The sequence below is a fragment of the Oncorhynchus nerka genome, unplaced genomic scaffold, assembly GCF_034236695.1.
Source record: "Oncorhynchus nerka isolate Pitt River unplaced genomic scaffold, Oner_Uvic_2.0 unplaced_scaffold_1743, whole genome shotgun sequence".
NCBI classification, from domain to species: domain Eukaryota; kingdom Metazoa; phylum Chordata; class Actinopteri; order Salmoniformes; family Salmonidae; genus Oncorhynchus; species Oncorhynchus nerka.
This window is the reverse complement of record NW_027039580.1, coordinates 5,238-76,246: the sequence shown is the minus strand read 5'-3', so window position 1 is coordinate 76,246 and position 71,009 is coordinate 5,238. Positions and strand designations below refer to the sequence as shown.

Below are 71,009 nucleotides of genomic sequence, written 5' to 3'. Positions count from 1 at the left end.
TATGGCATGGTTATGACATATTATGGCATGGTTATGACCGTATGTTAAAGTGTTGTGACATATTATGGCATGGTTAAGGACATATTATGACATATTATGACTGTGTTAAAGTGTTATGACATATTATGACATGGTTATGACCGTGTTAAAGTGTTGTGACATATTATGGCATGGTTATGACCGTGTATAAAGTGTTATGATGCTTGGTGTCAAGTAAAGTGTTACCACAACAACAAACAATAAATAACAACGAAAGGGAACAAAGGAGATGACAGAGGAACATAAAAAGGATTAGCTAATTGACATTTTACAGACAGTGTGTGTGTGTTCCTGTGTGCATCTGTGCATGCGTGTCTATGTGTGTGTGTATATTTATATCTGTGTGTGTGTGTCTCTGGGGTGCAAAGTGGTGTTCTTCTGAAGTTCAGAAACAGTGGCTGTTTCATGATTAGACATTAGGGTTTATCATACCCCCAAACCACGAGAGAGAGACAGAGGCTGAGAGACAGAGAGAGACAGAGAGAGAGAGACACAGAGAGAGACAGAGAGAGACAGAGAGAGAGACAGAGAGAGACACAGAGAGAGACAGAGAGAGACAGAGAGAGAGAGACAGAAAGAGAGACAGAGAGAGACAAGAGACTCAAGAGAGACAGAGAGAGAGACAGAGAGAGACGGAGAGAGAGACAGAGAGAGACAGAGAGAGACAGAGAGAGAGAGACAGAGAGAGAGACAGAGAGAGAGACAGAGAGAGACAGAGAGAGAGACAGAGAGAGACAGAGAGAGAGAGACAGAAAGAGAGACAGAGAAAGACAAGAGACTCAAGAGAGACAGAGAGAGAGACAGAGAGAGACGGAGAGAGAGACAGAGAGAGACAGAGAGAGACAGAGAGAGAGAGACAGAGAGAGAGACAGAGAGAGACAGAGAGAGAGACAGAGAGAGACAGAGAGAGAGACAGAGAGAGACAGAGAGAGAGACAGAGAGAGACAGAGAGAGAGACAGAGAGACAAGAGACTCAAGAGAGACAGAGAGAGAGACAGAGAGAGACAGAGAGAGACAGAGAGAGAGACAGAGAGACAGAGAGAGAGACAGAGAGAGAGACAGAGAGAGACAAGAGACTCAAGAGAGACAAACAGAGAGAGACAGAGAGACCCGGAATGCCTGAGGTGGAGAGAGACATATCTGCACTCTGGACAGTGGTGAGACAACTTCAACAGGAGAAAGAGCAGGATCAGGAGAAGAACAGAGCACTAGAGGAGAGGATCAGACTGCTGGTGGAGGAGAGGTTGAGGGGGGTGGAGGAGAGGGGGAGGGGGACGAAGGAGAGGTTGAGGGGGACGGCGTGTGACAGAGAACAACCCACTAGAGAGGTGGCCACCCCCACAGAGAAGCCAGCAGAACAGCCCACCTCAGCACCCGACAAAAGTCTCGACACCACAGCAGAACAGTCCACACCAGACCCTGACCATAGAGTCGACATCACAGCAGAACAGACAAATGAAGAACCCCAAGCCCAGCGGCTCTCACCCCCTCTGAGCACCCCCCCTGTCAGCCACCCTGATAGCTCTTCTGACAACCACCCCACACCCACTGAGGACAAACACAAGACACAGATTGTACTACTTATGGACTCAAATGGGAAATATATAGAAGAAAAAAAACTTTTTCCCAAACACAGCGAGTCTAAACTCTGGTGTCCAAACACCCAGCGCGCCCTCGACCTTCTGTCTGAGGACCAACTAGGCTCACCCAGCCACATAATAATACACACAGGCACAAACGACCTGAGAGCACAGCAGGAAAGGGTGGCCACAGCACTGAAGGGAGTGATTGAAAAGGCTTCTTCTACTTTCCCCAACGCACAAGTGGTTATCTCCACCCTGCCACAATACAGCGGGTAAACGCAAGTATTTCCCGTGACTGTGCCTCAAAACCAAATGTTTTCCCGGCCCACCACTCCACCCTGGACTTGAACAGCCTCTATGACCAGGTCCACCTCTACAAGGCAGCAGTTCCCACCTTTGCCCGAACTCTAAAGGACATCGCTCTCAAATGTATCCCCAACACTTCACAGAGGAGCAACAGATCAGTAGACACCCCACCCAGACCAGCGAGACACCCTCCCAGACCTGCAGGACCCGAGGACCCACGCCAAGAGGAATTACATCCAGACCACAGCACACCCAGACACATCCACACCCCCACCCCAACCAATCAACACCCCCCCTCGTCAACCATGCCCACACCCCATTTAGGCCCCCTCAGATCAGACCTATGCCACTCCTGCCCACCCCATGCACCCCACCCCCGCAAAGAGGGCCTCAACATGGAAGCCACACATACGCCCAGGTAGTGAGCGGAAAACAGTCCCAGCCCCCACTCACACTCGCCCAAGCCAATGGCATGTACCAGATGCTCAGCAGGCTCTGCTCACACTTACTGGCCTGAGGCCAAACCACGACCAACAACATTGGACACTCTGGAACAAAAAGCCTTCACTATATCATCCTGGAATATCCAAGGCCTGAGGTCATCTGCCTTTGGCCTAAAGAGCAGAAACCCAGACTTCACCAAAGAAATCGGTAATACAGACATTGTCATCCTGCAAGAAACCTGGTATAGAGGAGACGGACCCACTGGTTGCCCTCTAGGTTACAGAGAGCTGGTAGTCCCATCCACCAGAGAGCTGGTAGTCCCATCCACCACAAACTACCAGGTGTGAAACAGGGAAGGGACTGAGGGGTATGCTAATTTGGTATAGAGCAGACCTAACTCACTCCATTAAATTAATCAAAACAGGAACATTCTACATTTGGCTAGAAATTCAAAAGGAAATTATCCTAACAGAGAAAATGTCCTTCTGTGTGCTACCTATATCCCCCCACTAGAATCCCCATATTTTAATGAAGACAGCTTCTCCATCCTGGAGGGGGAAATCAATCATTTCCAGGCCCAGGGACATGTACTAGTCTGTGGCCTGACACCCTCAGCACACAGGGGGACAAACACCTGCCTGCAGGTGACAGCATTCCCTCCCACATATGCCCCCCTAGGCACAACTACGACAACATAACCAACAAAAACGGGTCACAACTCCTGCAGCTCTTTCGCACGCTGGGTATGTACATAGTCAATGGTAGGCTTCGAGGGGACTCCTATGGTAGGTACACATATAGCTCATCTCTTGGCAGTAGTACTGTAGACTACTTTATCACTGACCTCAACCCAGAGTCTCTCAGAGCGGTCACAGTCAGCCCACTGACACCCCTATCAGACCACAGCAAAATCACAGTCTACTTAAACAGAGCAATACTCAATCATGAGGCATCAATGCCAAAGGAACTGAGTAACGTTAAGAAATGTTATAGATGGAAGGAATGCAGTTTGGAAAACTACCAAAAAACAATTAGGCAACAACAAATTCAATCCCTTTTAGACAATTTCCTGGGTAAAACGTTCCACTGTAATAGTGAAGGTGTAAACTTGGCAGTAGAAAATCTTAACAGTATATTTGACCTCCCAGCTTCCCTATCAAATCTAAAAATCTCAAATAGAAAACCGAAGAAAATTAACAACAATGACAAATGGTTTGATGAAGAATGCAAAAATCGAAGAAAGAAATGGAGAAATCTGTCCAACCAAAAACATAGAGACCCGGAAAACCTGAGTCTACACCTTCACTATGGTGAATCACTAAAACAATACAGAAATACACTACGGAAAAAGAAGGAACAGCATGTCAGAAATCAGCTCAATGTAATTGAAGAATCCATAGACTCTAACCACTTCTGGGAAAATTGGAAAACACTAAACAAACAACAACACGAAGAATTATCTATCCAAAATGGAGATGTATGGGTAAACCACTTCTCCAATCTTTTTGGCTCTATAACAAAGAATAAAGAGCAAAAACATATACATGATCAAATACAAATCTTAGAATCAACTATTAAAGACTACCAGAACCCACTGGATTCTCCAATTACATTGAATGAGTTACAGGACAAAATAAAAACCCTCCAACCCAAAAAGGCCTGTGGTGTTGATGGTATCCTCAATGAAATGATCAAATATACAGACAACAAATTCTAATTGGCTATACTAAAACTCTTTAACATCATCCTTAGCTCTGGCATCTTCCCCAATATTTGGAACGAAGGACTGATCACCCCAATCCACAAAAGTGGAGACAAATTTGACCCCAATAACTACCGTGGAATATGCGTCAACAGTAACCTTGGGAAAATCCTCTGCATTATCATTAACAGCAGACTTGTACATTTCCTCAATGAAAACAATGTACTGAGCAAATGTCAAATTGGCTTTTTACCAAATTACCGTACAACAGACCATGTATTCACCCTGCACACCCTAATTGACAACCAAACAAACCAAAACAAAGGCAAAGTCTTCTCATGCTTTGTTGATTTCAAAAAAGCCTTCGACTCAATCTGGCATGAGGGTCTGCTAAACAAACTGATGGAAAGTGGTGTTGGGGGTAAAACATACGACATTATAAAATCCATGTACACAAACAACAAGTGTGCGGTTAAAATTGGCAAAAAACACACACATTTCTTCCCACAGGGTCGTGGGGTTAGACAGAGATGCAGCTTAAGCCCCACCCTCTTCAACATATATATCAACGAATTGGCGCGGGCACTAGAAAAGTCTGCAGCACCCGGCCTCACCCTACTAGAATCCGAAGTCAAATGTCTGCTGTTTGCTGATGATCTGGTGCTTCTGTCACCAACCAAGGAGGGCCTACAGTAGCACCTAGATCTTATGCACAGATTCTGTCAGACCTGGGCCCTGACAGTAAATCTCAGTAAGACCAAAATAATGGTGTTCCAAAAAAGGTCCAGTCACCATTGCCCTAGAGCACACAAAAAACTATACATACCTTGGCCTAAACATCAGCGCCACAGGTAACTTCCACAAAGCTGTGAACGATCTGAGAGACAAGGCAAGAAGGGCATTCTATGCCATCAAAAGAAACATAAATTTCAACATACCAATTAGGATTTGGCAAAAAATACTTGAATCAGTCATAGAGCCCATTGCCCTTTATGGTTGTGAGGTCTGGGGTCCGCTCACCAACCAAGACTTCACAAAATGGGAAAAACACCAAATTGAGACTCTGCACGCAGAATTCTGCAAAAATATCCTCCGTATACAACGTAGAACACCAAATAATGCATGCAGAGCAGAATTAGGCCGATACCCACTAATTATCAAAATCCAGAAAAGAGACGTTAAATTCTATAACCACCTAAAAGGAAGCGATTCCCATACCTTCCACAACAAAGCCATCACCTACAGAGAGATGAACCTGGAGAAGAGTCCCCTAAACAAGCTGGTCCTGGTGCTCTGTTCACAAACACACCCTACAGAGCCCCAGGACAGCAGCACAATTAGACCCAACCAAATCATGAGAAAACAAAAAGATAATTACTTGACACATTGGAAAGAATTAACAAAAAAACCAGAGCAAACTAGAATGCTAATTGGCCCTACACATAGAGTACACAGCGGCAGAATACCTGACCACTGTGACTGACCCAAAATTAAGGAAAGCTTTGACTATGTACAGACTCAGTGAGCATAGCCTTGCTATTGAGAAAGGCCGCTGTAGGCAGACATGGCTCTCAAGAGAAGACAGGCTATGTGCTCACTGCCCACAAAATGAGGTGGAAACTGAGCTGCACTTCCTAACCTCCTGCCCAATGTATGACCATATTAGAGAGACATATTTCCCTCAGATTACACAGATCCACAAAGAATTTGAAAACAAATCCAATTTTGATAAACTCCCATATCTACTGAGTGAAATTCCAAAGTGTGCCATCACAGCAGCAAGATTTGTGACCTGTTGCCACGAGAAAAGGGCAACCAGTGAAGAACACACACCATTGTAAATACAACCCATATTTATGCTTATTTATTTTATCTTGTGTCCTTTACCATTTGTACATTGTTAAAACACTGTATATCTAATACTTCCGGCGCCGACAGAGATGGCCGCCTCGCTTCCGTTCCTATGAAACTATGCAGTTTTTTGTTTTTTTTACGTGTTATTTCTTACATTAGTGCCCCAGGTCATCTTAGGTTTCATTATATACAGTCGAGAAGAACTACTGAATATAAGATCAGCGTCAACTCACCATCAGTACGACCAAGAATATGTTTTTCGTGACGCGGATCCTGTGTTCTGCCTTTCAAACAGGACAACGGAATCAAAATCAAATCAAATCAAATCAAATCAAATGTATTTATATAGCCCTTCGTACATCAGCTGATATCTCAAAGTGCTGTACAGAAACCCAGCCTAAAACCCCAAACAGCAAACAATGCAGGTGTAAAAGCACGGATCCCATGCAGCGACCCAAAAAAACGACTCCGAAAAAGAGGGAAACGAGGCGGTCTTCTGGTCAGACTCCGGACAAGGGCACATCGTGCACCACTCCCTAGCATTCTTCTCGCCAATGTCCAGTCTCTTGACAACAAGGTTGATGAAATCCGAGCAAGGGTAGCATTCCAGAGGGACATCAGAGACTGTAACGTTCTTTGCTTCTGGGAAACATGGCTCACTGGAGAGACGCTATCGGAGGCGGTGCAGCCAGCGGGTTTCTCCACGCATCGCGCCGACAGAAACAAACATCTTTCTGGTAAGAAGAGGGGTGTGGGCGTATGCCTTATGGCTAACGAGACATGGTGTGATGAAAGAAACATACAGGAACTCAAATCCTTCTGTTCACCTGATTTAGAATTCCTCACAATCAAATGTAGACCGCATTATCTACGAAGAGAATTCTCTTCGATTATAATCACAGCCCTATATATCCCCCAAGCAGACACATCGATGGCAATGAACAAACTTTATTTGACTCTTTGCAAACTGGAATCCATTTATCCGGAGGCTGCATTCATTGTAGCTGGGGATTTTAACAAGGCTAATCTGAAAACAAGACTCCCCAAATTTTATCAGCATATCGATTGCGCAACCAGGGGTGGAAAAACCTTGGATCATTGTTACTCTAACTTCCGCGACGCATATAAGGCCCTGCCCCGCCCCCCTTTCGGAAAAGCTGACCACGACTCAATTTTGTTGATCCCTGCCTACAGACAGAAACTAAAACAAGAGGCTCCCACGCTGAGGTCTGTCCAACGCTGGTCCGACCAAGCTGACTCCACACTCCAAGACTGCTTCCATCACGTGGACTGGGATATGTTTCGTATTGCGTCAGATAACAATATTGACGAATACGCTGATTCGGTGTGCGAGTTCATTAGAACGTGCGTTGAAGATGTCGTTCCCATAGCAACGATTAAAACATTCCCTAACCAGAAACCGTGGATTGATGGCAGCATTGCGTGAAACTGAAAGCGAACCACTGCTTTTAATCAGGGCAAGGTGACTGGTAACATGACCGAATACAAACAGTGCAGCTATTCCCTCCGCAAGGCTATCAAACAAGCTAAGCGTCAGTACAGAGACAAAGAAGAATCTCAATTCAACGGCTCAGACACAAGAGACATGTGGCAGGGTCTACAGTCAATCACGGACTACAAGAAGAAATCCAGCCCAGTCACGGACCAGGATGTCTTGCTCCCAGGCAGACTAAATAACTTTTTGCCCGCTTTGAGGACAATACAGTGCCACTGACACGGCCTGCAAAAAACATGCGGACTCTCCTTCACTGCAGCCGAGGTGAGTAAGACATTTAAACGTGTTAACCCTCGCAAGGCTGCAGGCCCAGACGGCATCCCCAGCCGCGCCTCAGAGCATGCAGACCAGCTGGCCAGTGTGTTTACGGACATATTCAATCAATCCCTATACCAGTCTGCTGTTCCCACATGCTTCAAGAGGTCCACCATTGTTCCTGTTCCCAAGAAAGCTAAGGTAACTGAGCTAAATGACTACCGCCCCGTAGCACTCACTTCCGTCATCATGAAGTGCTTTGAGAGACTAGTCAAGGACCATATCACCTCCACCCTACCTGACACCCTAGACCCACTCCAATTTGCTTACCGCCCAAATAGGTCCACAGACGATGCAATCTCAACCACACTGCACACTGCCCTAACCCATCTGGACAAGAGGAATACCTATGTGAGAATGCTGTTCATCGACTACAGCTCGGCATTCAACACCATAGTACCCTCCAAGCTCGTCATCGAGCTCGAGACCCTGGGTCTCGACCCCGACCTGTGCAACTGGGTACTGGACTTCCTGATGGGCCGCCCCCAGGTTGTGAGGGTAGGCAACAACATCTCCTCCCCGCTGATACTCAACACTGGGGCCCCACAAGGGTGCGTTCTGAGCCCTCTCCTGTACTCCCTGTTCACCCACGACTGCGTGGCCACGCACGCCTCCAACTCAATCATCAAGTTTGCGGACGACACAACAGTGGTAGGCTTGATTACCAACAACGACGAGACGGCCTACAGGGAGGAGGTGAGGGCACTCAGAGTGTGGTGTCAGGAAAATAACCTCACACTCAACGTCAACAAAACTAAGGAGATGATTGTGGACTTCAGGAAACAGCAGAGGGAACACCCCCCTATCCACATCGATGGAACAGTAGTGGAGAGGGTAGAAAGTTTTAAGTTCCTCGGCATACACATCACAGACAAACTGAATTGGTCCACTCACACAGACAGCATCGTGAAGAAGGCGCAGCAGCGCCTCTTCAACCTCAGGAGGCTGAAGAAATTCGGCTTGTCACCAAAAGCACTCACAAACTTCTACAGATGCACAATCGAGAGCATCCTGGCGGGCTGTATCACCGCCTGGTACGGCAACTGCTCCGCCCTCAACCGTAAGGCTCTCCAGAGGGTAGTGAGGTCTGCACAACGCATCACCGGGGGCAAACTACCTGCCCTCCAGGACACCTACACCACCCGATGTTAAAGGAAGGCCATAAAGATCATCAAGGACATCAACCACCCGAGCCACTGCCTGTTCACCCCGCTATCATCCAGAAGGCAAGGTCAGTACAGGTGCATCAATGCTGGGACCGAGAGACTGAAAAACAGCTTCTATCTCAAGGCCATCATACTGTTAAACAGCCACCACTAACATTGAGTGGCTGCTGCCAACACACTGACACTGACATTGACTCAACTCCCGCCACTTTAATAATGGGAATTGATGGGAAATGATGTAAATATATCACTAGCCACTTTAAACAATGCTACCTTATATAATGTTACTTACCCTACATTATTCATCTCATATGCATACGCATATACTGTACTCTATATCATCGACTGCATCCTTATGTAATACATGTATCACTGGCCACTTTAACTATGCCACTTTGTTTACATACTCATCTCATATGTATATACTGTACTCGATACCATCTACTGTATCTTGCCTATGCTGCTCTGTACCATCACTCATTCATATATCCTTATGTACATATTCTTTATCCCCTTACACTGTGTATAAGACAGTAGTTTTGGAATTGTTAGTTAGATTACTTGTTGGTTATTACTGCATTGTCGGAACTAGAAGCACAAGCATTTCGCTACACTCGCATTAACATCTGCTAACCATGTGTATGTGACAAATAACATTTGATTTGATTTGATTTGATATATAATGTCTTTATTGTTTTGAAACTTCTGTATGTGTAATGTTTACAGTTAATTTTTATTGTTTATTTCACTTTATATACTCACTTTATATATTTTCTACCTCACTTGCTTTGGCAATGTTAACACGTTTCCCATGCCAATAAAGACCTTGAATTGAATTGAATTGAACTGAATTGAGAGAGAGAGAGACACAGAGAGAGAGAGACACAGAGAGAGAGAGAGAGACAAAGACAGAGAGAGAGAGACAAAGACAGAGAGAGAGAGAGACAGAGAGAGAGACAGACAGACACAGAGAGAGAGAGAGACAAAGACAGAGAGAGAGACAGAGAGAGAGAGACAGACAGACAGACAGACAGACAGACAGACAGACAGACAGACAGACAGACAGACAGACAGACAGACAGACAGAGAGACAGAGAGAGACAGAAAGAAAGAGAGAGACAGAAAGAGAGAGCGAGAGAGACAGAAAGACAGAGAGAGAGAGAGACACAGAGAGAGAGAGAGAGAGAGAGGACATTTGGAAAAGAGGGAGAGAGAGAGGAAGGGAGAGATGAGAGAGGGATAGATGGATGCCGCATGACTTCTCACAGTCAACAGAGAACAAACTCCAACTGAACTCGTGTTATTTTTGATGATGCTCATTTTACACTCTCGTCGCCCATCCTGTCCCTGAGATGACACACTGGGCCTGACAGTAAAACTGACTCTGTGTGTGTATGTCAGCTGTAACAAAAGCTCTCTGTATGTAGGGCAGCTTAGTCAATATATCTAGCTGGTTATCCACTGTTTATCTTCCTCCTCTCCCTCTCTCCTCACCTTCATCCTCTTTCTATCTCTCTCTCTCCTCACCCCTCTCCTTTTCACTTTACTCACCTGTTTCTACTCATAAAACACCTCATCTTACACCTGTACTTCCTGTTTCCTGCAGTGCGTTTCCTGGGCTCTCTGGAGGCGTTGTTGTCGTGCAGCACCAGCCCCAGAGAGTAGCATGGTGATTGGCTGGAGGGAGAAAGAGGGCGAGCCCCTCAGAGTCACCGCCTTCCACACGGAGAAAGGAACCAATGACCTGGACCATCACTCTGGGATGAATTTGATAGGCACTCACAAGTCCTACCAAGTTATAACATCTATCCTTACTTCTCATTGGTTGTATCCAATGCAGGTACTAAACATCCTTCTCTCTGATTGGTTGCAGCCACCGCAGGTATAGACAACAAGGTGCTGCTGTGGAACCCCTATGTGATCTCTAAACCAGTGGGTGTACTCCGAGGTCACATGAGCAGTGTTACAGCCGTACGCTTCATAGTGGGCAAGAAACAGCTGATCAGCTTCTCCAAGGACAAGGTGAGAGAGGAGGAGAAGAGAATTGGAGACTGTGTGTAGGATTGGGACGTTGTTATGTGTCAAAGACGTGCATTAGATGAAATGTGACTTCATCTAAATGATGAAGATGAGACTTATTTCTACATGCGTGTTGAAGACGTTAAGACAACCGTCTCTCTCTTCTCTCAGGTGCTGAGGTTGTGGGATGTGGCTAGTCAGCTGTGTATTCAGCGTATCGCCGGCATCTTCCCCAAGACACAGGAGGAGTGTCACACTCTTCTGTTCCTCAGTGAGGAGCGCTCACGCCTCCTCCTCTCCTTCAACAGTCTGCTCCTCCTCATGGAAGCCAAGAGAGAGGAGGGGAGGAGAGTCACCAGCCATGAGAACTCTGTCACCTGTGTCCTCTATAACAGGCTGTTCAGACAGGTACACACACCTACATCTAGACAGGGACCACGATAATGCTTTTTCTCTCCTCACCCCCCCTCTCTCTCCCCCGGCCCCCCTCTCTCTCCACCCCTCTCTCTCCCTGTCTCCCCCTCTCTCTCTCTCTCCCTCGCCCCCCCTCTCTCCCCCCCCGCCCCCCTCTCTCTGTCTCTCAGGTGATCAGCAGTGACTCTGGCTCCTCAGTGATCTGTTGGCTGGTGGACACAGGTCAGAAGGTCAAGCAGTTCCACCGTTGTCATGGTGATGCTGAGATCTCCACCATGGCGCTGGATGGGACACAGACACGCTTGTTCACCGCCGGCACAGACGGAGTAGTCAAGGTCACTCGTTACATTAATTGACGTAGGCAGTCGCCATAAGCATGAAATAGATAAACACTAAGATGTGAATACTGTTCCATTCCAATCTGCAGGGGTCATTGTGTAGAATATGTATGTGTAACTAATAACCATAGTTACATCCACAGATACATACTGTACATACACACTACCGTTCAAAAGTTTGAGGTCACTTAGACATTTCCTTGTTTTTGAAAGAAAAGCACATTTTTTTGGTCCATTAAAATAACATCAAATTGATCAAAATGCTGTGTAGACATTGTTAATGTTGTAAATGACTATTGTAGATGGAAACGGCAGATTTTTAATGGAATATCTACATAGGCGTACAGAGGCCCATTATCAGCAACCATCACTCCTGTGTTCCAATGGCACGTTGTGTTAGCTAATCCAAGTTTATCATTTTAAAGGTTAATTGATCATTAGAAAACCCTTTTGCAATTATGTTAGCACAGATGACAACTGATGCCTCACAAGTCCTCAACTGGCGGCTTCAATACATAGTACTGTACCCGCAAAACACAAGTCTCAACGTCAACAGTGAAGAGGCGACTCCGGGATGCTGGCCTTCTAGTCAGAGTTCCTCTGTCCAGTGTCTGTGTTCTTTTGCCCATCTTAATCTTTTCTTGGCCAGTCTGAGATATGGCTTTTTCTTTGCAACTCTGCCTAGAAGCCCATCATCCAGGAGTCACCTCTTCACTGTTGATGTTGAGACTGGTGTTCTGCCTAGAAGCCCATCATCCAGGAGTCACCTCTTCACTGTTGACGTTGAGACTAGTGTTTTGCCTAGAAGCCCATCATCCAGGAGTCACCTCTTCACTGTTGACGTTGAGACTGGTGTTCTGCCTAGAAGCCCATCATCCAGGAGTCACCTCTTCACTGTTGACGTTGAGACTGGTGTTCTGCCTAGAAGCCCATCATCCAGGAGTCACCTCTTCACTGTTGACGTTGAGACTGGTGTTCTGCCTAGAAGCCCATCATCCAGGAGTCACCTCTTCACTGTTGACGTTGAGACTGGTGTTCTGCCTAGAAGTCCATCATCCAGGAGTCACCTCTTCACTGTTGACGTTGAGACTGGTGTTCTGCCTAGAAGCCCATCATCCAGGAGTCACCTCTTCACTGTTGACGTTGAGACTGGTGTTCTGCCTAGAAGCCCATCATCCAGGAGTCACCTCTTCACTGTTGACGTTGAGACTGGTGTTCTGCCTAGAAGCCCATCATCCAGGAGTCACCTCTTCACTGTTGACGTTGAGACTGGTGTTCTGCCTAGAAGCCCATCATCCAGGAGTCACCTCTTCACTGTTGACGTTGAGACTGGTGTTCTGCCTAGAAGCCCATCATCCAGGAGTCACCTCTTCACTGTTGACGTTGAGACTGGTGTTCTGCCTAGAAGCCCATCATCCAGGAGTCACCTCTTCACTGTTGACGTTGAGACTGGTGTTTTGCCAAGAAGCCCATCATCCAGGAGTCACCTCTTCACTGTTGACGTTGAGACTGGTGTTCTGCCTAGAAGCCCATCATCCAGGAGTCACCTCTTCACTGTTGACGTTGAGACTGGTGTTCTGCCTAGAAGCCCATCATCCAGGAGTCACCTCTTCACTGTTGACGTTGAGACTGGTGTTCTGCCTAGAAGCCCATCATCCAGGAGTCACCTCTTCACTGTTGACGTTGAGACTGGTGTTCTGCCTAGAAGCCCATCATCCAGGAGTCACCTCTTCACTGTTGACGTTGAGACTGGTGTTCTGCCTAGAAGCCCATCATCCAGGAGTCACCTCTTCACTGTTGACATTGAGACTGGTGTTCTGCCTAGAAGCCCATCATCCAGGAGTCACCTCTTCACTGTTGACGTTGAGACTGGTGTTCTGCCTAGAAGCCCATCATCCAGGAGTCACCTCTTCACTGTTGACGTTGAGACTGGTGTTCTGCCTAGAAGCCCATCATCCAGGAGTCACCTCTTCACTGTTGACGTTGAGACTGGTGTTCTGCCTAGAAGCCCATCATCCAGGAGTCACCTCTTCACTGTTGACGTTGAAACTGGTGTTCTGCCTAGAAGCCCATCATCCAGGAGTCACCTCTTCACTGTTGACGTTGAGACTGGTGTTCTGCCTAGAAGCCCATCATCCAGGAGTCACCTCTTCACTGTTGACGTTGAGACTGGTGTTCTGCCTAGAAGCCCATCATCCAGGAGTCACCTCTTCACTGTTGACGTTGAGACTGGTGTTCTGCCTAGAAGCCCATCATCCAGGAGTCACCTCTTCACTGTTGACGTTGAGACTGGTGTTCTGCCTAGAAGCCCATCATCCAGGAGTCACCTCTTCACTGTTGACGTTGAGACTGGTGTTCTGCCTAGAAGCCCATCATCCAGGAGTCACCTCTTCACTGTTGACGTTGAGACTGGTGTTCTGCCTAGAAGCCCATCATCCAGGAGTCACCTCTTCACTGTTGACGTTGAGACTAGTGTTTTGTGGGGTACTATTTAATAAAGCAAGCACAGCATGTTAACTAACACAATGTGCCATTGGAACACAGCATGTTAACTAACACAATGTGCCATTGGAACACAGCATGTTAACTAACACAATGTGCCATTGGAACACAGCATGTTAACTAACACAATGTGCCATTGGAACACAGCATGTTAACTAACACAATGTGCCATTGGAACACAGGAGTGATGGTTGCTGATAATGAGCCTCTGTACGCCTATGTAGATATTACATAAAAAATCTGCCGTTTCCATCTACAATAGTCATTTACAACATTAACAATGTCTACACTGTATTTCTGATCAATTTGATGTTATTTTAATGGACCAAAAAATGCGCTTTTCTTTAAAAAAAAACGAGGACATTTCTAAGTGACCCCAAAATGTTGAACGGTAGTGTAGATATTACACATGTTCAATAACATTTACATTTACATTTAAGTCATTTAGCAGACGCTCTTATCCAGAGCGACTTACAAATTGGTGCGTTCACCTTATGACATCCAATAATAATACCATCTTCAATAGAAGGAACCTTAAATATATTGTTGTTTTGAAATCGAAGAATTGGGTGAAATAGAATAGATTACAGTAGAATTGTGTTATGAGACTGTTTGTTGATTGAGTCCAGTCAGTGTGACCCCTGACGTGTGGAAGTTTTAGGCGGAGGCTATCTGAAGCAGTGTTGGGCGGAGGCTATCTGAAGTAGTGTTGGGCGGAGGCTATCTGAAGTAGTGTTGGGCGGAGGCTATCTGAAGTAGTGTTGGGCGGAGGCTATCTGAAGTAGTGTTGGGCGGAGGCTATCTGAAGTAGTGTTGGGCGGAGGCTATCTGAAGTAGTGTTGGGCGGAGGCTATCTGAAGTAGTGTTGGGCGGAGGCTATCTGAAGTAGTGTTGGGCGGAGGCTATCTGAAGTAGTGTTGGGCGGAGGCTATCTGAAGCAGTGTTGGGCGGAGGCTATCTGAAGCAGTGTTGGGCGGAGGCTATCTGAAGCAGTGTTGGGCGGAGGCTATCTGAAGTAGTGTTGGGCGGAGGCTATCTGAAGCAGTGTTGGGCGGAGGCTATCTGAAGTTTTGTTGGGCGGAGGCTATCTGAAGTAGTGTTGGGCGGAGGCTATCTGAAGTAGTGTTGGACGGAGGCTATCTGAAGTAGTGTTGGACGGAGGCTATCTGAAGTAGTGTTGGGCGGAGGCTATCTGAAGTAGTGTTGGGCGGAGGCTATCTGAAGCAGTGTTGGGCGGAGGCTATCTGAAGCAGTGTTAGGCGGAGGCAGCTAAAGCAGTGTTGGGCGGAGGCTATCTGAAGCAGTGTTAGGCGGAGGCAGCTAAAGCAGTGTTGGGCGGAGGCAGCTGAAGCAGTGTTGGGCGGTGGCAGTTGAAGCAGTGTTGGGCGGTGGCAGTTGAAGCAGTGTTGGGCGGTGGCAGCTGAAGCAGTGTTGGGCGGTGGCAGTTGAAGCAGTGTTGGGCTGAGGCTATCTGAAGCAGTGTTGGGCGGAGGCTATCTGAAGCAGTGTTGGGCGGAGGCTATCTGAAGCAGTGTTGAGCGGAGGCTATCTGAAGCAGTGTTGAGCGGAGGCTATCTGACACTTGACTCTCTGTGAAACGTGTTTCATCTTCTCTGCTAGTATTTCTGTTGTGTCAGGAGTTTTCTGGTCTGCTGACTACCGACTGTGTTTACTTGTGTTTGTGTCCGAACCCCCCGGGGGAGTGTGTGTTTATCTGTCTGTCCGTCCGTCCGTAGGTCTGTCTGTCTACATTTGAGTTGGTGTCTGTCCTTCTGTTAGTCTAGAGTTGGTGTCTGTCCTTCTGTTTGTCTAGACTTGGTGTCTGTCCTTCTGTTAGTCTAGAGTTGGTGTCTGTCCTTCTGTTAGTCTAGACTTGGTGTCTGTTCTTCTGTTAGTCTAGTTGGTGTCTGTCCTTCTGTTAGTCTAGAGTTGGTGTCTGTCCTTCTGTTAGTCTAGACTTGGTGTCTGTCCTTCTGTTAGTCTAGAGTTGGTGTCTGTCCTTCTGTTAGTCTAGACTTGGTGTCTGTTCTTCTGTTAGTCTAGAGTTGGTGTCTGTCTTTCTGTTAGTCTAGAGTTGGTGTCTGTTCTTCTGTTAGTCTAGAGTTGGTGTCTGTCCTTCTGTTAGTCTAGAGTTGGTGTCTGTTCTTCTGTTAGTCTAGAGTTGGTGTCTGTCCTTCTGTTAGTCTAGAGTTGGTGTCTGTCCTTCTGTTAGTCTAGAGTTGGTGTCTGTCCTTCTGTTAGTCTAGAGTTGGTGTCTGTCCTTCTGTTAGTCTGGAGTTGGTGTCTGTCCTTCTGTTAGTCTAGAGTTGGTCTCTGTCCTTCTGTTAGTCTAGAGTTGGTGTCTGTCCTTCTGTTAGTCTAGAGTTGGTGTCTGTCCTTCTGTTAGTCTAGAGTTGGTGTCTGTCCTTCTGTTAGTCTAGAGTTGGTGTCTGTCCTTCTGTTAGTCTAGAGTTGGTGTCTGTCCTTCTGTTAGTCTAGAGTTGGTGTCTGTCTCTTTATGTTTGTCAGGGTGTCTGTCTCAGTGGTAAATGTCTCTGTCTCTTTATGTTTGTCAGGGTGTCTGTCTCAGTGGTAAATGTCTCTGTCCCCTTGACTCCTGGTGTTGGATGTTAACCTGGTGGTGTCAATTTGATGGGGTGTCTGTTCTAGGTTCTAGATCTGTATTTCTTGGTTCTAACTGTGTGGTTCTAACTGTGTGGTTCTAGATCTGGGACTTTAATGGTCACTGTCACCACAGGCTGAATGCGGGCCGGGACCAGGCTGTGGACATCTCCCAGGTTCTAGTGCTGAAGAGAACCGTGCTGGTCATGGGCTGGGAGAGGTGTGTCCCTCTAAGACCTAATTTCTGACATTCAACAGTCATGTCTGTCAGTCAGTCTGTCACGGTTGCCGTAAGAACGGGACCAAGGCACAGCGGATGTTGAGTTCCATATATTTAATTCAAAGTGAAACTTAAAGCAAAAACAATAAATCAATAAACAAACAATGAAACGTGACTACGTGGTGCACAGGCACAAACACAAAACAATATCCAACAAACACAGGTGTGAAAAATAGCTTTAACTTAAATATGATCCCCAATTAGAGAGAACGATTACCAGCTGCCTCTAATTGGGAATCATACAAAACACCAACATAGAAAATATAAACTAGAACACAGCATAGAAATTATAAACTAGAATACCCCTAGTCACGCCCTGACCTACTACACCATAGAGAAACAAGGTCTCTCTATGGTCAGGGCGTGACAGTACCCCCCCGAAGGTGCGGAAACAACCTGAAACAAAATGGGAGGGGGTTAGGTGGGGGCTCCGGTGCGGGTCGTAGCCCCCCTCCCCCCAGACCCCATGGTGCCGGGCTGTGCCTGGACTGGCCACCGGCGCAGAGGAAGGCTCCTGCTCAGGACTGGCCGCCTTTCCTGGAAGCTCTGGACCGTGGACCGTCGCAGGAGGTTCTGGACCGTGGACCGTCGCAGGAGGTTCCGGACCGTGGACCGTCGCAGGAGGTTCCGGAACGTGGACCATCGCAGGAGGTTCCGGACCATCGCCGGAAGCTCTGGACTGGGAACTGTTGCCGGAAGCTCTGGACTGGGAACCGTTGCCAGAAGCTCTAGACTGGGAACTGTTGCCAGAAGCTCTGGACTGGGAACTGTTGCCGGAAGCTCTGTACCGTGAATGCGCACTGGAGGCCTAGTGCGTAGATCCGGTACAGGTGGCACCGGACTGGTGACACGCACTTCCGGGCGAGTGCTGGGAGAATACACAGGACGTACCGGACTGGGGAGGCGCACTGGAGTCCAGATGTGTGGAGCCGGTACATGTTTCACCAGACTACTAGCCGGATCGAATGTTGAGCAGAACACACTTGCACAACATTCCGGGAACCTCCTGCGACGGTCCACGGTCCGGAACCTCCTGCGACGGTCCACGGTCCAGAGCTTCTCCGCTCTCTCTCCAGGAACAGTAGTTATAACAGAGTGTTAACGACAGACCCAGGAACAGTAGTTATAACAGAGTGTTAACGACAGACCCAGGAACAGTAGTTATAACAGACTGTTAACGACAGACCCAGGAACAGTAGTTATAACAGAGTGTTAACGACAGACCCAGGAACAGTAGTTATAACAGAGTGTTAACGACAGAACAAGGAACAGTAGTTATAACAGAGTGTTAACGACAGACCCAGGAACAGTAGTTATAACAGTGTGATATGTAAGGTATAAACACTAACGTTCTGTGAGTAATGGATGATGCGGAGCAGGGTCCCTTTGTGTAGTTCTTTCCAAGGTAATGTACAGAACGTCTGCGGTTATCCCAGTTATACATCAGTCTCTCTCTGTCTCTCTCTCTCTCTCTCTCTCTCTCTCTCTCTCTGTCTCTCTCTCTCTCTCTCTCTCTCTCTCTCTCTCTCTCTCTCTCTCCGTTACCCTCCCCCCTCTCTCTCTCTGTCTCTCTCTCTCTCTCCGTTACCCACCCCCTCTCTCTCTCTATTTCTCTCTCTATCTCTCTCCGTTACCCTCCCCCTCTCTCTCTCTGTCTCTCTCTCTCCGTTACCCTCCACCCTCTCTCTCTCTGTCTCTCTCTCTCTCTCTCTCTCCGTTACCCTCCCCCTCTCTCTCTCTATCTCTCTCTCTATCTCTCTCCGTTACCCTCCGCCCTCTCTCTCTCTGTCTCTCTATCTCTCTCCGTTTACCCTCCCCCCTCTCTCTCTGTCTCTCTCTCTCTCTCCGTTACCCTCCCCCTCTCTCTCTCTATCTCTCTCTCTATCTCTCTCCGTTACCCTCCCCCTCTCTCTCTCTATCTCTCTCTCTATCTCTCTCGTTACCCTCCCCCTCTCTCTCTCTGTCTCTCTATCTCTCTCCGTTACCCTCCCCCTCTCTCTCTGTCTCTCTCTCTCTCCGTTACCCTCCCCTCTCTCTCTATCTCTCTCTCTATCTCTCTCCGTTACCCTCCCCCCTCTCTCTCTCTATCTTTCTCTCTATCTCTCTCCGTTACCCTCCCCCTCTCTCTCTCTCTCTCTCTCTCTCTCTCTGTCTCTCTCTCTCTCTCTCGTTACCCTCCCCCTCTCTCTCTCTATCTCTCTCTCTATCTCTCTCCATCACCCCCTCTCTCTCTCCATCACAACCCCCTCTCTCTCTCCATCACCCCCTCTCTCTCTCTCCATCACAACCCCCTCTCGCTCTCACTCTCTATCTCTCGCTCTCACTCTCTCCATCACCCCCTCTCTCTCTCTCTCCATCACCCCCTCTCCTCTCTCTCTCTCTCTCTCTCTCCGTTACCCTCCCCCTCTCTCTCTCTATCTCTCGCTCTCACTCTCTCCATCACACCCCTCTCTCTCTCTCCATCACAACCCCCTCTCTCTCTCCATCACCCCCATCTCTCTCTCCATCACCCCCTCTCCTCTCTCTCTCTCTCTCAGTTACCCTCCCCCTCTCTCTCTCCATCACTCCCCTCTCTCCCCTCTCTCTCTCTCTCTCTCTCTCTCTCTCTCTCTCTCTCTCTCTCTCTCTCTCTCTCTCTCTCTTTCTCCTATCTCCCTCCATCACCCCTCTCTCTCCCTCTCTCTCCATCACCCCCTCTCTCTTTCTTTTCTCTCTCTCTCTCTGTCACTCCCCCTCTCTCTCCATCACCCCCTCTCTCTCTCTTTCTCTCTCTCTCACTCTGTCCCCTCTCTCTCTCCATCACCCCCTCTCTCTCTCTCTCGTCACCCCCCCTCTCTCTCCATCACCCCCTCTCTCTCTCTCGTCACCCCCTCTCTCTCCATCACCTCCCCTCTCTCTCTCCATCACTCCCCCTCTCTCCCTCTCTCTCTCTCTCTCTCTCTCTCTCTCTTTCTCTATCTCCCTCCTCACCCTCTCTCTCCCTCTCTCTCCATCACCCCCTCTCTCTCTCTTTCTCTTTCTCTTTCTCTCTCTCACTCTGTCACTCCCCGCTCTCTCTCCATCACCCCCTCTCTCTCTCTTTCTCTCTCTCTCACTCTGTCACCCCCTCTCTCTCTCTCCATCACCCCCACCTCTCTCTCTCTCTCTCCATCACTTCCCCCTCTCTCTCTCCATCACCCCCCTCTCTCTCCGTCACCCCCCCCTCTCTCTCTCTCTCTCTGTCACCCCCTCTCTTTCCATCACCCCCTCTCTCTCAATCACTTCCCCCCTCTCTCTCTCCATCACCCCCTCTCTCTCTCGCTCTGTCACCCCCCTCTCGCTCCATCACCCTCTCTCTCTCTCATCACCCCCTCTCTCTCTCCATCACCCCCTCTCTCTCTCTCCGCCTCCCCTCTCTCTCCATCAGCCCCCTCTCTCTCTCATCACCCCCTCTCTCTCTCTCTCTCTCCATCACCCCCTCTCTCTCTCTCTCTCTCTCTCAGTCACCCCCCTCTCTCTCCATCACCCCCTCTCTCCATCACCCCCTCTCTCTCTCTCCATCACCCCCCTCTCTCTCTCCATCACCCCCTCTCCTCTCTCTCTCTCTCTCTCTCCGTTACCCTCCCCCTCTCTCTCCATCACTCCCCCTCTATCCCTCTCTCTCTCTCTCTCTCTCTCTCTCTCTCTCTTTCTCTATCTCCCTCCATCACCCCTCTCTCTCCCTCTCTCTCCATCAACCCCCTCTCTCTCTTCTCTCTCTCTCCACTCTGTCACCCCCTCTCTCTCTCTCCATCACCCCCTCTCTCTCTCTCTCCGTCACCCCCCTCTCTCCATCACCCCCTCTCTCTCTCTCTCCGTCACCCCCTCTCTCTCCATCACCCTCCCCTCTCTCTCTCCATCACTCCCCCTCTCTCCTCTCTCTCTCTCTCTCTCTTTCTCTATCTCCTCCATCACCCCTCTCTCTCCTCTCTCTCCATCACCCCCCTCTCTCTCTTTCTCTTTCTCTTTCTCTCTCTCACTCTGTCACTCCCCTCTCTCTCTCTCCATCACCCCCTCTCTCTCTCTTTCTCTCTCTCTCACTCTGTCACCCCTCTCTCTCTCTCATCACCCCCTCTCTCTCTCTCTCTCCATCACTTCCCCCTCTCTCTCTCCATCACCCCCTCTCTCTCCGTCACCCCCTCTCTCTCTCTCTGTCACCCCCTCTCTCTCTCTCTCTCTCTCTCTGTCACCCCCCTCTCGCTCCATCACCCCTCTCTCTCCTCCATCACCCCTCTCTCTCTCTCCATCATCCCCCTCTCTCTCTGTCACCCCCCTCTCTCTCTCTCCATCACCCCCTCTCTCTCTCTCTCCATCACCCCCTCTCTCTGTCACCCCCTCTCTCTCTCTGTCACCCCCTTCTCGCTCCATCACCCCTCTCTCTCGCTCCATGACCCCTCTCTCTCTCTCAAGTCACCCCCTTTCTCTCTACATCAACCCCCTCTCTCTCTCCATCACCCCCCTCTCTCTCTGTCACCTCCCCCTCTCTCTCTCTATCTCTCGCTCTCCTCTCTCCATCACCCCCTCTCTCTCTCTCCATCACAACCCCCCTCTCTCTCCATCACCCCCCTCTCTCCATCACTCCCCTCTCTCCCCCTCTCTCTCTCTCTCTCTCTCTCTCTCTTTCTCTATCTCCCTCCATCACCCCTCTCTCTCCCTCTCTCTCCATCACCCCCCCTCTCTCTTTCCCTTTCTCTCTCTCACTCTGTCACTCCCCTTTCTCTCCATCACCCCCCTCTCTCTCTCTTTTCTCTCTCTCACTCTGTCACCCCCTCTCTCTCTCCATCACCCCCTCTCTCTCTCTCTCCTCCCCCCTCTCTCTCCATCACCCCCCTCTCTCTCTCTCTCCAAGTCACCCCCTCTCTCTCCATCACCTCCCCTCTCTCTCTCCATCACTCCCCCTCTCTCCCTCTCTCTCTCTCTCTCTCTCTCTCTCTCTTTCTCTATCTCCCTCCATCACCCCTCTCTCCCCTCTCTCTCCATCACCCCCTCTCTCTTTCTCTTTCTCTTTCTCTCTCTCACTCTGTCCTCCCCCTCTCTCTCTCTCCATCACCCCCTCTCTCTCTCTTTCTCTCTCTCACTCTGTCACCCCCTCTCTCTCTCTCCATCACCCCCTCTCTCTCTCTCTCTCCATCACTTCCCCCTCTCTCTCTCCATCACCCCCTCTCTCTCTCTCCGTCACCCCCTCTCTCTCTCTCTCTCTCTCTCTGTCACCCCCTCTCGCTCCATCACCCTCTCTCTCTCCATCACCCCTCTCTCTCTCTCTCTGTCACTCTCTCTCTCTCTCTCTCTCTCTCTCTCTGTCACCCCCTCTCGCTCCATCACCCCTCTCTCTCGCTCCATCACCCCTCTCTCTCTCTCCCATCACCCCCCCTCTCTCTCTGTCACCCCCTCTCTCTCTCTCTCCCTCACCCCCTCTCTCTCTCTCTCTCCATCACCCCCCCTCTCTGTCACCCCCCTCTCTCTCTGTCACCCCCCTCTCTCTGTCACCCCCTCTCTCTGTCACCCCCTTCTCCTCCATCACCCCTCTCTCTCGCTCCATGACCCCTCTCTCTCTCTCTCATCACCCCCTTTCTCTCTACATCAACCCCCTCTCTCTCTCTCCATCACCCCCTCTCTCTCTCTGTCACCCCCCTCTCTCTCTCTCTCTCTCTCTCTCTCTCTCTCTCCATCACCCCCCTCTCTCTCTCTCTCCATCACCCCCTCTCTCTCTCCGCCTCCCCCTCTCTCTCAACACCCCCCTCTCCTCTCTCCATCACCCCTCTCTCTCTTTCCATCACCCCCTCTCTCTCTCCGTCACCCCTCTCTCTCATCACCCCCCCCTCTCTCTCCATCACCCCCTCTCTCTCCATCACCCCCTCTCTCTCCCATCAACCCCCTCTCTCTCCGTCACCCCCTCTCTCTCCATCACCCCCCTCTCTCTTTCCATCACCCCCTCTCTCTCTCCATCACCCCCCTCTCCCTCTCTCCATCACCCCCCCTCTCTCTCTCTCCATCACCCCCTCTCTCTCTCTTTCCATCACCCCCTCTCTCTCCGTCACCCTCTCTCTCTCCATCACCCCACCCCTCTCTCTCTCCATCACCCCCTCTCTCTCTCCATCACCCCCCTCTCTCTCTCCATCAACCCCCCTCTCTCTCACCCCCCCTCTCTCTCTCCATCACCCCCCCTCTCTCTCCATCACCCACCCCCTCTCTCTCTCTCTCATCACCCCCCCTCTCTCTCTCCATCACCTCCCCTCTCTCTCTCCGTCACCCCCTCTCTCTCTCTCCGTTTCCCCCCTCTCTCTCCATCACCTCCCCCCTGCTCTCTGCAGGATGTTAACAGTGTTCAGACTGCCCTCGTTCTCCCAGTTCTTTGTTCAGCCCTCTAAGTGGAAGGGAGGAGTTCAGCATAACGACGACGTCCTGTGTGCCGCATTCCTGCCCCCTCAAACCCTTGTCACAGGTATGTGTGTGTGTGTGTATATTTGTGTGTACACTATGTGTCTCTGTGTGTTAGAATGAAAGATTGTCCACTCAAGCAACAGGAGGAGAGAAATAGAGAAGAAATCCACTGAAGTAAAATAATATCTGTTAATTTAAGTGGATGGTGGAGTTATCAAAGGCACGGAGCTCTCTCTGCTGTGTGTGTGTGTGTGTGTGTGTGTGTGTGTGTGTGTGTTATCAGGCACGGAGCTCCCACGCTCTCTCTGCTGTGTGTGTGTGTGTGTGTGTATGTGTGTGTGTGTGTGTGTGTTATCAGGCAGGGAGCTCCCACGCTCTCTCTGCTGTGTGTGTGTGTGTGTGTGTGTGTGTGTGTGTGTGTGTGTGTGTTATCAGGCAGGGAGCTCCCACGCTCTCTCTGCTGCGTGTGTGTGTTATCTTCCTGTCAGGCCCACAGGCACACCCAGCGGAGGCCTGAACTCAGGCTCAACTCTGACTGCGCAACATGACTACCATTAAGCACTAATGCGTTCAGGATTTACCGGGAGCTTTGAGATGCTGGTTCTTATCTGGAGGATTCTGTTCTAAACCCTACTAAGACCTATAGAATGGGTTCTGCTCTAAACCCCTACTTAGAGCTATAGAATGGGTTCTGCTCTAAACCCTACTTAGACCTATAGAATGAGTTCTGCTCTAAACCCCTACTTAGACCTATATAATGGGTTCTGCTCTAAACCCTACTTAGACCTATAGAATGGGTTCTGCTCTAAACCCTACTTAGACCTATATAATGGGTTCTGCTCTAAACCCTACTTAGACCTATAGCATGGGTTCTGCTCTAAACCCTACTTAGAGCTATATAATGGGTTCTGCTCTAAACCCTACTTAGACCTATAGAATGGGTTCTGCTCTAAACCCCTACTTAGACCTTTAGAATGGGTTTTGCTCTAAACCCTACTTAGACCTATAGAATGGGTTCTGCTCTAAACCCCTACTTAGCACTATAGAATGGGTTCTGCTCTAAACCCTACTTAGACCTATAGAATGGGTTCTGCTCTAAACCCTACTTAGCACTATATAATGGGTTCTGCTCTAAACCCTACTTAGACCTATAGAATGGGTTCTGCTCTAAACCTAGAGCTATAGAATGGGTTCTGCTCTAAACCCTACTTAGACCTATAGAATGGGTTCTGTTCTAAACCCCTACTTAGACCTATAGAATGGGTTCTGCTCTAAACCCTACTTAGACCTATATAATGGGTTCTGCTCTAAACCCTACTTAGACATATAGAATGGGTTCTGCTCTAAACCCCAACTTAGACCTATAGAATGGGTTCTGCTCTAAACCCTACTTAGACCTATAGAATGGGTTCTGCTCTAAACCCCTACTTAGACCTATGGAATGGGTTCTGCTCTAAACCCTACTTAGACCTATAGAATGGGTTCTGCTCTAAATCCCTACTTAGACCTATGGAATGGGTTCTGCTCTAAACCCTACTTAGACATATAGAATGGGTTCTGCTCTAAAACCCCTACTTAGACCTGTAGAATGGGTTCTGCTCTAAACCCCTACTTAGACCTATAGAATGGGTTCTGCTCTAAACCCTACTTAGACCTATAGAATGGGTTCTGCTCTAAACCCTACTTAGACCTATATAATGGGTTCTGCTCTAAACCCTACTTACACCTATAGAATGGGTTCTGCTCTAAACCTAGAGCTATAGAATGGGTTCTGCTCTAAACCCTACTTAGACCTATAGAATGGGTTCTGCTCTAAACCCTACTTAGACCTATAGAATGGGTTCTGCTCTAAACCCTACTTAGACCTATAGAATGGGTTCTGCTCTAAACCCTACTTAGACCTATAGAACGGGTTCTGCTCTAAACCCTACTTAGACCTATAGAATGGGTTCTGCTCTAAACCCTACTTAGACCTATAAAATGGGTTCTGCTCTAAACCCCTACTTAGACCTATAGAATGGGTTCTGCTCTAAACCCTACTTAGACCTATAGAATGGGTTCTGCTCTAAACCTAGAGCTATAGAATGGGTTCTGCTCTAAACCCTACTTAGACCTATAGAATGGGTTCTGTGCTAAACCCCTACTTAGAGCTATATAATGGGTTCTGCTCTAAACCCTACTTAGACATATATAATGGGTTCTGCTCTAAACCCCAACTTAGACCTATAGAATGGGTTCTGCTCTAAACCCTACTTAGACCTATATAATGGGTTCTGCTCTAAACCCTACTTAGACATATAGAATGGGTTCTGCTCTAAACCCCAACTTAGACCTATAGAATGGGTTCTGCTCTAAACCTAGAGCTATAGAATGGGTTCTGCTCTAATCCCTACTTAGACCTATAGAATGGGTTCTGCTCTAAACCCTACTTAGACCTATAGAATGGGTTCTGCTCTAAACCCTACTTAGACCTATAGAATGGGTTCTGCTCTAAACCCTACTTAGACCTATAGAATGGGTTCTGCTCTAAACCCTACTTAGACCTATAGAATGGGTTCTGCTCTAAACCCTACTTAGACCTATAGAATGGGTTCTGCTCTAAACCCCTACTTAGACCTATAGAATGGGTTCTGCTCTAAACCCTACTTAGACCTATAGAATGGGTTCTGCTCTAAACCTAGAGCTATAGAATGGGTTCTGCTCTAAACCCTACTTAGACCTATAGAATGGGTTCTGTTCTAAACCCCTACTTAGAGCTATATAATGGGTTCTGCTCTAAACCCTACTTAGACATATATAATGGGTTCTGCTCTAAACCCTACTTAGACATATAGAATGGGTTCTGCTCTAAACCCCAACTTAGACCTATAGAATGGGTTCTGCTCTAAACCCTACTTAGACCTATATAATGGGTTCTGCTCTAAACCCTACTTTGACATATAGAATGGGTTCTGCTCTAAACCCCAACTTAGACCTATAGAATGGGTTCTGCTCTAAACCCTACTTAGACCTATAGAATGGGTTCTGCTCTAAACCCCTACTTAGACCTATGGAATGGGTTCTGCTCTAAACCCCAACTTAGACCTATAGAATGGGTTCTGCTCTAAACCCTACTTAGACTTATAGAATGGGTTCTGCTCTAAACCCCTACTTAGACCTATAGAATGGGTTTTGCTCTAAACCCTACTTAGACCTATAGAATGGGTTCTGCTCTAAACCCTACTTAGACCTATAGAATGGGTTTTGCTCTAAACCCTACTTAGACCTATAGAATGGGTTCTGCTCTAAACCCTACTTAGACCTATAGAATGGGTTCTGCCCTAAAACCCCTACTTTTTTACTCTTATGAATACACACATCTCTATAGAGAGGCCTCTCCTGTGTGGAGGGCTGAAGAGTTGGTCTGTTATGAAACAGAATTGGATCTCTCCTGTGTACCGTATAGATAGACGTGTCTTCACATTTACATTTAAGTCATTTAGCAGACGCTCTTATCCAAAGCTAAACTAGTGCAGTTGTAAGAGCTATAGTTCTGAGATATTGTGGCATTGTTCCCGTTGAGAGGTACAGCACAGACTACACTAATCTTTGCACAATGGCTACTCTGTGTGAAAGATTCACTGCAGTGATGAGTACAAGGCGAAGGAAAACAAGAGAGAGGGAGAGAAGAGGGAACATTTAGAGGAAAATAATAGGACATAAGAGAACACTTTGGGCAGATAAAAAGAAATGGGAGAAAAACAGACTAGTGAGAATAGAAGTCACAAGATACTTTCAAAAACTATTTAGCTCCTTCTCACTTTATCTCTCCTTCTGTCGCGCTCTCCTTTCCACTTTCTCACTATCTGTCGCTCTCTCCTTCCCACTTTCTCTCTCTGTCGCTCTCTCCTTTCCACTTTCTCTCTCTCTCCTTCCCACTTGTTCTCTCTCTGTCGCTCTCTCCTTTCCACTTTCTCACTCTCTCCTTCCCACTTTCTTTCTCTGTGTCGTTCTCTCCTTCCTACTTTCTCTCTCTGTCGCTCTCTCCTTCCCACTTTCTCTCTCTCTCTGTCGCTCTCTCCTTCTCACTTTCTCTCTCTCTGTCACTCTCTCCTTCCCACTTTCTCTCTCTCTGTCGCTCTCTCCTTCTCACTTTCTCTCTCTTTCTGTCGCTCTCTCCTTCCCACTTTCTCTCTCTCTGTCGCTCTCTTTCCCACTTTCTCTCTCTCTCTCTGTCACTCTCTCCTTCCCACTTTCACTCTGTTTCTATTGCTCTCCCCCCACTTTCTCTCTGTCGCTCTCTCCTTCCCACTTTCTCTCTCTTTCTGTCACTCTCTCCTCCCCACTTTCTCTCTCTCTCTATCGCTCTCTCCTTCCCACTTTCTCTCTCTCTCTGTCTCTCTCTCCTTCCCACTTTCTCTCTCTTTCTATTGCTCTCCCCCCACTTTCTCTCTGTCAATCTCTCCTTCCCACTTTCTCTCTCTCTGTGTCTCTCTCTCCTTCCCACTTTCTCTCTCTTTCTATTGCTCTCTCCTTCCCACTTTCTCTCTCTTTCTGTCACTCTCTCCTTCCCACTTTCTCTCTCTCTCTGTCGCTCTCTCCTTCTCACTTTCTCTCTCTTTCTGTCGCTCTCTCCTTCCCACTCTCTCTCTCTGTTCTCTTTCCTTTCTCTCTCTCTCTGTCACTCTCTCCTTCCCACTCTTCTCTCTCTCTCTGTCTCTCTCTCCTTCCCACTTTCTCTCTCTTTCTCCTCCCTTTCTCTCTCCTTCCCTCTTTCTCTCTCTCTCTGTCGCTCTCTCCTTCCCACTTTCTCTCTCTCTCTGTCGCTCTCTCCTTCCCACTTTCTCTCTCTTTCTATTGCTCTCTCCCCACTTTCTCTCTCTCTCTGTCGCTCTCTCCTTCCCACTTTCTCTCTCTCTCTCTGTCGCTCTCTCCTTCCCACTTTCTCTCTCTTTCTATTGCTCTCTCCCCAATTTCTCTCTCTCTCTGTCGCTCTCTCCTTCCCACTTTCTCTCTCTCTCTGTCTCTCTCTCCTTCCCACTTTCTCTCTCTTTCTATTGCTCTCTCCTTCCCACTTTCTCTCTCTTTCTGTCGCTCTCTCCTTCCCACTTTCTCTCTCTCTCTGTCGCTCTCTCCTTCCCACTTTCTCTCTCTTTCTATTGCTCTCTCCCCACTTTCTCTCTCTTTCTGTCTCTCTCTCCTTCCCACTTTCTCTCTCTCTCTGTCGCTCTCTCCTTCCCACTTTATCTATCTTTCTGTTGCTCTCTCCTTCCCACTTTCTCTCTCTCTCTGTCGCTCTCTCCTTCCCACTTTCTCTCTCTCTGTAGCTCTCTCCTTCCCACTTTCTCTCTCTCTCTGTCGCTCTCTCCTTCCCACTTTCTCTCTCTTTCTATTGCTCTCTCCCCACTTTCTCTCTCTCTCTGTCGCTCTCTCCTTCCCACTTTCTCTCTCTCTCTGTCGCTCTCTCCTTCCCACTTTCTATTGCTCTCGCCCCATTTTCTCTCTCTCTCTGTCACTCTCTCCTTCCCTCTTTCTCTCTCTCTCTGTCGCTCTCTCCTTCCCACTTTCTCTCTCTTTCTATTGCTCTCCCCCCACTTTCTCTCTGTCACTCTCTCCTTCCCACTTTCTCTCTCTTTCTATCGCTCTCTCCTTCCCACTTTATCTCTCTTTCTGTTGCTCTCTCCTTCCCACTTTCTCTCTCTCTCTTTCGCTCTCTCCTTCCCACTTTCTCTCTTTCTCTGTCGCTCTCTCCTTCCCACTTTCTCTCTCTTTCTATTGCTCTCTCCACATTTTCTCTCTCTCTCTGTCTCTCTCCTTCCCACTTTCTCTCTCTCTGTCTCTCTCTCCTTCCCACTTTCTCTCTCTCTCTATTGCTCTCTCCTTCCCACTTTCTCTCTCTGTCTCTCTCTCCTTCCCACTTTCTTTCTCTCTGTCGCTCTCTCCTTCCCACTTTCTCTCTCTCTGTCGCTCTCTCCTTCCCACTTTCTCTCTCTCTCTGTCGCTCTCTCCTTCCCACTTTCTCTCTCTCTGTCGCTCTCTCCTTCCCACTTTCTCTCTCTCTGTCGCTCTCTCCTTCCCACTTTCTCTCTCTTTCTGTCACTCTCTCCTTCCCACTTTCTCTCTCTCTCTGTCGCTCTCTCCTTCCCACTTTCTCTCTCTCTGTAGCTCTCTCCTTCCCACTTTCTCTCTCTCTCTGTCGCTCTCTCCTTCCCACTTTCTCTCTCTCTCTGTCGCTCTCTCCTTCCCACTTTCTATTGCTCTACTTCATTTTCTCTCTCTCTCTGTCACTCTCTCCTTCCCTCTTTCTCTCTCTCTCTGTCACTCTCTCCTTCCCACTTTCTCTCTCTTTCTATTGCTCTCCCCCCACTTTCTCTCTGTCACTCTCTCCTTCCCACTTTCTCTCTCTTTCTATCGCTCTCTCCTTCCCACTTTCTCTCTCTCTCTTTCGTTCTCTCCTTCCCACTTTCTCTCTCTCTCTGTCGCTCTCTCCTTCCCACTTTCTCTCTCTTTCTATTGCTCTCTCCCCATTTTCTCTCTCTCTCTGTCTCTCTCTCCTTCCCACTTTCTCTCTCTCCATCTCTCTCTCCTTCCCACTTTCTCTCTCTCTCTATTGCTCTCTCCTTCCCACTTTCTCTCTCTCTCTGTCTCTCTCTCCTTCCCACTTTCTCTCTCTTTCTATTGCTCTCTCCTTCCCACTTTCTCTCTCTTTCTGTCGCTCTCTCCTTCCCACTTTCTCTCTCTCTCTGTCGCTCTCTCCTTCCCACTTTCTCTCTCTTTCTATTGCTCTCTCCCCACTTTCTCTCTCTCTCTGTCGCTCTCTCCTTCCCACTTTCTCTCTCTCTCTGTCGCTCTCTCCTTCCCACTTTCTCTCTCTTTCTATTGCTCTCTCCCCAATTTCTCTCTCTCTCTGTCGCTCTCTCCTTCCCACTTTCTCTCTCTCTCTGTCTCTCTCTCCTTCCCACTTTCTCTCTCTTTCTATTGCTCTCTCCTTCCCACTTTCTCTCTCTTTCTGTCGCTCTCTCCTTCCCACTTTCTCTCTCTCTCTGTCGCTCTCTCCTTCCCACTTTCTCTCTCTTTCTATTGCTCTCTCCCCACTTTCTCTCTCTTTCTGTCTCTCTCTCCTTCCCTTTCTCTCTCTCTCTGTCGCTCTCTCCTTCCCCTTTATCTATCTTTCTGTTGCTCTCTCCTTCCCACTTTTCTCTCTCTCTCTCTGTCGCTCTCTCCTTCCCACTTTCTCTCTCTCTGTGGCTCTCTCCTTCCCACTTTCTCTCTCTCTCTGTCGCTCTCTCTTCCCTTTTCTCTCTTTCTATTGCTCTCTCCCCACTTTCTCTCTCTCTCTCTCTGTCGCTCTCTCCTTCCCACTTTCTCTCTCTCTCTGTCGCTCTCTCCTTCCCACTTTCTATTGCTCTCTTCATTTTCTCTCTCTCTCTGTCACTCTCTCCTTCCCTCTTTCTCTCTCTCTCTGTCGCTCTCTCCTTCCCACTTTCTCTCTTTCTATTGCTCTCCCCCACTTTCTCTCTGTCACTCTCTCCTTCCCACTTTCTCTCTCTTTCTATCGCTCTCTCCTTCCCACTTTATCTCTCTTTTCTGTTGCTCTCTCCTTCCCTTTCTCTGTCTCTCTCTCTTTCGCTCTCTCCTTCCCACTTTCTCTCTTTCTCTGTCGCTCTCTCCTTCCCACTTTCTCTCTCTTTCTATTGCTCTCTCCACATTTTCTCTCTCTCTCTGTCTCTCTCCTTCCCACTTTCTCTCTCTCTGTCTCTCTCTCCTTCCCACTTTCTCTCTCTCTCTATTGCTCTCTCCTTCCTTTTCTCTCTCTGTCTCTCTCTCCTTCCCACTTTCTTTCTCTCTGGCTCTCTCCTTCCCACTTTCCTACTCTCTCTGTGGCTCTCTCTCCTTCCCACTTTCTCTCTCTCTATGGCTCTCTCCTTCCCTTTTCTCTCTCTGTGCTCTCTCCTTCCCACTTTCTCTCTCTCTGTCGCTCTCTCCTTCCTCACTTTCTCTCTCTTTCTGTCACTCTCTCCTTCCCACTTTCTCTCTCTCTCTCTGTCTTCTCCTTCCTTCTTTCTCTCTCTGTAGCTCTCCTTCCCATCTCTTTCTCTCTCTCTCTGTCGCTCTCCTTCCCTTTCTCTCTCTCTGTCGCTCCTCTCCTTCCCTTTCTATTGCTCTCGCCCCATTTTCTCTCTCTCTCTGTCATCTCTCCTTCCCTCTTTCTCTCTCTCTGTCACTCTCTCCTTCCTTTCTCTCTTTTATTGCTCCCCCACTTTCTCTCTGTCACTCTCTCTCCTTCCCACTTTCTCTCTCTTTCTATCGCTCTCTCCTTCCCACTTCTCTCTCTTTCTGTTGCTCTCTCCTTCCCACTTTCTCTCTCTCTCTTTCGTTCTCTCCTTCCCACTTTCTCTCTCTCTCTCTGTCGCTCTCTCCCATTTTCCCACTTTCTCTCTTTCTATTGCTCTCTCCCCATTTCTCTCTCTCTCTGTCTCTCTCTCCTTCCCTTTCTCTCTCCATCTCTCTCTCCCTTCCACTTCTCTCTCTCTCTATTGCTCTCTCCTTCCCACTTTCTCTCTCTCTGTCTCTCTCTCTCTTCCCACTCTCTCTCTCTATTGCTCTCTCCTTCCCACTTTCTCTCTCTGTCTCTCTCTCCTTCCTCTCTCTGTCGCTCTCTCCTTCCCACTTTCTTTCTCTCTGTCGCTCTCTCCTTCCCACTTTCTCTCTCTCTCTCTGTCGCTCTCTCCTTCCCACTTTCTCTCTCTTTCTAATGCTCTCTCCCCATTTTCTCTCTCTCTCTGTCTCTCTCTCCTTCCCACTTTCTCTCTCTCTCTGTCGCTCTCTCCTTCCCACTTGATCTATCTTTCTGTTGCTCTCTCCTTCCCACTTTCTCTCTCTCTCTGTCGCTCTCTCCTTCCCACTTTCTCTCTCTCTGTGCTCTCTCCTTCCACTTTCTCTCTCTCTCTGTCGCTCTCTCCTTCCACTTTCTCTCTCTTTCTATTCTCTCTCCCCACTTTCTCTCTCTCTCTCTAACTCTCTCCTTCCCACTCTCTCTCTGTCGCTCTCAGTCCTTCCCACTTTCTATTGCTCTCGCCCAATTTTCTCTCTCTCTCTGTCACTCTCTCCTTCCCTCTTTCTCTCTCTCTCTGTCGCTCTCTCCTTCCCACTTTCTCTCTCTCTCTGTCGCTCTCTCCTTCCCACTTTCTCTCTCTTTCTATTGCTCTCCCCCCACTTTCTCTCTGTCACTCTCTCCTTCCCACTTTCTCTCTCTTTCTATCGCTCTCTCCTTCCCACTTTATCTCTCTTTCTGTTGCTCTCTCCTTCCCACTTTCTCTCTCTCTCTTTCGTTCTCTCCTTCCCACTTTCTCTCTCTCTCTGTCGCTCTCTCCTTCCCACTTTCTCTCTCTTTCTATTGCTCTCTCCCCATTTTCTCTCTCTCTCTGTCTCTCTCTCCTTCCCACTTTCTCTCTCTCCATCTCTCTCTCCTTCCCACTTTCTCTCTCTCTCTATTGCTCTCTCCTTCCCACTTTCTCTCTCTCTGTCTCTCTCTCCTTCCCACTTTCTCTCTCTCTCTATTGCTCTCTCCTTCCCACTTTCTCTCTCTGTCTCTCTCTCCTTCCTCTCTCTGTCGCTCTCTCCTTCCCACTTTCTTTCTCTCTGTCGCTCTCTCCTTCCCACTTTCTCTCTCTCTCTCTGTCGCTCTCTCCTTCCCACTTTCTCTCTCTTTCTAATGCTCTCTCCCCATTTTCTCTCTCTCTCTGTCTCTCTCTCCTTCCCACTTTCTCTCTCTCTCTGTCGCTCTCTCCTTCCCACTTGATCTATCTTTCTGTTGCTCTCTCCTTCCCACTTTCTCTCTCTCTCTGTCGCTCTCTCCTTCCCACTTTCTCTCTCTCTGTAGCTCTCTCCTTCCCACTTTCTCTCTCTCTCTGTCGCTCTCTCCTTCCCACTTTCTCTCTCTTTCTTTTTTCTCTCTCCCCACTTCTCTCTCTCTCTCTATCTCTCTCTCCTTCCCACTTTCTCTCTCTCTCTATTGCTCCTCTCCTTCCCCACTTTCTATTGCTCTCGCCCCATTTTCTCTCTCTCTGTCACTCTCTCCTTCCCTCTTCTCTCTCTCTCTGTCGCTCTCCTTCCCACTTTCTCTCTCTCTGTCGCTCTCTCCTTCCCACTTTCTCTCTCTTTCTATTGCTCTCCCCCACTTTCTCTGTCACTCTCTCCTTCCCACTTTCTCTCTCTTTCTATCGCTCTCTCCTTCCAGACTTTATCTCTCTTTCTGTTGCTCTCTCCTTCCCACTTTCTCTCTCTCTCTTTCTCTCCTTCCCTTTCTCTCTCTCTCTCTGTCGCTCTCTCCTTCCCACTTTCTCTCTCTTCTGCTCTCTCCTTCCCACTTTCTCTCTCTCTCTGTCTCTCTCTCCTTCCCTCATGCCACTTTCTCTCTCTCTCTCTCTCTCTCCTTCCCACTTTCTCTCTCTCTCTATTGCTCTCTCCTTCCCCACTTTCTCTCTGTCTCTCTCCTTCCTCTTTCTGTCGCTCTCTCCTTCCCACTTTCTCTCTCTCTGTCGCTCTCTCCTTCCTCTCTCTGTCTCTCCTCAGCCTCTCTGTACTTTCTTTCTCTCTTTCTGTCGCTCTCTCCTTCCCACTTTCTCTCTCTCTCTCTTCCCACTTTATCTCTCTCTCCTTCCCTTCCACTTTCTCTCTCTCTGTCTTTGGCTCTCTCCTTCCCACTTTCTCTCTGTCTCTCTCCTTCCCACTTTCTCTCTCTTTCTATTGCTCTCTCCCCATTTTCTCTCTCTCTCTGTCGCTCTCTTTCCTTCCCACTTTCTCTCTCTCTGTCGCTCTCTCCTTCCCTCTTTCTCTATTGCTCTCTCCTTCCCATTTTCTCTCTCTCTCTGTCACTCTCTCCTTCCTCTTCTCTCTCTCTCTGTGGCTCTCTCCTTCCTTTCTCTCTCTCTCTGTGCTCTCTCCTTCCACTTTCTCTCTCTCTCTCTATCGCTCTCTCCTTCCCACTTTCTCTCTCTTTCTATTGCTCTCTCCCATTTTCTCTCTCTCTCTGTCTCTCTCTCCTTTCTCTCTCTGTAGCTCTTCTCTTTCATCTCTCTCTCCTTCCCACTTTCTCTCTCTCTCTCTATTGCTCTTCCTTCCCACTTTCTCTCTGTCACTCTCTCCTTCCTTTTCTCTCTTTCTGTCCACTCTCTCCTTCCCACTTTCTCTCTCTGTCGCTCTCCCCCACTTTCTTCTCTCTCTGTCGCTCTCTCCTTCCCACTTTCTTTCTCTCTGCTCTCTCTCCTTCTCTCTTTACTTTCTCTCTCTCTGCCTCCTTCCCACTTTCTCTCTCTCTTCTGTCGCTCTCTCCTTCCCACTTTCTCTCTCTCTGTCACTCTCTCCTTCCCACTTTCTCTCTCTCTGTCGCTCTCTCCTTCCCACTTTCTCTCTCTCTCTGTCTCTTCCTTCCACTTTCTCTCTTTCTGTCTCTCTCTCCTTCCACTTTCTCTCTCTTTCTGTCACTCTCTCCCCACTTCTCTCTCTTTCATCACTCTCTCCTTCCCACTTTCTCTCTCTCTCTGTCGCTCTCTCCCTTCCCACTTTCTCTCTCTCTCTGTCACTCTCTCCTTCCCACTTTCTCTCTCTTTCTGTCACTCTCTCCTTCCCACTTTCTCTCTCTTCTGTCAGCTCTCTCCTTCCCACTTTCTCTCTCTCTGCCTGTTCACTCTCTCCTTCCCACTTTCTCTCTCTTTCTGTCACTCTCTCCTTCCCACTTTCTCTCTCTTTCTGTCACTCTCTCCTTCCCACTTTCTCGCTTTTCTCTCTCTCTCTGTCACTCTCTCCTTCCCACTTTCTCTCTCTTTCTGTCACTCTCTCTCCTTCCCACTTTCTCTCTCTCTGTCACTCTCTCCTTCCCACTTTCTCTCTCTTTCTGTCCTCTCTCCTTCCCACTTTCTCTCTCTTTCTCTCACTCTCTCCTTCCACTTTCTCTCTCTCTCTGTCGCTCTCTCCTTCCCTTTCTCTTGCTTCGCCCATTTTTCTCTCTCTTTCTCTGTCACTCTCTCCTTCCCTCTTTCTCTCTCTTTCTGTCCTCTCTCCTTCCCATTTTCTCTCTTTCTTTCTGTCACTCTCTCCTTCTCCTGTCTTCTCTCTCTCTCTCTCTCTGTCTCTCTCCTTCCACTTTCTCTCTTTCTGTTGCTCTCTCCTTCCCACTTTCTCTCTCTCTCTGTCTCTCTCTCCTTCCCACTTTCTCTCTCTCTTCTCACTCTCTCCTTCCCACTTTCTCTCTCTCTTCTGTCTCTCTCTCTCTTCCCACTTTCTCTCTCTCTCTGTCCTCTCTCCTTCCCACTTTCTCTCTCTCTCTGTCTCTCTCTCTTCCTTTCTCTCTCTTTCTGTTGCTCTCTCCTTCCCACTTTCTCTCTCTTTCTGTCGCTCTCTCCTTCCCACTCTCTCTCTCTCTCTCTCTCCTTCCACTTTCTCTCTTCCATTTTCTTTCTCTCTCTTTCTCTCTTCTGTCTCTCTCTCCTTCCCTTTCTCTCTCTCTCTGTCCTCTCTCCTTCCACTTTCTCTCTCTTTCTGTCACTCTCTCCTTCCCAATTTCTCTCTCTTTCTGTCGCTCTCTCCTTCCCACTTTCTCTCTCTCTTCTGTCTCTCTCTCTTCCCACTTTCTCTCTTTCTCTCTCCTTCCCACTTTCTCTCTCTCTTTCTGTCACTCTCTCCTTCCCACTTTCTCTCTCTCTCTCTCTGTCTCTCTCTCCTTCCCACTTTCTCTCTCTTTCTCTCTCCTTCCACTTTCTCTCTGCTCTCTCCTTCCCACTTTCTCTCTCTTTCTGTCACTCTCTCCTTCCCACTTTCTCTCTCTTCTCTGTCGCTCTCTCCTTCCCACTTTCTCTCTCTCTCTCTGTCCTCTCTCCTTCCCACTTTCTCTCTCTTTCTGTCACTCTCTCCTTCCCACTTTCTCTCTCTTTCTATTGCTCTCTCCCACTTCTCTCTCTCTCTATTCTCTCTCCTTCTTTCTCTCTCTCTTTCTATCGCTCTCTCCTTCCCACTTTCTCTCTTTCTGTTGCTCTCCCCCACTTTCTCTCTCTCTCTGTCACTCTCCTTCCCTCTTTCTCTCTCTCTCTGTCTCTCTCTCCTTCCCACTTTCTCTCTCTTTCTGTCGCTCTCTCCCCCACTTTCTCTCTGCTGTCTCTCTCTTCTTCTCCACTTTCTCTCTCTTTCTGTCACTCTCTCCTTCCCTCTTTCTCTCTCTTTCTGTTGCTCTCTCCTTCCCACTTTCTCTCTCTTTCTTTCTCTCTCTCCTTCCACTTTCTCTCTTTCTTTCTGTCACTCTCTCCTTCCCATCTTTCTCTCTCTTTCTATCGCTCTCTCCTTCCCATTTTCTCTCTCTCTCTGTGTCTCTCTCCTTCCCACTTTCTCTCTCTCTGTCTCTCTCTCCTTCCCACTTTCTCTCTCTCTGTCTCTCTCCTTCCACTCTCTCTGTTGCTCTCTCCTTCCCACTTTCTCTCTCTCTCTGCTCTCTCCTTCCCCCTTTCTCTCTCTCTCTGTCGCTCTCTCCTTCCACACTCTCTCTCTTTCTAATGCTCTCCCCATTTTCTCTTCTCTCTCTCTCTCTCTTCCCTCTTTCTCTCTCTCTCTGTCATCTCTCCTTCCCACTTTCTCTCTCTCTCTCGCTCTCTCCCCCACTTTCCCTCTTTCTCTTCTCTTTCTGTCGCTCTCTCCTTCCCACTTTCTCTCTCTTTCTTCTGTCTCTCTCTCTCTTCCGCTCTCTCCTTCCCACTTTCTCTCTCTCTCTGTCGCTCTCTCCTTCCCACTTTTCTCTCTCTCTCTGTCACTCTCTCTTCCCTCTTTCTCTCTCTTTCTCTGTCACTCTCTCCTTCCCACTTTCTCTTGCTCTCGCTTTTCTCTCTTTCTCTCTCTCTCTGTAGCTCTCTCTTCCCACTTTCTCTCTCTCTCTTTCTGTCACTCTCTCCTTCCCCACTTTCTCTCTCTTTCTTCTTTCTCTCTCTCACTCTCTCCTTCCCACTTTCTCTCTCTTTCTGTCATCTCTCCTTCCCACTTTCTCTCTCTCTCTGTCACTCTCTCCTTCCCACTTTCTCTCTCTTTCTTTCTCTCTCTCTTCCCCCTTTCTCTCTCTCTGTCGCTCTCTCCTTCCCACTCTCTCTCTTCTATTCCTTCCCACTTTTCCCTTTTCTCTCTCTTTCTGTCTCTCTCTCCTTCCCACTTTCTCTCTCTTTCCATCTCTCTCTCTCCTTCCCACTTTCTTCTCTCTCTATCACTCTCTCCTTCCCACTTTCTCTCTCTCTCTGTCTCTCTCTCCTTCCCACTTTCTCTCTCTTTCTGTCCTCTCTCCTTCCCACTTTCTCTCTCTGTCTCTCTCTCCTTCCCACTTTCTCTCTCTCTCATTGCTCTCTCCTTCACTTTCTTTCTCTCTCTGCTCTCTTTCCTTCCCTTTCTCTCTCTCTCTCTTGCTCTCTCCTTCCCACTTTCTCTCTCTTTTCTCTCTCTCCCTGTCACTCTCTCCTTCTCTCTCTCTCTGTCTCTCTCTCCTTCCCACTTTCTCTCTCTCTCTGTCGCTCTCTCCTTCCCACTTTCTCTCTCTTTCTGTTGCTCTCTCCTTCCACTTTCTCTCTCTTTCTGTGTTTTCTCCCCATTTTCTCTCTCCTCTGTCCCACTTTCTCTCTCTCTGTCTCTCTCTCCTTCCACTTTCTCTCTCTCTCTGTCGCTCTCTCCTTCCCACTTTTTCTCTTTCTGTTGCTCTCTCCTTCCTCTTTCTCTCTCTCCTTCTGTCTCTCTCCTGTCGCTCTCTTTCTCTCTCCTTAATCTCTCCTTCCCACTTTCTTTCTCTCTGTAGCTTCCCACTTTCTCTCTCTCTGCTCGTCTCCCTTCCCACTTTCTCTCTTGCGCTCTCTCCCACTTTCTCTCTCTCTCTGTCGCTCCTTCCCACTTTCTCTCTCTCTGTCGCTCTCTCTTCCTAGTCTCTCTTTCTGTCCTTCCCACTTATCTCTCTCTTCTCTCAAATCTCTCTTTCATGCTCTCTCTCATTGCTCTCTCCTTCCCATTTCTCTCTCTCTCTGTCGCTCTCTCCTTCCCACTTTCTCTCTCTCATCTCTCCATTCGCTCTCTCCTTCCCTTCCCACTTTCTCTCTCTTTCTGTCACTCTCTCCTTCCCATTTCTCTCTCTTTCTGTCGCTCTCTCCTTCCCACTTTCTCTCTCTCTCTGTCTCTCTCTCCTTTCCACTTTCTCTCTCTTTCTATCGCTCTCTCCTTCCCACTTTCTCTCTCTTTCTGTCGCTCTCTCCTTCCCACTTTCTCTCTCTTTCTGTCGCTCTCTCCTTTCCCACTTTCTCTCTCTCTCTGTCTCTCTCTCCTTCCCACTTTCTCTCTCTTTCTGTCATCTCTCCTTCCCACTTTCTCTCTCTGTCTCTCTGTCTCTCTCTTTCCTTCCCACTTTCTCTCTCTTTCTGTCTATTGCTCTCTCCTTCCCACTTTCTCTCTCTCTCTGTCACTCTCTCCTTCCCACTTTCTCTCTCTCTTCTGTCTCTCTCTCCTTCCCACTTTCTCTCTCTTTCTGTCGCTCTCTTCTTCCACTTTCTCTCTCTCTTCGCTCTCTCCTTCCCACTTTCTCTCTCTTTCTGTCACTCTCTCTCCTTCCCACTTTCTCTCTCTTTCTGTCACTCTCTCCTTCCCTTTCTCTCTTTTCTGTCACTCTCTCTTCCCCCTTTCTCTCTCTCTCTGTCTCTCTCTCCTTCCCCTTTCTCTCTCTCTCTGTCACTCTCTCCTTCCCACTTTCTCTCTCTTTCTGTTGCTCTCTCCTTCCCACTTTCTCTCTCTTTCTGTCGCTCTCTCCTTCCCACTTTCTCTTTCTCTGTCGCTCTCTCCTTCCCACTTTCTCTCTCTTTCTCTCTCTTTCTGTCACTCTCTCCTTCCCACTTTCTCTCTCTTTCTGTCGCTCTCTCCTTCCCACTTTCTCTCTCTTTCTCTCTCTGTCACTCTCTCCTTCCCACTTTCTCTCTCTGTCGCTCTCTCTCCTTCCCCCTCCCTCTACTTCCCTCTCTCTCTTTCTGTCGCTCTCTCCTTCCCACTTTCTCTCTCTTTCTGTCACTCTCTCCTTCCCACTTTCTCTCTCTTTCTGTCACTCTCTCCTTCCCACTTTCTCTCTCTCTCTGTCTCTCTCTCCTTCCCACTTTCTCTCTCTTTCAATCACTCTCTCCTTCCCACTTTCTCTCGCTCTGTCGCTTTCTCTGTCTCTCTCTCCTTCCCACTTTCTCTCTCTTTCTGTCACTCTCTCCTTCCCACTTTCTCTCTCTTTCTGTCACTCTCTCCTTCCCACTTTCTCTCTCTTTCTGTCCTCTCTCCTTCCCACTTTCTCTCTCTCTCTGTCTGCTCTCTCCTTCCCACTTTCTCTCTCTCTCTCTCTGTCTCTCTCTCCTTCCCACTTTCTCTCTCTTTCTGTCGCTCTCTCCTTCCCACTTTCTCTCTCTTTCTGTCACTCTCTCCTTCCCACTTTCTCTCTCTTTCTGTCACTCTCTCCTTCCCACTTTCTCTCTCTTTCTGTCACTCTCTCCTTCCCACTTTCTCTCTCTTTCTGTTGCTCTCTCCTTCCCACTTTCTCTCTCTCTCTCCTCCCACTTTCTTCTTCCACTTTCTGTTCTTCTTCTATCTCTATCTGTCACTCTCTCCTTCCCCTCTTTCTCTCTCTTTCTGTTGTCTCTCTCTCCTTTTTTCTCTCTCTCTGTCTATCTCTCCTTCCCACTTTCTCTCTCTGTCACTCTCTCCTTCCCACTTTCTCTCTCTCTCTATCACTCTCTCCTTCCCACTTTCTCTCTCTCTGTCACTCTCTCCTTCCCTCTTTCTCACTCTCTCTTCCCACTTCTCTCTTCCTTTCTCTCTCTCTCTGTCGCTCTCTCCTTCCCTTTCTTTCTCTCTCTTTCTCTCTCCTTCCCATTTTCTCTCTCTCTGTCTCTCTCTCCTTCCCACTTTCTCTCTCTTTCTGTCTCTCTCTCCTTCCCACTTTCTCTCTCTCTGTGCTCTCTCCTTCCCACTTTCTCTCTCTCTGTCTCTCTCTCCTTCCCACTTTCTCTCTTTTTCATCTCCTTCCCACTTTCTCTCTCTTCTCTGTTTCCCATTTTCTCTCTCTTTCTGTCCTTTATCTCTCTTTCTCTGTGTCTCTCCTTCCACTTTCTCTCTTTCTCTCTCTGTCGCTCTCTCCTTCCCACTTTCTCTCTCTTTCTGTCATCTCTCCTTCCCATTTCTCTCTCTCTCTGTCTCTCTCCTTCCACTTTCTCTCTCTTTCTGTCACTCTCTCCTTCCCACTTTCTCTCTCTTTCTGTCACTCTCTCCTTCCCACTTTCTCTCTCTTTCTGTCGCTCTCTCCTTCCCACTTTCTCTCTCTCTCTAATGCTCTCTCCTTCCCACTTTCTCTCTCTCTGTCGCTCTCTCCTTCCCACTTTCTCTCTCTTTCTGTCGCTCTCTCCTTCCCACTTTCTCTCTCTTTCTGTCACTCTCTCCTTCCCACTTTCTCTCTCTTTCTGTCACTCTCTCCTTCCCACTTTCTCTCTCTTTCTGTCACTCTCTCCTTCCCACTTTCTCTCTCTTTCTGTCACTCTCTCCTTCCCACTTTCTCTCTCTCTCTCTCTTCTCTCTCTCTTCCCACTTTCTCTCTCTTTCTGTCGCTCTCTCCTTCCCACTTTCTCTCTCTTTCTATTGTCTCTCCTTCCCACTTTCTCTCTCTTTCTGTCACTCTCTCTCTTCCCTTTCTCTCTCTTTCTGTCGCTCTCTCCTTCCCACTTTCTCTTCTCTCTCTCTCCTTCCACTTTCTCTCTCTTTTTCTCTCCTTCCCCTTTCTCTCTCTCTTTCTCTCTCTCCTTCCCACTTTCTCTCTCTCTCTGTCTCTCTCTCCTTCCCACTTTCTCTCTCTTTCTGTCTCTCCCACTCTCACTCTCTTCCCACTTTCTCTCTCTCTCTGTCTCTCTCTCCTTCCCACTTTCTCTCTCTTTCTATCACTCTCTCCTTCCCACTTTCTCTCGCTCTGTCGCTTTCTCTGTCTCTCTCTCCTTCCCACTTTCTCTCTCTTTCTGTCACTCTCTCCTTCCCACTTTCTCTCTCTTTCTGTCACTCTCTCCTTCCCACTTTCTCTCTCTTTCTGTCACTCTCTCCTTCCCACTTTCTCTCTCTTTCTGTCACTCTCTCCTTCCCACTTTCTCTCGCTCTGTCGCTCTCTCTGTCTCTCTCACCCCAACTTTCTCTCTCTTTCTGTAGCTCTCTCCTTCCCACTTTCTCTCTCTTTCTGTCCTCTCTCCCTTCCACTTTCTCTCTCTTTCTGTCACTCTCTCCTTCCCACTTTCTCTCTCTTTCTGTCACTCTCTCCTTCCCACTTTCTCTCTCTCTCTCTGTCGCTCTCTCCTTCCCACTTTCTCTCTCTCTGTCGCTCTCTTCTTCCCACTTTCTATCTCTATCTGTCGCTCTCTCCTTCCCACTTTCTCTCTCTTTCTATTGCTCTCTCCCCATTTTCTCTCTCTCTCTGTCTCTCTCTCCTTCCCACAATCTCTCTCTCTCCATCTCTCTCTCCTTCCCACTTTCTCTCTCTCTCTATTGCTCTCTCCTTCCCACTTTCTAACTCTGTCGCTCTCTCCTTCCTCTTTCTGTCGCTCTCTCCTTCCCACTTTCTCTCTCTGTCGCTCTCTCTGTCGCTCTCTCCTTCCCACTTTCTTTCTCTCTGTCGCTCTCTCCTTCCCACTTTCTCTCTCTCTGTCGCTCTCTCCTTCCCACTTTCTCTCTCTCTCTCTGTCGCTCTCTCCTTCCCACTTTCTCTCTCTCTGTCGCTCTCTCCTTCCCACTTTCTCTCTCTCTGTCGCTCTCTCCTTCCCACTTTCTCTCTCTTTCTGTCACTCTCTCCTTCCCACTTTCTCTCTCTTTCTATCGCTCTCTCCTTCCCACTTTATCTCTCTTTCTATTGCTCTCTCCCCACTTTCTCTCTCTCTCTGTCGCTCTCTCCTTCCCACTTTCTCTCTCTCTCTGTCACTCTCTCCTTCCCACTTTCTCTCTCTCTCTGTCACTCTCTCCTTCCCACTTTCTCTCTCTTTCTGTCACTCTCTCCTTCCCACTTTCTCTCTCTTTCTGTCACTCTCTCCTTCCCACTTTCTCTCTCTTTCTGTCACTCTCTCCTTCCCACTTTCTCTCTCTCTGTCGCTCTCTTCTTCCCACTTTCTATCTCTCTCTGTCGCTCTCTCCTTCCCACTTTCTCTCTCTTTCTGTCACTCTCTCCTTCCCACTTTCTCTCTCTTTCTGTCACTCTCTCCTTCCCACTTTCTCTCTCTTTCTGTCACTCTCTCCTTCCCACTTTCTCTGTCTTTCTGTCACTCTCTCCTTCCCACTTTCTCTCTCTTTCTGTCACTCTCTCCTTCCCACTTTCTCTCGCTCTGTCGCTCTCTCTGTCTCTCTCTCCTTCCCACTTTCTCTCTCTTTCTGTCGCTCTCTCCTTCCCACTTTCTCTCTCTTTCTGTCACTCTCTCCTTCCCACTTTCTCTCTCTTTCTGTCACTCTCTTCTTCCCACTTTCTATCTCTATCTGTCGCTCTCTCCTTCCCACTTTCTCTCTCTTTCTATTGCTCTCTCCCCATTTTCTCTCTCTCTCTGTCTCTCTCTCCTTCCCACAATCTCTCTCTCTCCATCTCTCTCTCCTTCCCACTTTCTCTCTCTCTCTATTGCTCTCTCCTTCCCACTTTCTCTAACTCTCTCTCTTCCCCTTCCTCTTTCTGTCTATTCTCTCCTTCCCACTTTCTCTCTCTGCTCTCTCTCTTCCACTTTCTCTCTCTTTCTGTCGCTCTCCTTCCACTTTCTCTTCTCTCTATCTCTCTCCTTCCCACTTTCTCTCTCTCTGTTTAACTCTCTCCTTCCCACTTTCTCTCTCTCTCTCTGTCGCTCTCTCCTTCCCACTTTCTCTCTCTCTTTCTGTCTCTCTCCTTCCCACTTTCTCTCTCTCTCTGTCGCTCTCTCCTTCCCACTTTCTCTCTCTTTCTTTCTGTCTCTCTCCTTCCCACTTTCTCTCTCTCTTTCTATCGCTCTCTCCTTCCCACTTTCTCTCTCTTTCTGTCTCTCTCCTTCCACTTTCTCTCTCTTTCTGTCACTCTCTCCTTCCCACTTTCTCTCTTTCTGTCACTCTCTCCTTCCCCACTTTCTCTCTCTCGCTCTGTCTGTCTCTCTCTTCCCACTTTCTCTCTCTCTCTGTCACTCTCTCCTTCCCACTTTCTCTCTCTTTCTGTCACTCTCTCCTTCCCACTTTCTCTCTCTTTCTGTCACTCTCTCCTTCCCACTTTCTCTCTCTTTCTGTCACTCTCTCCTTCCCACTTTCTCTCTCTTTCTGTCACTCTCTCCTTCCCACTTTCTCTCTCTTTCTGTCACTCTCTCCTTCCCACTTTCTCTCGCTCTGTCGCTCTCTCTGTCTCTCTCTCCTTCCCACTTTCTCTCTCTTTCTGTCACTCTCTCCTTCCTCTTTCTCTTTCTCCTCACTCTCTCCTTCCCACTTTCTCTCTCTTTCTGTCACTCTCTCCTTCCCACTCTCTCTCTGTCATTCTCTCCTTCCCACTTTCTCTCTCTCTCTCTCTCTCTCTCTCTTCCACTTTCTCTCTCTTTCTGTCGCTCTCTCCTTCCCACTTTCTCTCTCTTTCTGTCACTCTCTCCTTCCCACTTTCTCTCTCTTTCTGTCACTCTCTCCTTCCCACTTTCTCTCTCTCTCTGTCTCTCTCTCCTTCCCACTTTCTCTCTCTCTCTGTCACTCTCTCCTTCCCACTTTCTCTCTCTCTCTGTCTCTCTCTCCTTCCCACTTTCTCTCTCTCTGTCTCTCTCTCCTTCCCACTTTCTCTCTCTTTCTGTCACTCTCTCCTTCCCACTTTCTCTCTCTTTCTGTCACTCTCTCCTTCCCACTTTCTCTCTCTTTCTGTCACTCTCTCCTTCCCACTTTCTCTCTCTTTCTGTCACTCTCTCCTTCCCACTTTCTCTCGCTCTGTCGCTCTCTCTGTCTCTCTCTCCTTCCCACTTTCTCTCTCTTTCTGTCGCTCTCTCCTTCCCACTTTCTCTCTCTTTCTGTCACTCTCTCCTTCCCACTTTCTCTCTCTTTCTGTCACTCTCTCCTTCCCACTTTCTCTCTCTTTCTGTCACTCTCTCCTTCCCACTTTCTCTCTCTCTCTGTCGCTCTCTCCTTCCCACTTTCTCTCTCTCTGTCGCTCTCTTCTTCCCACTTTCTATCTCTATCTGTCGCTCTCTCCTTCCCACTTTCTCTCTCTTTCTATTGCTCTCTCCCCATTTTCTCTCTCTCTCTGTCTCTCTCTCCTTCCCACAATCTCTCTCTCTCCATCTCTCTCTCCTTCCCACTTTCTCTCTCTCTCTATTGCTCTCTCCTTCCCACTTTCTAACTCTGTCGCTCTCTCTCTTCATATTTCTCTCTCTTTCTTCCTTTCTCTCTCTGTTCGCTCTCTCATTCCTCTCTCTCTATCTCTCTCCTTCCACTTTCTTTCTCTCTGTCACTCTCTCCTTCCCACTTTCTCTCTGTTCTCTCCCCCCACTCTCTCCTTCCCACTTTCTCTCTCTTTCTGTCACTCTCTCCTTCCCTTTCTCTCTCTTTCTGTCGCTCTCTCCTTCCCACTTTCTCTGTCTCTCTCTGTCTCTCTCTTTCCTTCCACTTTCTCTCTCTTTCTGTCCTCTCTCCTTCCCACTTTCTCTCTCTTTCTGTCACTCTCTCCTTCCCACTTTCTCTCTCTCTTTCTGTCCTCTCTCCTTCCACTTTCTCTCTCTTTCTGTCTCAGCTCCTCTCTTTCCCTTCCCCATTTTCTCTCTCTTTCTGTCACTCTCTCCTTCCCACTTTCTCTCGCTCTGTCGCTCTCTTTCTGTCACTCTCTCCTTCCCACTTTCTCTCTCTTTCTGTCGCTCCTCTCCTTCCCACTTTCTCTCTCTTTTTCTGTCACTCTCTCCTTCCCACTTTCTCTCTCTTTCTGTCCTCTCTCCTTCCCACTTTCTCTCTCTCTGTCGCTCTCTCCTTCCCACTTTCTCTCTCTTTCTGTCACTCTCCCTTCCCCTTTCCTCACTTGTCCTCTCTCCTTCCCACTTTCTCTCTTCTCTGTCTCTCTCTCCTTCCCACTTTCTCTCTCTTTCTGTCTCTCTCAAAATTTCTCTCTGTCTTTCTCTGTCTCTCTCTCCTTCCCGTTTCTCTCTCTTTCTGTCCTCTCTCCTTCCCACTTTCTCTCTCTCTCTGCTCTTCCCTTTTCTCTCTCTCTTTCTGTCTCTCTCTCCTTCCCACTTTCTCTCTCTTTCTGTCGCTCTCTTCTTCCCATTTCTATCTCTTTCTGTCACTCTCTCCTTCCCACTTTCTCTCTCTTTCTGTCACTCTTCTTCGCTTTTCTATCTCTATCTGTCGCTCTCTCCTTCCCACTTTCTCTTCTTTCACTCTCTCTCCCCATTTTCTCTCTCTTTCTGTCTCTCTCTCCTTCCCACAATCTCTGTCTTTCTATCTCTCTCTCCTTCCCACTTTCTCTCTCTCTCTATTGCTCTCTCCTTCCCACTTTCTCTCTCTGTCGCTCTCTTTCCTCTTTCCACTTTCTCTCTCTTCTCTTTTCCCGCCTCGCTCTCTCCCTTCCCTTTCTCTCTCTTTCTCTCTCTCCTTCTCTCTCTCTCTGTCCTCTCTCCTTCCCACTTTCTTTCTCTCTGTCGCTCTCTCCTTCCCACTTTCTCTCTCTCTGTCGCTCTCTCCTTCCCACTTTCTCTCTCTCTCTCTGTCGCTCTCTCCTTCCCACTTTCTCTCTCTTTCTATTGCTCTCTCCCCATTTTCTCTCTCTCTCTGTCTCTCTCTCCTTCCACTTTCTCTCTCTTTCTAACATCTCTCTCCTTCCCATTTTCTCTCTCTTTCTATCGCTCTCTCCTTCCCACTTTCTCTCTTTCTATCTCTCTCTCCCCTTCCTCTTCTCTGTCGCTCTCTCCTTCCCACTTTCTCTCTCTTCTGTCCTCTCTCCTTCCCACTTTCTCTCTCTTTCTGTCGCTCTCTCCTTCCCACTTTCTCTCTCTTTCTGTCTCTCTCTCCTTCCCTTTCTCTCTTTTCTGTCACTCTCTCCTTCCCACTTTCTCTCTCTCTTCTGTCGCTCTCTCCTTCCCACTTTCTCTCTCTCTCTTTCAATGCTCTCTCCTTCCCACTTTCTCTCTCTCTGCTGCTCTCTCCTTCCCACTTTCTCTCTCTTTTCTGTCACTCTCTCCTTCCCACTTTCTCTCTCTCTGTCACTCTCCTTCCCACTTTCTCTCTCTTTCTGTCCTCTCCTTCCCACTTTCTCTCTCTTTCTGTCACTCTCTCCCTTCCCACTTTCTCTCTCTTTCTGTCACTCTCTCCTTCCACTTTCTCTCTCTTTCTGTCTCTCTCTCCCACACTTTCTCTGTCTTTCTTTCTCTCCCTCTTTCTGTCACTCTCTCCTTTCCCACTTTCTCTCTCTTTCTGTCTCTCTCTCTCTTCCACTTTCTCTCTCTTTCTGTCAGCTCTCTCCTTCCACTTTCTCTCTCTTTCTGTCACTCTCTCCTTCCACTTTCTCTCTCTTTCTCCCCCCACTTTCTCTCTTTCGCTCTCTCCTTCCCATTTTCTCTCTCTTTCTGTCCTCTCTCCTTCCCACTTTCTCTCGCTCTGTCGCTCTCTCTGTCTCTCTCTCCTTCCCACTTTCTCTCTCTTTCTGTCGCTCTCTCCTTCCCACTTTCTCTCTCTTTCTGTCACTCTCTCCTTCCCACTTTCTCTCTCTTTCTGTCACTCTCTCCTTCCCACTTTCTCTCTCTTTCTGTCACTCTCTCCTTCCCCTTCTCTCTCTTTCAATCCTCTCTCCTTCCCACTTTCTCTGCTCTTCGCCCCTTTCTCTGTCTCTCTCTCCTTCCCACTTTCTCTCTCTTTCTGTCACTCTCTCCTTCCCACTTTCTCTCTCTTTCTGTCACTCTCTCCTTCCCACTTTCTCTCTCTTTCTGTCACTCTCTCCTTCCCACTTTCTCTCTCTTTCTGTCACTCTCTCCTTCCCACTTTCTGTCTCTCTCCTCTTTCGCTCTCTGTCTCTCTCTCCTTCCCACTTTCTCTCTCTTTCTGTCGCTCTCTCCTTCCCACTTTCTCTCTCTTTCTGTCACTCTCTCCTTCCCACTTTCTCTCTCTTTCTGTCACTCTCTCCTTCCCACTTTCTCTCTCTTTCTGTCACTCTCTCCTTCCCACTTTCTCTCTCTCTCTGTGCTCTCTCCTTCCCACTTTCTCTCTCTCTCTGTCTCTCTCTTCTTCCCACTTTCTATCTCTTTCTATCTCTCCTTCCCTTTCTCTGTCTATTCTCTCTTCCCATTTCTCTCTCTCTTTCTGTCTCTCTCTCCTTCCCACTTTCTCTCTCTCTCTTCTCTCTCCTTCCCACTTTCTCTCTCTCTCTCTCTCTCCTTTCCACTTTCTCTCTCTCCTTCCCTCTCCTTTCTCACTTTCTCTCTCTCTCTCTATTGCTCTCTCCTTCCCACTTTCTTTCTCTCTGTCACTCTCTCCTTCTCTTTCTCTCTCTCTCTGCTCTCTCCTTCCCACTTTCTCTCTCTCTTCTGTCTCTCTCCTTCCCACTTTCTCTCTCTCTGTCGCTCTCTCCTTCCCACTTTCTCTTCTCTTCTGTCACTCTCTCCTTCCTCTCTGTCTTTCTCTTTCTCTCTTTCTGTCGCTCTCTCCTTCCCACTTTCTCTCTTTCTCTCTCTCTCTCTCTCTCCTTCCCACTTTCTCTCTCTTTCTGTCCTCTCTCCTTCCACTTTCTCTCTCTTTCTCTCTCTCCTTCCCACTTTCTCTCTCTTTCTGTCCTCTCTCCTTCCCACTTTCTCTCTCTTTCTGTCACTCTCTCCTTCCCTTTTCTCTCTCTTTCTGTCACTCTCTCCTTCCCACTTTCTCTCTCTGTCGCTCTCTCTGTCTCTCTCTCCTTCCCACTTTCTCTCTCTCTTCTCTCCTTCCCACTTTCTCTCTCTTTCTGTCTTTCTCTCTCTTTCTGTCACTCTCTCCTTCCCACTTTCTCTCTTTCTGTCTCTCTCTCCTTCCCACTTTCTCTCTCTTTCTGTCACTCTCTCCTTCCCACTCTCTCTCTGTCGCTCTCTCCTTCTCTCTCTCTTTCTTTCTCTCTCTTTCTGTCCTCTCTCCTTCCCACTTTCTCTCTCTTTCTGTCCTCTCTCCTTCCCACTTTCTCTCTCTTTCTGTCCTCTCTCCTTCCCTTTCTCTCTCTCTCTCTCTCTGTCTCTCTCTCCTTCCCTGCTCTCTTTCTCTCTCTCTCCTTCCCTTTCTCTACTTTCTGTCCTCTCTCCCTTCCTCTCTCTTTCTGTCACTCTCTCCTTCCCACTTTCTCTCTCTTCTGTCTGTCTCTCCTTCCTTTCTCTCTCTTTCTGTCACTCTCTCCTTCCTCTCTCCTTTAAAATAATATACTTTCTCTCTGTCTGTCTCTCTCTCCTTCCCACTTTCTCTCTCTTTCTGTCACTCTCTCCTTCCCACTTTCTCTCTCTTTCTGTCACTCTCTCTTCCTTTCTCTCTCTTTCTGTAACCTCTCTCCCTTCCACTTTCTTCTCTTTCTGTCACTCTCTCCTTCCCATTTCTCTGTCTCCTCCTTCCCAAACTCTCTCTCTTTCTGTAAATCTCTCCTTCCCACTTTCTCTCTTTCTGTCACTCTCTCCTTCCCACTTTCTCTCTCTTTCTGTCACTCTCTCCTTCCCACTTTCTCTCTCTTTCTGTCACTCTCTCCTTCCCACTCTCTCTCTTTCTGTTCTCTCTTCCACTTTCTCTCTCTCTGTCACTCTCTCTGTCTCTTTCTCCTCTCCCCCACTTTCTCTCTCTCTCTGTCTCTCTCCTTCCCCCCACTTTCTCTCTCTTTCTGTCATCTCTCTCCTTCCCACTTTCTCTCTCTTTCTGTCTCTCTCCTTCCCACTTTCTCTCTCTCTGTCTCTCTCTCCTTTCTCTCTCTTCTGTCCTCTCTCCTTCCTTTCTCTCTCTCTGTCGCTCTCTCTGTCTCTCTCCTTCCCACTTTCTCTCTCTCTCTTTCTGCTCTCTCCTTCCCACTTTCTCTCTCTCTCTGTCTTCTTCCCACTCTCTCTCTCTATGTATGTCTTCCCACTTTCTCTCTCTCTCTGTCTCTCTCTCCTTCCCACTTTCTCTCATTTCTATTTGCTCTCTCCCCACTTTCTCTCTCTTTCTATGTCACTCTTAAAACTTTATCTCTCTTTATGTCTCTCTCCCACTTTCTCTCTCTCTCTGTTCTCTCCTTCCCATTTCCCTCTCTCTCTGTCAATCTCTCACTTTCTCTCTCTCTGTGTCAACTTTCTCTCTCTCTCTTTCTGTCACTCTCTAAAAACCTTCCCACTTTCTCTCTCTTTCTATTGCTCTCTCCCCACTTTCTCTCGATTTCTCCTTGCCACTTTCTCTCTCTTTCTATTGCCTCTCCCTTTCTCTCTCTCTCACCTCTCACCCACTCTGTATTCTTTTTCCACCTAACCGTTTCTAAATGTCTCTCTAAGTCTCCTTTTCCCAGTCCTTTCTCTTTCACTCTGTTTCCCTCCCTCCCTCCCTCCCTCCCTCCTTTCTTCCCTTCCCTCCACCCCTCCCCTCTTTCTCTCTCTCCTCCCTCCTTCTCTCCCTCCCTCCCTCCCTCCTTCCCCCCCCTCCCTCCCCTTCCCTCCCACCCCTCCTCCTCCTCCCTCCCTCCCTCCCTCCTCCCTCCCTCCCTCCCTCCCCTCCCTCCTCCCTCCTCCCTCCCCTCCTTCCCCCACCCCTCCTCTTTCTCTCTCTCTGTCCCTCCTTCTCTCCCTCCTCCCTCCTTCCCCCACCCCTCCCTCCCTCCTCTTTCTCTCCCTCCCTCCCTCCTTCCCCCCACCCCTCCCTCTTTCTCTCTCTCCGTCCCTCCTTCTCTCCCTCCCTCCTTCCCCCCACCCCTCCCTCCTTCCCTCCACCCCCCCTCTTTCTCTCCCTCCCCTCCTCCTTCTCTCCCTCCCTCCCTCCCTCCCTCCTTCCCTCCTTCCCTCCACCCCTCCCTCCTTCTCTCCCTCCCTCCCTCCTTCCTTCCACCCTCCCTCCTCCTTCTCTCCTCCCTCCCTCCTTCTCTCCCTCCCTCCCTCCTTCCTCCTTCTCTCCACCTCCCTCTCTCTCTCTCCCTTGATTATCCTAATGCCCAGATTAAAGTATGTTTATTAGCTCTCCTGTGTGACAGAGAGGAAATGGACCTGAGTAGTCTGCCTCTAGGCCTGAAGTATGGTGTGTGTGTGTGTGTGTGCTTGCGTGTGTCCTCATGTGCATGTGTGCTCACGTCTCTGTGTGTGTGTGTGTGGGCATTTGCGTATGTGTGCATGAGAATCAGAATGCAGGAGAACATTTAACTGTTGGGGGACTGTACCCACCTCATCAATATTCACTCTGTGCAGCGCTCTGCTTGGCCGCTCTCTGCTGTCTGACAATCACAGCCTGACACAGCAGCCCCAGTTCCTCTACCTCCCATCCCCTTATTTCACCCCAAAAGCAGGCAGGTCTCTCTCTTCTTCCTCTTATATTCACTATCTTCTCATCTCATTTACCTAAAAGAGGTTAAGGACATAATAAGTCAAGGTAATTCCACTGAAACGTTTTTCCTCCACATAATAAGTACCTTGACAATACTGGAACAGTAAGTCCTAAACCTCCGTAGTGTTTTGTGTTACAAAGTATTTTTCTATGGTTGACTAGTTCTGTCTTTAGTCTTCATGTAGATGTGATGGGCATGGGGTTGACTAGTTCTGTCTTTAGTCTTCATGTAGATGTGATGGGCATGGGGTTGACTAGTTCTGTCTTTAGTCTTCATGTAGATGTGATGGGCATGGGGTTGACTAGTTCTGTCTTTAGTCTTCATGTAGATGTGATGGGCATGGGGTTGACTAGTTATGTCTGTAGTCTTCATGTAGATGTGATGGGCATGGGGTTGACTAGTTCTGTCTTTAGTCTTCATGTAGATGTGATGGGCATGGGGTTGACTAGTTCTGTCTTTAGTCTTCATGAAGATGTGATGGGCATGGGGTTGACTAGTTCTGTCTTTAGTCTTCATGTAGATGTGATGGGCATGGGGTTGACTAGTTCTGTCTGTAGTCTTCATGTAGATGTGATGGGCATGGGGTTGACTAGTTCTGTCTTTAGTCTTCATGTAGATGTGATGGGCATGGGGTTGACTAGTTCTGTCTTTCGTCTTCATGTAGATGTGATGGGCATGGGGTTGACTAGTTATGTCTGTAGTCTTCATGTAGATGTGATGGGCATGGGGTTGACTAGTTCTGTCTGTAGTCTTCATGTAGATGTGATGGGCATGGGGTTGACTAGTTATGTCTGTAGTCTTCATGTAGATGTGATGGGCATGGGGTTGACTAGTTCTGTCTTTAGTCTTCATGTAGATGTGATGGGCATGGGGTTGACTAGTTCTGTCTGTAGTCTTCATGTAGATGTGATGGACATGGGGTTGACTAGTTATGTCTGTAGTCTTCATGTAGATGTGATGGGCATGGGGTTGACTAGTTCTGTCTGTAGTCTTCATGTAGATGTGATGGGCATAGGGTTGACTAGTTCTGTCAAACAGAGCCCCAGGACAGCAGCACAATTAGACCCAACCAAATCATGAGAAAACAAAAAGATAACTACTTGACACATTGGATATAATTAACAAAAAAACAGAGCAAACTAGAATGCTATTTGGCTCTACACAGAGAGTACACAGCGGCAGAATACCTGACCACTTGACTGACCCACAATTAAGGAAAGCTTTGACTATGTACAGACTCAGTGAGCATAGCCTTGCTATTGAGAAAGGCCGCCGTAGGCAGACATGGCTCTCAAGAGAAGACAGGCTATGTGCTCACTGCCCACAAAATAAGGTGGAAACTGAGCTGCACTTCCTAACCTCCTGCCCAATGTATGACCATATTAGAGACATATTTCCCTCAGATTACACAGATCCACAAAAATTCGAAAACAAATCCAATTTTGATAAACTCCCATATCTACTGGGTGAAATTCCACAGTGTGCCATCCATCACAGCAGCAATATTTGTGACCTGTTGCCCACGAGAAAAGGGCAACCAGTGAAGAACAAACACCATTGTAAATACAACCCATATTTATGCTTATTTATTTTATCTTGTGTCCTTTAACCATTTGTACATTGTTAAAACACTGTATATATATAATATGACATTTGTAATGTCTTTATTGTTTTGAAACTTCTGTATGTGTAATGTTTACTGTTAATTTTTATTGTTTATTTCACTTTATATATTCACTTTATATATTATCTACCTCACTTGCTTTGGCAATGTTAACACGTTTCCCATGCCAATAAATACCTTGAATTGAATTGAATTGAGAGAGCGAGAGAGAGACCCAACAATTAGATCTAACCAAATCATGAGAAAACAAAAAGATAATTATTTGACAAATAGGAAAGAATTAACAAAAAAACTGAGCAAACTGGAATGTTATTTGGTCCTAAACAGAGAGAACACAGCGGCAGAATACCTGACCACTGTGACTGACCCAAAATTAAGGAAGCTTTGGCTATGTACAGATTCAGTGAGCATAGCCTTGCTATTGAGAGAGGCCGCCGTAGGCAGAAATGGCTCTCAAGAGAAGACAGGCTATGTGCACACTGCCCACAAAATGAAACTGAGCTGCACTTCCTAACCTCCTACCAAATATACGACCATATTAGATACACATATTTCCCTCAGATTACAGATACACAAAGAATTTAAAAACAAACCCAATTTTAATAAACTCCCATATCTACTGGGTGAAATACCACAGTGTGCCATCACAGCAGCTAGATGTGTGACCTGTTGCCACAAGAAAAGGGCAACCAGTGAAGAACAAACATCATTGCGAATACAACCCATTTTTCTGCTTATATGTTTTGCTATTTGCACATAATATGACATTTGTAATGTCTTTATTATTTTGGAACTTTGTGAGTGTAATGTTTACTTTTCATTTTTATTGGTTATTTCACTTTTGTTTATTATCTAGTTCACTTGCTATGGCAATGTTAACATGTGTTTCCCATGCCAATAAAGCCCTTTAATTGAAATTGAATTGAGAGAGAGGCGGTGATAACAGTCAGTGGATATAGCTGGCCCCTGGGCAGCATGAATAATGCAATTGGCTCCCTCAACGGACAACACATTTAAACCTTCTCCGACTGCTCTCACACTCTTACTCTTCTTTCTCTCTTCCTCCTCCTCATCTCTCCCTTCTCTTCCTCCTCTCTCCCTCCTCCTCTTCCTCCTCATCTTTCCCTGCTCTTCCTCCTCCTTCTCTCTCCTCCTCCTCCTTCTCTCTCCTCCTCTTCCTCCTCTCTCCCCTCCTCCTCCTCTCTCCCTCCCCCTCTTCCTCCTCATCTCTCCCTGCTCTTCCTCCTCCTTCTCTCACACCTCCTCTTCCTCCTCCTTATCTCTCCCTGTTCTTGCTCCTCCTTCTTTCTCCCTCATCTTCCTCCTCTTTATCTCTCCCTCCTCTTCATCCTCCTCTCTCCTTCCTCCTAATGCTCCTTCTCTCTCCTGCTGATCAGCTCCTCCTGAATCCTCACCTCACACAGAGGAGACATGTTGTATAATGCTATACTCAGATCAGCTCCTCCTGAATCCTCACCTCACACAGAGGAGACATGTTGTATAATGCTGTACTCAGATCAGCTCCTCCTGAATCCTCACCTCACACAGAGGAGACATGTTGTATAATGCTGTACTCAGATCAGCTCCTCCTGAATCCTCACCTCACACAGAGGAGACATGTTGTATAATGCTGTACTCAGATCAGCTCCTCCTGAATCCTCACCTCACACAGAGGAGACATGTTGTATAATGCTGTACTCAGATCAGTGTTAGCAGGCCCAGGCAGAACAGACTCTATGTTGTGGTATTGTTAATAAAGCCCTATGAGGGTGTAATGTCTATTTTTTACTTAAAGATTGCACTGTTGGTTAGGGCCTGTAAGTAAGCATTTCACTGTAAGGTGAACCTGTTGTATTCGGCGCACGTGACAAATAAACTTAGATTTAATTTGATTTATTCATGACATGGCACACTGCACCTCCAAGAAAATGCTTCTGAAAGGTTCTGGAAACGTTGGCAGAAGAGATGTGTGAGATTTCGTAATGTGCATATCCTGTTTGGTTCCTGTTTTCTGTGTGGACAGGAAGTTACGACGGGGAGCTGACGGTGTGGAACAACAGCACAGAGAACGCCCTGAGAAAGCTCCGTCCAGATCCCGAGAGAGAACGCAGCAGGCCTCAGACGGGTCAGAACCACACGGACACACCGCCTGTCTAACTAACTACTACAAGTACTGTTACTTAAACCCCCCCCCACACTCTGCACAACACTTTAACACAAACATCCTTTCAATGACCCCATATCTTCAGTGTTTAATGTGAACACGCAGGATTCAGAGAGCAGTGATGGCGTCTCCAGACTCTTCTTCCTGCCAGGACGTAAGGGCGTTGCCACCGTTGGTGAGCGATGGTACTTTGGTAAACTCCCGTGAAAGGACACGTGATTCTATTATGCTATTCTAGTCACGGACTGGCCCTGTTCTGGTCTGTAGGTGGAGCGGACCTGGTCTCATGTGGCGGTTCTGGTCTGGTTCGGTTCTGGAACACGGTCCATAGCGGTCTGGTTGCTGTGTTCACAGCTCATAAAGACATAGGGTCCATCATCATGACCATGACCGCCTGTGGTCGATACCTGATCACTGCTGACATGGAGGGAACCCTGAAGACCTGGGGCATACAGGTGGGAGAGAGACTAGGCCCAGATGTTTCCCTTTTAGCTGCTTTAATGGTCTGTGATTATATGTTGTGCTGTTCTGTGTGTTTGTTTGTCTGCCTGTCCATTAGGAATACTGCCTCCTGCCCAGCGACGGAGTGACCAATGAGGCTCCAGAATTGCTGGGTAGTCTCCGCCCACACATGGACTGTGTAACTCACCTGGAGACGTGCCTCCATGGCGGCAGGCTCCTCCTCCTCTCAGCATCTGCAGACTGTAGCGTAGCTCTCAGCTACCTGCCTGGGGACACAGTGGGCGTGTTCGGACAGGTGTGTGTCTGTGATTGTGTCTCTGTGTGTGCTCAGCCACAGGTGTGTAACAGGTACTCATCTACGTCAGTGGAGGCTCCTCAGAAGAGGAAGGGTAGGACCATCCTCCTCAGTGAATTTCATAACATTTTTAATTGTAAAACATTTCAAAAGTTTTCCTTTTTAGATAAAACTATACTAAATATAATCACGTCACCAAATAATTGATTAAAACACACTATTTTGCAAAGATGGTCAACGGTATCCTCAACAGCACTGTTTGTGCATTGAAGTCTGCAAGCAAAAGGACAATGTGAGAGGAGGAGAGCACATAGAAGGAATACAACGTGGCTGATATGAAAGTGAACTGTGTTTACGCGTGATTAGGGGTGTATTCATTTCTGTTGAAAAACGTTTCTTAAAATGGAAACAAACGGAACAAAACGGGGATTTAACATACCTGAATTTGTCCAATAGAAACTCTCATTTAAAACTGTTGGACTCATGGTTACACCCTATATCAGCTAGATGCAGGCAAGGCGGTATTGAATGTCACTGTTTGTCGCCTCAAATTTGTCTCTTGACGTTGTGAACTTTAATTCATTGGTTAGGTTATATCAACCGTATGATGAGTATAGGGAAAATTTGAGTATCATGTAGCAGCCTAAACCCATCGCTGTTACATTGAACTGGGTGAATGGAATATGAATGCGAGTCATCCAACATGCTGTAATAGAAACAAGGCCGTGCTCATGGAAAAAAAATATTGTCCTCCCTTAAAACTGGACCGACCACCACTGACTTACACACCCAGTAACCCTATGCACTCTGCTAGGCAGTGATTATCACTCTGGTAGGCAGTGATTATCACTCTGGTAGGCAGCGATTATCACTCTGGTAGGCAGTGATTATCACTCTGGTAGGCATCACTTTGGTAGGCAGTGATTATCACTCTGGTAGGCAGTGATTATCACTCTGGTAGGCATCACTTTGGTAGGCAGTGATTATCACTCTGGTAGACAGTGATTATCACTCTGGTAGACAGTGATTATCTCTCTGGTAGACAGTGATTATCACTCTGGTAGACAGTGATTATCTCTCTGGTAGACAGTGATTATCACTCTGGTAGGCATCACTGCTAGGCAGTGATATCACTCTGGTAGGCAGTGATTATCTCTCTGGTAGAAAGTGATTATCACTCTGGTAGGCATCACTATGGTAGGATGTGATTATCACTCTGGTAAACAGTGATTATCACTCTGGTAGACAGTGATTATCATTCTGGTAGGCATCACTCTGGTAGGTAGTGTTTATCTCTCTGGTAGACAGTGATTTTCACTCTGGTAGGCAGTGATTATCTCTCTGGAAGGCAGTGATTATCACTCTGGTAGCTATCTCTCTGGTAGACAGTGATTATCACTCTGGTAGACAGTGATTATCACTCGGATAGACAGTGCTTATCACTCAGGTAGGCAGTGATTATCTCTCTGGTAGGCAGTGATTATCACTCTGGTAGGCATCACTCTGGTAGGCAGTGATCATCACTCTGGTAAACAGTGATTATCACTCTGACTGAGTGTGTGTACAGTATGTGGGAGGTGTGTAGTTGATGAATCAGAAGTGAAACCCGGACTAAACTGTCCTTACAAGTGTGTTTGTAAAAAATAGTTTACCCCCACCACCACCACCACACTCACACACACTTTTAGGAGGAGCACTGGTGTCTGGATGGGCCTGGATCTGTCCAAGTGGGAGAAGGAGAGCCTAGAGAGGGGACAGAGTCACCGCAGAGCCCCAGTGGTACAGACCCTGAGTTTGACAGCCAACCCCCCAAGATGCGGGAGGAGAGAAGGGCAGTCGTGGAGACAGAGGAGGCTGGAGACAACACAGGCCTGGAGAGAGAGGAGCTGGGGTCAATGTAAGTTCCCACTGTGTCACAGCAAGACATTCTGAACTTTATGATGGTAATTCGTCCTGAAAAGGACTGTACTGTACACAGCTATAAAACCCACGGGAGAGAAATGGACTGAACATACTGTACACAGCTATACAACCCACGGGAGACAAATAGACTGAACATACTGTACACAGCTATACAACCCACGGGAGACAAATGGACTGAACATACTGTACACAGGAGACAAATAGACTGAACATACTGTACACAGCTAGAAAACCCACGGGAGATGAGTGGTTGTAGCTAACTAGATATTCACCATACAACAACACATGACATACTGTCTTTCATTTAGTAATTCACCGTGATGTCATGTAATGTCTACATGATGTGTGTGTGTCTACATGATGTGTGTACGTGTTTGCATGATATGTGTGTGTGTGTGTGCCTGATGTGTGTATGTGTGTGCCTGATGTGTGTGTGTGTGTGTGCCTGATGTGTGTGTGTCTGATGTGTGTGTGTGTTGTTGCATGATGTGTGTGTGTGTGTGTGTGTGTGTGTGCCTGATGTGTGTGTGTCTACATGATGTGTGTGCGTGTCTGCATGATGTATGTGTGTGTGTGTGTGTTTGTGTGTGTGTGTGTGCCTGATGTGTGTGTGCCTGATGTGTGTGTGTGCATAATGTGTGTGTGTGTGTGTCTGTATGATGTGTGTGTGTGTTTGCATGATGTGTGTGTGTGTGCGTGCCTGGTGTGTGTGTGTGCATAATGTGTGTGTGTGTGTGTGTGTGTGTGCCTGATGTGTGTGTGTGCATAATGTGTGTGTGTGTGTGTGTGTGTTTGCATGATGTGTGTGTGTGTGCGTGCCTGATGTGTGTGTGTGTGTGTGTGCCTGATGTGTGTGCGTGTCTGCATGATGTATGTGTGTGTGTGTGTGTGTGTGTGTGTGCCTGATGTGTGTGTGCCTGATGTGTGTGTGTGCATAATATGTGTGTGTGTGTGTCTGATGTGTGTGTGTGCATAATGTGTGTGTCTGATGTGTGTGTGTGTGTGCCTGATGTGTGTGTGTGTGTCTACATGATGTGTGTGTGTGTGTGCCTGATGTGTGTGTGTGTGTGTGCGTGCCTGATGTGTGTGTGTGCATAATGTGTGTGTGTGTGTGCATGATGTGTGTGTGTGTGTGTAGTACTCCCGGTGACTGTCCTCCTCCGAGTAGTATTTTGGGGCGAAGCTACAGGAGAGGCAGGGCCTGAGGGTGAGTGACAGCCGACCTGGCCATAGGGGAGACACCATTGAATACTGATGTTGGTAAGTCAGACTCAGATAATGGGTTCCCTTCCTGTATTCTCATGCCTTCTATTCTCCTCTCATCTGAAGTCAGATTTGTGTGTGTGTGTGTGTGTGCGCATACATATTTCTCCACAGTCATCAGTGTGTTTTCCACCCCCTCTGTAGGTACGTTCAGTGGGCTGCGTATCGGAGAAGTACAGTCTGTCAGAGAGCTGTCCAGACCAGAGTTCGTCATACACCCTCACCTACTTCAACCATAGCGCCAAAACCAGCCCAATATTCACACCCCTACCTGCCAACACTGAGGGTACGCCCCTTATTGGTGTGAAAAGGAATATACAAAAATATCAGTACAAAGTTTGACTAATAAGTCGTTTTAAGATAATATATAGTTTTGAGATAATACAGGTCTGTTGTTTTGTGTCAGAAGACTACCTTCAGGATGTTATTGGGCGGCAGGTAGCCTAGTGGTTAGAGTGGAGGGCGGCAGGGTAGCCTAGTGGTTAGAGTGTTGGACTAGTAACCGGAAGGTTGCAAGTTCAAACCCCGAGCTGACAAGGTACAAAATCTGTTGTTCTGCCCTGAACAGGCAGTTAACCCATTGTTCCTAGTCCGTCATTGAAAATAAGAATTTGTTCTTAACTGACTTGCCTAGTAAAATAAAGGTAAAATTAAATAAAAATTCTGTCTCTGTGCCCTCCTGCAGTGGTGAAGGCTGCCTTTGACCAGCGGAGTCTGTTCCCTAAAGAGCTTCTGGATGAGGAGGACAGGCCTAGCCATGGAGCCAGGAAACAGGGGAGCAGGGAGAACCGGATCAACGACAGGGCGTGGAAGGAAGGACAGGTGAGGGAGATTGACAGTCGTGTCAGAGAACAGACATGTGTGACCTAGCAGGACAGATTTGAACTGATCAGTCATTGTTTTTCCCCACTACAGACAAAGGAAGGGTAGTTTCTCTGGAGCCTTCAAGTGAAGACGTCATTTATATTGTTATCTACTTCATCACGTTTCAATATCACTTAAATGTCTGTCAAATTAAATCTGATCAATCAAGACACGAGTGTATTTATGTCCCTCTGCTTCCCCTCATGAGAAAGTACTACTAAATTACTACTACATTACTACTAAATTACTACTACATTACTACTAAATTACTACTACATTACTACTACAGTACTACTAAATTACTACTACATTACTACTACAGTACTACTAAATTAGTACTACATTACTACTAAATTACTACTACATTACTACTACAGTACTACTAAATTACTACTACATTACTACTACAGTACTACTAAATTATTACTACATTACTACTACAGTACTACTAAATTACTACTACATTACTACTACAGTACTACTAAATTACTAATACATTACTACTACAGTACTACTAAATTACTACTACTTGATTGCTATTGAGATGTATAGTAAACCAGTATTGATTTATGTAGTAATTAGTGATAAATTGGGACGTTTCACTACTTGTGAGCACTTGATATTTCCTACTCAATTCTGGCGTGTTCACTATCGAATTACAACCAAATGCCTCTATATTTCTACTGTATCCCTTCTGCCATTTACCTGTGTAGTGTCAGTACTGATCACTACTGCCATTTACCTGTGTAGTGTCAGTACTGATCACTACTGCCATTTACCTGTGTAGTGTCAGTACTGATCACTACTGCCATTTACCTGTGTAGTGTCAGTACTGATCACTACTGCCATTTACCTGTGTAGTGTCAGTACTGATCACTACTGCCATTTACCTGTGTAGTGTCACTACTGATCACTACTGCCATTTACCTGTGTAGTGTCACTACTGATCACTACTGAGTTGTTCCTGATCCTTTTTCATTTCCTACATTAAACTTTTTGAATTACTATTGAACATGGACACATTTAGTACTGGTTGCCTATTCAGAATCACTTTTTAAAATTGTATTTTTATTTTATTTAACTCGGAAAGTCCGTTAAGAACAAATTCTTATTTTCAATGAGGGCCTAGGAACAGTGGGTTAACTGCCTTGTTCAGGGGCAGAACAACAGATATTTACCTCCTCGGCTCGGGGATTTGATCCAGCAACCTTTCGGTTACAAGTCCAACGCTCTAACCACTAGGCTACCTGCCTCTAACCACTAGGCTACCTGCCTCTAACCACTAGGCTACCTGCCTCTAACCACTAGGCTACCTGCCTCTAACCACTAGGCTACCTGCCTCTAACCACTAAGCTACCTGCCTCTAACCACTAAGCTACCTGCCTCTAACCACTAGGCTACCTGCCTCTAACCACTAAGCTACCTGCCTCTAACCACTAGGCGACCTGCCTCTAACGACTAGGCTACCTGCCTCTAACCACTAAGCTACCTGCCTCTAACCACTAAGCTACCTGCCTCTAACCACTAGGCTACCTGCCTCTAACCACTAGGCTACCTGCCTCTAACCACTAGGCTACCTGCCTCTAACCACTAGGCTACCTGCCTCTAACCACTAAGCTACCTGCCTCTAAGCACTAAGCTACCTGCCTCTAACCACTAGGCGACCTGCCTCTAACCACTAGGCTACCTGCCTCTAACCACTAAGCTACCTGCCTCTAACCACTAAGCTACCTGCCTCTAACCACTAGGCTACCTGCCTCTAACCACTAGGCTACCTGCCTCTAACCACTAAGCTACCTGCCTCTAACCACTAGGCGACCTGCCTCTAACCACTAGGCTACCTGCCTCTAACCACTAGGCTACCTGCCTCTAACCACTAAGCTACCTGCCTCTAACCACTAGGCTACTTATCTTAAATCACTAACGTGTCACTACTAGACTAATGCACATGTTCTTTCCTCAAGTTTCTAACTGTAGTTATAAAATCAAACAAGAAATAATACTCTTACAGATTAAATTAAACGTGCCTATTTATATAATGAATATGAGTTATGGGGGTGGGCTAAAAATAATGAAATATTAAAGCTTTAAACCTCTCGCTAAAAGCTTCACTCATACATAAATGATCCTTAAACCCCAAATGGTTCTCCAGTAGAAAGACTCATCCGTTATGCCTTTATATGGATGACACCTTCTCACTTCCGACTAATTGAAAAGGACATTTTGTTTAAAGTCTCATCCGTTGTGCCTTTATATGGATGACACCTTCTCACTTCCGACTAATTGAAAAGGACATTTTGTTTAAAGTCTCACCCGTTGTGCCTTTATATGGATGACACCTTCTCACTTCCGACTAATTGAAAAGGACATTTTGTTTAAAGTCTCACCCCCTGTTTTTAACAAGGCATTCAAAGCTGCTTACAATTTCAGTTTTATCCTACTTGAAAATATAGAACAAATATTACATCAAATGTAATGGTTAAACTCATTAAAAAAACAACATTCTTTATGGGTAAAATAAATAAATAAGTGGTATTATATTTATGAATGATATTATGAATAGAAACGGAGGAGTTATGTCACATGTTATCGAGAATACATGGGAATATCTTTTCAAACCAAATTTACAACCGAAACTGATTACAGCCACAAAAATAGAGGAAGCAGGTGGAAAAGGGAGAAGGTAGGGAACTTGTTTGCCTGCCATATATTAAAGATACAAATTGGCTGAAAGGAACTGGCATAAATAGAAAAATATACCCGTTTCATTTGAGGACAAAAATCTTCACAGCTGCGCCATACAGGTTCCCAAAATAAATGGGAAGAGATGTTCAATGTAGTGATTCCATGGCACATGGTTTATGAACTGACACTTTTTGTGTTTTTCAATTGAAATTATTATACAAAATGATTGCCACCAACAGAATGCCATATATATGGGGCATACAACAATCTCAGCTCTGTAGATGTTGCTGTGAAGAGACAGAATCACTAGATCATTTGTTCTGGTATTGCCCCTTATGTAGCTTGTTTCTGGTCACAGGTTCAGGAATGGTTAAAAAATCACAACATTTCCTTAAAATTAACCTTACAAATTGCAGTGTTGGGCAATTTTGAAAGCCATAGTCAGTCAATAAATAATATAATAATACTGGTAGGAAAGGTTTTCATGTTTAGCTCACAATCTATGGATGCTATTGGATTAGAAAGGTTCAAAATGTATGTAAAACATCACAGAACAATTGAAAAATATATGGCACATGGAAACCAAACGAGAGGGGTCTATGGTGATAGGTGGGATGGGCTGAGAGGGGCGGGATTAAAGAGCTGAGGTCTATGGTGATAGGTGGGATGGGCTGAGAGGGGCGGGATTAAAGAGCTGAGGTCTATGGTGATAGGTGGGATGGGCTGAGAGGGGCGGGATTAAAGAGCTGAGATCTATGGTGATAGGTGGGATGGGCTGAGAGTGGCTGAGGGGCGGGATTAAAGAGCTGAGGTCTATGGTGATAGGTGGGATGGGCTGAGAGTGGCTGAGGGGCGGGATTAAAGAGCTGAGGTCTATGGTGATAGGTGGGATGGGCTGAGAGTGGCTGAGGGGCGGGATTAAAGAGCTGAGGTCTATGGTGATAGGTGGGATGGGCTGAGAGTGGCTGAGGGGTGGGATTAAAGAGCTGAGGTCTATGGTGATAGGTGGGATGGGCTGAGAGTGGCTGAGGGGTGGGATTAAAGAGCTGAGGTCTATGGTGATAGGTGGGATGGGCTGAGAGTGGCTGAGGGGTGGGATTAAAGAGCTGAGGTCTATGGTGATAGGTGGGATGGGCTGAGAGTGGCTGAGGGGTGGGATTAAAGAGCTGAGGTCTATGGTGATAGGTGGGATGGGCTGAGAGTGGCTGAGGGGTGGGATTAAAGAGCTGAGGTCTATGGTGATAGGTGGGATGGGCTGAGAGTGGCTGAGGGGCGGGATTAAAGAGCTGAGGTCTATGGTGATAGGTGGGATGGGCTGAGTGGCTGAGGGGTGGGATTAAAGAGCTGAGGTCTATGGTGATAGGTGGGATGGGCTGAGAGTGGCTGAGGGGTGGGATTAAAGAGCTGAGGTCTATGGTGATAGGTGGGATTGGCTGAGAGTTGCTGAGGGGCGGGTTTAAAGAGCTGAGGTCTATGGTGATAGGTGGGATGGGCTGAGAGTGGCTGAGGGGGTGGGATTAAAGAGCTCAGGTCTATGGTGATAGGTGGGATGGGCTGAGAGTGGCTGAGGGGGTGGGATTAGAGAGCTGAGGTCTATGGTGATAGGTGGGATGGGCTGAGAGAGGCGGGATTAAAGAGCTGAGGTCTATGGTGATAGGTGGGATGGGCTGAGAGAGGCGGGATTAAAGAGCTGAGGTCTATGGTGATATGTGGGATGGGCTGAGAGTGGCTGAGGGGGTGGGATTAAAGAGCTCAGGTCTATGGTGATAGGTGGGATGGGCTGAGAGTGGCTGAGGGGTGGGATTAAAGAGTTTATGTTTGGTAATGTATTATTGGTATGTGACTGCTTTATATAAAAGTACCATGTACTTAAAATGTGTATGTAAAATGTACATGTAAAATGTGTATGTAAAATGTATATGTAAAATGTGTATGTAAAATGTATATGTAAAATGTGTATGTAAAATGTATATGTAAAATGTATATGTAAAATGTGTATGTAAAATGTATATGTAAAATGTATATGTAAAATGTATATGTAAAATGTATATGTAAAATGTGTATGTAAAATGTATATGTAAAATGTATATGTAAAATGTATGTACAGTACCAGTCGTAAGTTCGGGAACACCTGCTCATTCAAGGGTTTTTCTTTATTTTTACTATTTTCTACATTGTAGATTAATTACTTAAAAATCATACAATGTGATTTTCTGGATTTTATTTTAGATTCCGTCTCTCACAGTTGAAGTGTACCTATGATAAAAATTACAGACCTCTACATGCTTTGTAAGTAGGAAAACCTGCAAAATCGGCAGTTTATCAAATACTGATTCTCCCCACTGTACATGTAGATATGGTTAAAGTGACTATGCATATATGATGAACAGAGAGTAGCAGCAGCGTAAAAAGAGGGGTTGGTGGGACACAATGCAGATAGCCTGGTTAGCCAATGTGCGGGAGCACTAGTTGGTCGGGCCAATTGAGGTAGTATGTAAATGAATGTAGAGTTAAAGTGACTATGCATATATGATAAACAGAGAGTAGCAGCAGCGTAAAAGAGGGTTTGGCGGGTGTTGGAGTCTTATTTCTTGGGGGTAAAAACTGTTGAGAAGCCTTTTTGTCCTAGACTTGGCACTCCGGTACCTGCTTGCCATGCGGTAGTAGAGAGAACAGTCTATGACTGGGGTGGCTGGGGTCTTTGACAATTTTAGGGCCTTCCTCTGACACCGCCTGGTGTAGAGGTCCTGGATGGCAGGGAGCTTTGCCCCAGTGATGTACTGGGCCATACGCACTACCCTCTGAAGTGCCTTGCGGTCTGAGGCCGAGCAGTTGCCGTACCAGGCAGTGATGCAACCGGTCAGGATGCTCTCGGTGGTGCAGCTGTAGAACCTTTTAGGATCTCAGGACCCAGTGCCTTCGGAAAGTATTCAGACCCCTTGATTCTTTCCACATTTTGTTACGTTACAGCCTTATTCTAAAATGGATTAATAAAAAAAATCCTTAATGGTTACATCCTGTTGTGTGGGCCTGTGTTCCACCTTAACCTGTCCCCTAATCTGACGGAATCATTAGTGGTTACATCCTGTTGTGTGGGTCTGTGTTCCACCTGAACCTGTCCCCTAATCTGACGGAATCATTAGTGGTTACATCCTGTTGTGTGGGCCTGTGTTCCACCTGAACCTGTCCCCTAATCTGACGGAATCATTAGTGGTTACATCCTGTTGTGTGGGTCTGTGTTCCACCTGAACCTGTCCCCTGACGGAATCATAATCTGAACCTGTCCCCTAATCTGGAATCATTAGTGGTTACATCCTGTTGTGTGGGCCTGTGTTCCACCTGAACCTGTCCCCTAATCTGACGGAATCATTAGTGGTTACATCCTGTTGTGTGGGCCAGTGTTCCACCTGAACCTGTCCCCTAATCTGACGGAATCATTAGTGGTTACATCCTGTTGTGTGGGCCTGTGTTCCACCTGAAACTGTCCCCTAATCTGACGGAATCATTAGTGGTTACATCCTGTTGTGTGGGCCTGTGTTCCACTTGAACCTGTCCCCTAATCTGACAGAATCATTAGTGGTTACATCCTGTTGTGTGGGCCTGTGTTCCACCTGAACCTGTCCCCTAATCTGACGGAATCATTAGTGGTTACATCCTGTTGTGTGGGCCTGTGTTCCACCTGAACCTGTCCCCTAATCTGACTAATCAGATTACAGGTTTAAGTGTGTGTGCTCCGTCTCTTTTCTGGTTGTGTTCCAGCACTGAGGCAGAGTCAGCTAGCCTGGGGACATATGCTTTACTGACAGATACATGACTATGGCTCTTTCTACTGGGAATTAAAACTGTTTCTATTGATTCTCTCTCAGTGGGCAATACTCTACAAGTAATGGTACTGCAGTGTTGACTGGGTCCAGGTTTTCTTTATGCTTACGTATGTAGTTTATTCTGGGGCCTATTGCTTATGTTCTTTGCATTGATGTAGGCATACTATAGTCACTGCTAATGGGTCAAGACCTTACTGGCACAGGGCAGGAGGTAATGTGCTTGGCCTGCAGCATGATGGTCAATAGTTCAAGCCCTGTTCTCACTGTCTCCCCTCCAGTGTTACATTAACAGGAAGTAAGGTGAAGGGATCACTCTCAAGGTCAAAGGTTGTGTAGATTGAGTCACTGCCTTCTATAATACCTGCTTCTGGGTTGTCTCTGAAGACCTTCTGGAGAGAGACTGTGTGATGATCTATATTACTCATTGTGTAGTTTAATTCCTGTCAAAGTTCCTCCTTCAGGCCATTCACTTTGCACATTTTCAACAGACAACCTTAACTTTCTCAACGCCCAGCAGAGGAGAAAAACTCTCTTTCCTGGAACTTCATCACTGACTTACTGACTGTGTGTGTGTGTGTGTGTGTGTGTGAACCACAGTACTCAACAGAAAAGTTATCATTCTACCTTTGGAGAAAGGGGCAATTGGCAGCTTTCTTGTGGGCAGCGGCCGGGGAATAGGCCCACTCCATCACAGGCAATGCCTGTGTGTGTGTGTGTCTGTGTGTGTGTGCCAGGCAGTGGGTGATAGAAATACCATCTCCATAAGGGCAGTGTTTCTGATGAGAATGAGAGCATCAGGTCGGTTCCACTCGCTCTATCAACACTGCTGCCAGACTGTGTGTGTGTGTCCACACACACACACACACAGGTTTGTTTTGCTATCCTTGTGGGGACCAAGTAATGGATTCCCATCTAAAATGCTATTTGCCCTAACTATACCCTAAATCTAACTCTGACCTTAACCCTAAGACTAACCTTAAGCCCTAACCCTAACCCCTAACCCCAAACCCCTAACCCTAACCCCTAACCCCTAACCTCGAACCTCTAACCTAAATGTAACCTTAACCCCTAACCCCTAACCCCTAACCCTAACCCTAACCCCTAACCCCTAACCTCTTAACGCCCTAACCCCTAACCCCTAACCCCTAACCCCAAACCCCTAACCAAACCCCTAACCCTAACCCCTAACCCTAACCCCTAACCCCTAACCCCAAACCCCAAACCCATAACCCTAACCCCTAACCTAAATGTAACCTTAACTCCTAACCCTGACCTTAATTCTAATCCTAACCCTGACCTTAATTCTAATCCTAACCCTAATTTTAACCCTAAACCTAATCCTAACCCTGACCTTAATTCTAAACCTAACCTTAATTCTAATCCTAACCCTAATTTTAACCCTAAACCTAATCCTAACCCTGACCTTAATTCTAATCCTAACCCTAATTTTAACCCTAAACCTAATCCTAACCCTGACCTTAATTCTAAACCTAACCTTAATTCTAACCCTAACCCGAATTGTAACCCTAAACTTTTTCCTTGTGGGGACAGGCATATTTTCCTTGTTTTACTATCCGTGTGAGGACTTCTGGTACCCAGAAGGATAGTCAACAAACAAACACACGCACGCACGCACGGTGGTCTAAAGTAGCGGGAAGAAAAGCAATTACAGTCAATCGGGAGGTTTTGATTATAATTTGAGCTCGTGCTGGTGTCGCTTTAGAGAGCACCTGTTACCACCAAACGAGAGGAGAATTTCGGTTATCAAGGACGCAATTTTTTCACCCCTTTTAATTTCCTTAACACAAACTCAAACCACATATGATCCTTAGTGACTATGGTTATTGTAGTGCTGAACACAATTGAGGGGATGATGGCCGCCCAGTGTTTAGATGTGTCACAGGAGAGAGGGAGAATGTCATCCTTCAGCTGAAGACAGCGCTGGCTGTGATTATGCTGTCATAGTGGAGGAGAGGCTGATTGATCTCAGCTTCCTCTTTTCACCCTCTTTCACCCTCACCCTTCTCTCTATCCCTTCATCCTCCCTTCTCTCTCTGCCTCTTGTTTTTCTCTCTATCCCTTCATCCTCCCTTCTTCTCTCTGCCTCTTGTTTTTCTCTCTATCCCTTCATCCTCCCTTCTTCTCTCTGCCTCTTGTTTTTCTCTCTATCCCTTCATTCTCCCTTCTTCTCTCTGCCTCTTGTTTTTCTCTCTATCCCTTTATCCTCCCTTCTTCTCTCTGCCTCTTGTTTTTCTCTCTATCCCTTCATCCTCCCTTGTCTCTGCCTCTTGTTTTTCTCTCTATCCCTTCATCCTCCCTTCTTCTCTCTGCCTCTTGTTTTTCTCTCTATCCCTTCATCCTCCCTTCTCCTCTCTGCCTCTTGTTTTTCTCTCTATCCCTTCATCCTCCCATCTCTCTGCCTCTTGTTTTTCTCTCTATCCCTTCATCCTCCCTTCTTCTCTCTGCCTCTTGTTTTTCTCTCTATCCCTTCATCCTCCCATCTCTCTGCCTCTTGTTTTTCCCTCTATCCCTTCATCCTCCCATCTCTCTGCCTCTTGTTTTTCTCTCTATCCCTTCATCCTCCCTTCTCTCTGCCTCTTGTTTTTCTCTCTCTAGTTCCCCCTTTCCCTTTTCCTGTTTTTCTCCCTCTCTTCATCCCCCCATCTTCATCTCTATCTCCCTCTTCTTCCCTCCATTTCTCTCTCTCTCTTCATCCCCCCATCTCTCTCTCTTTCTCTATCTCCCTCTTCATCCCTCTCTCTCCCTCTTCTTCCCTCCATCTCTTTCACTCCCTTTCTCTCTCTCTCTCCCGTCCCTCTCTCAACCTGAAAGAGCCCGTGTCCCGCCTCTGCTATAGGCAGGTAGAGGAGTCCTGGTGGTAGTCATTTATAACAGCTCCACACAGAGTGGATAGAAACTCTGTGGAGGTAGTCATTTATAACAGCTCCACACAGAGGGGATAGAAACTCTGTGGAGGTAGTCATTTATAACGGCTACACACAGAGTGGATAGAAACTCTGTGGAGGTAGTCATTTATAACGGCTACACACAGAGTGGATAGAAACTCTGTGGAGGTAGTCATTTATAACAGCTACACACAGAGTGGATAGAAACTCTGTGGAGGTAGTCATTTATAACAGCTACACACAGAGTGGATAGAAACTCTGTGGATGTAGTCATTTATAACAGCTACACACAGAGTGGATAGAAACTCTGTGGAGGTAGTCATTTATAACAGCTACACACAGAGTGGATAGAAACTCTGTGGAGGTAGTCATTTATAACAGCTACACACAGAGTGGATAGAAACTCTGTGGATGTAGTCATTTATAACAGCTCCACACAGAGTGGATAGAAACTCTGTGGAGGTAGTCATTTATAACAGCTACACACAGAGTGGATAGAAACTCTGTGGATGTAGTCATTTATAACAGCTCCACACAGAGTGGATAGAAACTCTGTGGAGGTAGTCATTTATAACAGCTCCACACAGAGGGGATAGAAACTCTGTGAGGTAGTCAGAAACAGAGTGGATAGAAACTCTGTGGAGGTAGTCATTTATAACAGCTCCACACAGAGTGGATAGAAACTCTGTGGAGGTAGTCATTTATAACAGCTCCACACAGAGGGGATAGAAACTCTGTGGAGGTAGTCATTTATAACAGCTCCACACAGAGTGGATAGAAACTCTGGGGAGGTTGATGGGTTCCAGGTGGGTCTAAGTCTGACACACTGATTGGGCCAGAGCATTGAGGCAAGCAGCCTATTGGCTATGAGCACTAAGCTTCTTTTTGAAGTATATTTTTTAATGGGATTTGTTTATAGTTACAATGTCAACGATCATTTAATCAGTTTGAACATGTGATATTATACTTAAGCAATAAGGCCAGATGGGTGTGTGCAATATGGCCAATGTCCCACGGCTAAATGCAGTTCTTATGCACAACATAACGCTGAGTGTCTGGATACAGCCCTTAGCCCTTTAGCCGTGGTATATACCTGAGGTGCCTTGTTGCTATTAGAAACTGGTTACCAGCATTTATAGAACAGTAAACTAGTTTTGCATCGTACTTGTGGTATGTCATCTGATATACCATGGCTTTCAGCCAATCAGCATCCAGGAGATATACTAACCGGTTTATGAATTTAAATATAATAGGGAACTATATTTTTTTAATAAGGAGGTAGGAATGTATAGATCCATATAAAATGTAAAGTATAAATTATAATGTTAACCTGAATACTCAGCTTCTGTAGGAGAACTGCAGACATATTCTCTCCGTCCTCCTCAGTCTACCTCTGATTCTCTCCATCCTCCTCAGTCTACCTCTGATTCTCTCCATCCTCCTCTGTCTACCTCTGATTCTCTCTGTCCTCCTCAGTCTACCTCTGATTCTCTCTGTCCTCCTCAGTCTACCTCTGATTCTCTCCATCCTCCTCAGTCTACCTCTGAGTCTCCATCCTCCTCAGTCTCTCTGATTCCATCCTCCTCCTCAGTCTACCTCTGATTCTCTTCGTCCTCCTCCTCTAGATTCTCTCCATCCTCCTCAGTCTACCTCTGGTTCTCTCCATCCTCCTCAGTCTACCTCTGATTCTCTCCATCCTCCTCAGTCTACCTCTGGTTCTCTCCATCCTCCTCAGTCTACCTCTGATTCTCTCCATCCTCCTCAGTCTACCTCTGGTTCTCTCCATCCTCCTCAGTCTACCTCTGGTTCTCTCCGTCCTCCTCAGTCTACCTCTGATTCTCTCCATCCTCCTCAGTCTACCTCTGATTCTCTCCATCCTCCTCAGTCTACCTCTGATTCTCTCCGTCCTCCTCAGTCTACCTCTGATTCTCTCTGTCCTCCTCAGTCTACCTCTGATTCTCTCCATCCTCCTCAGTCTACCTCTGATTCTCTCCATCCTCCTCTGTCTACCTCTGATTCTCTCCG

The 71,009-nt window shown here is 47.3% G+C and overlaps 1 pseudogene; it reads left to right on the top strand.

Annotated features, from left to right (window-relative positions):
- The first annotated feature begins 10,531 nt into the window (after window positions 1-10,531).
- Window positions 10,532-59,527, top strand: LOC115124893 (WD repeat-containing protein 49-like; annotated as a pseudogene).
- The last annotated feature ends 11,482 nt before the right edge of the window (window positions 59,528-71,009 follow it).